This window comes from Malania oleifera, chromosome 9, assembly GCF_029873635.1.
Source record: "Malania oleifera isolate guangnan ecotype guangnan chromosome 9, ASM2987363v1, whole genome shotgun sequence".
In the NCBI taxonomy this organism is placed as follows: Eukaryota; Viridiplantae; Streptophyta; class Magnoliopsida; order Santalales; family Ximeniaceae; genus Malania; species Malania oleifera.
In genome coordinates this window covers 86,358,950-86,431,038 of record NC_080425.1, presented here as the reverse complement: position 1 = coordinate 86,431,038, position 72,089 = coordinate 86,358,950, and the positions used below count along the sequence as shown (strand labels likewise).

Sequence of the window (72,089 nt, the reverse complement as noted above, 5' to 3'; positions counted from 1 at the left end):
AAAATACATACCCGACTCTAGGAAAAACTAGCGCCGCAATACATACATGCCCTTGTTTATGGCAAAGGAATACTATGGTTACATACATATACCATCTTGGGAGTTCACAATAACACACACTTTCAGAGACTAACCACCTTTCACAATACAATAACAACATTATTCACACGTACTCAACTGTATCTACTATCAAAACTACCACTCAGAACAACTGTGGATACTTTCGGTGTATCGCCGTTTCCCATTCCCAGGAAGCTTCCTAAACCTTGTGATTATGCCACAATACCTTCACTAACGGTATGTCTTTGGTATGAAGTTTCTGAACTTTACGGTCTAGAATCTGAATGGGTACCTCCTCGTACGCTAAAGTATCCCCAATTTCCAAGTTCTCATAACAAATAACATACGACAGATTCGACACATACCTCCTCAACATGGATACGTGAAACACATTGTGGATCCTCGAGAGCGCTGGGGGTAGTGCAATCCTATAGGCTACCTGACCCACTAGCTTAAGAACCTCGAATGGTCCGATATAACTCGGGCTCAGCTTGCCCTTCTTTCCAAACCTCATCACCCCTTTCATCGGAGCGATTCTCAGAATCTTACCCCCCACCCACCTTGAATTCCAACTCACGGCAGCAAACATCCGTGTAACTCTTCTACCGAATCTGAGCTGATTTAATCCTATTCTAGATCAAATCCACCTTTTCAGATGCCTGCTGCACAAGTTCAGGTCCTAGAACTTGATGTTCACCAACCTTATCCCAATATAGAGGAGACCGATACCTCTGACCATACAGAGCCTCGAACAATGCCATCTCGATACTAGCCTAGAAGCTATTGTTATAGGCAAACTCTACTAGTGGCATAAATCGCATCCAAATACCACCGAAATCTAACACACAAGCCCATAACATATCCTCCAAGATCTGAATTGTTCTCTCTAACTGTCCATCAGTCTGGGGGTGGAACGTTGTACTGAAGGTAAGCTTCGCCCGTGCATTATAATTATCTCATACACATATAAGTCTACTAGCCTACTCAAAGAGTAGCTAACCTTCATTGGTACGAAGTGAGTAGATTTTGTCAACCTGTCCATGATCACCCAAATGACATTCTACCCGTGAAGCACTAGTGGCAATCCGGTTACGAAGTCTATGGAAATGTGCTCCCATTTCCACTCCAGAATAGCTAAGGGTTGTAACGTCCCTATTAGCCTCTGATGTTCAGCTTTCACCTACTCACACGTCAGACACTACTCCACGAACTAAGCAATCTCCCTTTTCATATGACTCCACTAGAAGGTCTCGTGTAAATCGCAATACATCTTAGTGCTACTAGGATGTACCGTATACAAAGAACGATGCGCTTCCTCCAGAATCGTCCGTATGATCTCGTCATCATTTGGAACACACAGCCTGGTTCCAAACCTCAACACACATCTCTTAGAGATGTTAAAATTTGCAGCCAACCCCTGTTGTACTTTCTCCACTGCCTCAACTAACTCCGCATCACTTGCTTGCATGACTTTAATATGTTCAAACAAAGTCGGCTGGATCACCAAGCTAGTAATGTAAACCTGATGATCACTGGCTACCAACTCTATACCAAGGCTTTCTAGATTCCGTCTGATATGATGTTGAGCTACAACTGCAGATACTACCGCATACCCCGACTTCCGACTCAACGCATCAGCTACCACGTTAGCTTTCTCCGGGTGATAACTGATGGTGCAATCATAGTCTCTGATCAGCTCAAGACACCTTCTTTACCTTATGTTCAACTCCTTGTACGTGAAAAAGTACCTGAGACTCTTGTGGTCAGTAAAAATCTCACACTGAACACCATACAAGTAGTGTCGCCAAATCTTAAGTGCATAAACTACAGCAGCCAATTCTAGATCATGCGTAGGGTAATTCTTTTTATATTCCTTGAGTTGCTGAGAATCATAAGCTATTACCTTACCTTGTTACATAAGCACACATCCAAAACCCTTTAGAGACGCGTCGCTATAGCTCACAAAACCGCCATCCCTAGAAGGAATGGTCAAGATCGGAGTAGTAACGAGTTGGCGCTTTCAACTCCTGAAAACACTACTCGTAATCATTGGTCTAATCAAACTTCACCCCTTTCCTGGTCAATCATGTCGGAGGCTCAGACAACTTAGAAAATCCCTCCACGAACAAACGAAAATAATTCGCAAGTCCAAGAAAACTCCGAACCTCCTGCGCACTCTTCGGTCCCACCCAGTCGACCACAACGTCAATCTTGTTAGGATCAACTGAGACACCACCCTTAGACACCACATAGCCTAAAAATGCGACCTTATTCAACCAGAACTCACATTTCTTCAGCTTGTCATACAACTTCCTCTTTTATAAGATTTGTAGCACCAACCTCAGATGGTTTTCATGCTCTTCCGGACTCCTCGAGTATACTAGAATGTCGTCAATAAACATCACTACAAATTGGTCCAGGTACTTATGGAAAACCCTGTTCATTAGATCCATGAACACTGCCAAAACATTCGTCAACCCAAAAGGCATGACTAAGAACTCGTAGTGGCCGTATCTAATTCAAAAAGTAGTCTTTGCAACATCCTCAGATCTAATCCTCACCTGATGATACCCTGATCGTAGGTCGATCATCGAAAAGACCTGCGTCCCTTGTAGCTGGTCAAAGATATCATCGATACGAGGTAACGAGTAATGATTCTTTACAGTCACCTTGTTGATTTCATGAAAAATCAATGTACATGCACATCGAGCCATCTTTCTTCTTCACAAACAAAACTAGAGCTCCCCAAGGCGAAACACTAGGTTGGATAAATCTCTTGTCCAGTAATTCCTACAATTGCTCCTTCAACTCCTGAAGTTCTACTTGAGCCATCTAGTACGAAACTTTAGAAATCGGTGCCTTACCAGGTAGCAACTCTATCGCAAACTCCACCTCACGCTTTGGAGGTAAACAGGTAAGTCTTCTAGAAACACATATGAGAACTAAGTCATGGGGGTAAACATGACTTAGGGCTAATAGGCCTAAGGGTGGTTTTTACAATATATGTTTATACATATTTAATTACGTGTATAGAGTTATTGATGATTTGAAAGAAAAATATATGTTTATAGGAAAAAGGTCATTCTTGTGCCTAAATAACGATCTAAAGAAAATGTATAAGGAAAAGTATATATATATGTGTGTGTGTGTGTGTGTGTGTGTGTGTAAATAATTAAATATTTTTACAGTTTTAAAGTTAAAAGTTTAATTTAACAGTTATAGTATATGATTATAAAATTTTATTATTGTAGTTGATGACAAAAGTTTTATGCAGAAATTTTTAAATTTACATTTATTTTAGAAGCAGTTTTGAAGTTATAGTATTAAATATTATTTTATGAAATTTTAAAAGCTCATTTTGGTCATACACTTATAATAATCTTATTTACTTACTGAGTGTTGTCTCACCCCAATCATATTTTTACATTTCAGATAACTCTGAAGGACATATTGGAAATCATGCATAGCAAGCATGCAGGTGGGAATAGAATAGAAAAATAAAGCTCGATTAGAAATATTAGTATGATGCTAGATATTTATGCTTGTGTAATTTTTCTTCTTTGAAATAAATGATTGTAATATGGATAATTAGCGCTATGATTTAATAATAATTAAGTTTATTTACTTCCGCTATAAATCAATGGTAAAAAGTAAATATCCTAGACCCTTCGGGGTTGGGGTATTACAGGTTGAGCCTGTGGAGAGATGTTGACTGCTCTTGGGTCCAAACCAGGCTGCGGTGGGCCAATCGAATTACATACGAGGTATTTTGACTTAACCTGGTAGGCCAGTCAGGGTTAAGTCCTACCTTCGGGCCGCACAACCTGGTCATGTGGGGTTATTACATGACGGTGATATGAATGAGTTCCTCATTACAGGCATGATATACTCATATGATTGTACTTTGGCAGATATGTTATTTTGTACATAGAGATATTTACTGAGCATGATCACATTTTCGAGAAAAATATATATATGTATATAGATATGAGTACAACTACTATGAATTCTCAGTTAAATTAATATTTATATGAACATGATATGATTCACCAAAACTCATATGCCACACACTGAAAATAATTTATTCCCACTTACTCAGAGATCTCACCCCAAATGTAACGACCAGCTTCTTATTTGACATTTTTTTTTATCATAAATATCAACTGCCTAAAATATTACTGTAAATAACTCAGGCTCAAAGAGCAATGAGAAACTCTGTCTGTCATACATAATTAAGTAGTGGTGTACAAAGCTGAGAACTGCTATATACAATATCAGAAAACCATAAAGCTCTGAAATATAATTACAACACAAAATACCCAGTGACAACATCCAAAACAATCTACCCCAAATCATTGGCAAAAGAAATACACCTACCCTTCCAACTAGGGCAGCTCACAACAATCTCTCTACCCACGAGCCTGATATGCTCGCCTAGCAGGATCCCCTGAAAAATAATAAGTCACTATGACAAGACAACGCTCAGTAAAGGGAAATATGTTATTACTAGTGTGTGGCGGCTGAGTTAATCATTTAAAATACTGTAATAATACTGTAATATGAGAAAACTGATAAATTGTACATAATATATATCTATTATGTCATCTTCAAAATATAACTGTGTATCTGAGTTTGCTATCTGAAGGTACTGCTAATATAATAGTATAAACTACTATTGTGTAATATATCTGTACATAGAAACTTCTGCTATACCCTGTGATCTATATATCATGATATATCCCCTCATGATAGGGTTGTGTGGCCCGTAGGCTGGACTTACTTTGGTCGGCCCTCCAGGTAAGTCAATCTCTATCATCCGCCAATCTGTAATGATCTATGTAGATCCTAGCCCACTGCAATCACTCCAGGCTATCTCAAACCTCTATCATCGTTTAACTGGCTACCTCAACCCAGCATGCTAGGGAGACTGCAAATCTCTTCTAGCTTGGTTAGATGGAATCCACATACTATTTAAGTCATGTGGTTGCACGTGTTTGAAACTAGTAACAGTACCATGCTCTGCTGTATATATATCTGTCTGTAATTTCCACAGGGATCTGATATCGTGTAATACTGTATACATATATGAATATATGATAATCTTACTGCTTTTAACATGATTTCAAAAACAATCATAACACTATAATTCTGAGTTGTATTATCTGAGATATCTAACTGAAATATTTATATTATCTATTTGTAATATCTGTGTTTTCTATCTATACTATCTGTAATATCTGTATATAATATTTATATACTCTGTATATAATATCAGTAATCTCTAAATAATTTGTTGTAGCATCTTAGTGCGAGAGTTGAGTAAACACAATCTCATGTTTAATAAACTGTATAATCTGTCTAAATAAATTGTTTAAGTGTTATGGTTTAAGAATCATGTTTTTCTCTAGGAAATACTGTAAGTCTCATTCATTGCTAATAATCTGAAATATCTGAATATCTGTAATACTGTAAAATCTATATATATTGTACTGTAATAAACTCATGCCACACATTTGAGTAAACACAATCTCATGCTCAATTCTATAATTCTGCTATAAAGATAGTATTCATAATTCTCTGGAAAAACAATCTGATCTACATGCTTGTAAATACATATTCATAATATTCTGTATACATATTAAAAATTGAAATTGCTAGCATAGCACATTTCCCTTACCTTAAATCTGAAAGCCCCTACTAAATTCTGGCCTTATACCTGCAAGATTCCTAACTCAACATCCTGAAAATAATGTCCCCCAGAACAAAATATTAGTATCTCTCTGTATACAACACTTCTTATAACTGTAGGGAAAACAAATTTTAAATAAAACACCTTAGCCTGGATTTGGGATAAATTTCAAACCAACTTTCCCTATGATCAGCTTCAGCAGACTAGCAGAGAACTCTGCCAGGAGTGTCGTGGTGGCCTCAAACCTTCAATACGACAAGAAATAGGACCAAGATCGAAGAGAGAAGGGGAGGGGGGAACCATATAAACATAATCACAACCCATTATATACAATACAAAACCAATACTAGAGTGCTACCTATTTTTCCCCCAAAATATACACATAATACTGTTTTCCCAAAATACCCTCAGCTAACTAGGGTAAACAAAAATCTTCCACTGTACTCACTTTACTGTCAGGCACTACAGTTGCCCCTCTACTTGCGAGCCTGATCTGCTCGCCTACCTGGATCACCTGAAAAATGTTTCAACACTGGGATGAGCCAACGCTCAGTAAGACGATATATGCTATTACTAGTGTGTGGTGATTGAGTTATCATTTCATAAAAAATTATTTCCATATAATCACGTATATCTAGATTTATAATTACAGTACATATCATAATATCCACCCCCATTTCCATTTCATTAAGCACATCTGTATTTAAGTTACTATTCAAAATACTTCTAACATACATAAGTAATTTCCCTATCTCTGTAAATTAGTACATACATAATAATAAATGTAAAATTTCCCCTGTGGATTTCTGTATGTCACCCCTCATGACAGGGTTGTGCAGCTCGTAGGCGGGATCTACACTGGTTGGCCGACCAGGTAAATCACTATACTCCCTCGGTCTGATCTGCCCACCTCAACCCATATATGATGGGGAGCTTGTCCACGTCAAGGGCACTATATGATCGACCTACAGCCTATTACCTGAATAGGCGGTTGCACTCTGTAACTGTAAATTGTATGTAGCTACGGTACCATGCTCTGTAAACTGTATGGTCCAACAGGGTCTGATACTATATACATATTCATATATACTCTTTCACTGTTTTCATCATGTTTTCAAAATTACCATAACGTTATCTTTCTGATCTGTAAATTCTTTAACTGTAGCGTCTAGATGCTATCTCTGTATAACTGTTTGTATATTTTGTATATGCTCTGTCTGTATACTCTGTATGTTATGGTAATAGAAAACATGACGTTGCTTTAAACTCTGTAAATTATAATACTAGAACTACATAATCATAATACTGTATCCGTAATTCGTATAATCATAGTATTAAAATCTGTAAAATCATGGTACTGTAATTCACATAATCATAGCAATGAAATACATAAAATCATGAAACTATAATTCATAAAACAGATTCCCGTACTACATACATATTCTCAAGCCACACCATACTATAATACATAATTTTCATAAATAAATACACTGCATAATATTTAGAAATTTCCTAGCATATCATATATCCCTTACCTTAACTTTAAAAAGCCCCTATAGAAAACTGGCCTAGCCCCAGCAGGGCCTCGTACACAACACCCTGAAAACAGTATTTTTCAGAACTAAACATTAGTATTTTCTTGCCTACATCATTTCCTAGAATTGCCAGGAAGTCAAAAATTGGATAAAAGTCCTTACCCTGAATTTGGGATAAAATCCAACTTCGTTTTCCTGACGATCCACTCCGACAATCTTGCAGAGAACTCCGCCAGGAGCGTCGTGGTAGCTTCGGATAGTCGATCCGGCGACTGGTGGGGCCGAAAACGAAGAGAGAAGGGAGAGAGAGTTGTAGGCAAGAGAGAGAGAGGAGAGAGAGAGAGAGCGGCGAGAGAAATGACCAAAAATCTCGATTTTCCCATTTTTATACTGTCGGATTCGTCGATGAGCCACATCACTTCGTCGACGAATATTTAGTAATTTCATCGACGAAGCTCTGTATTCGTCGATGAAATTCAGAGGAGCCTGAACCATCTCTTGGTATTTCCTCGTCGACGAAGCCCTGTGTTCATCGATGAAATTCTGAAGACCTTCGTCGATGAAACCCTGTGTTCGTCGACGAAGCCTGGCAAATTTCTTAAAATTAAATTAAATTATTTTATTCTCCAAAATGCAATGCCGTCAACGAACGCTTCTACGGCCTCCTTCTGTTTCTGTATCTATTTTCTCTCCCTCTTATTATTAAAATGCTATTATTCTTCGGGTCACTACATTTTCCCCTCCTTATAAAATTTCGTCCTTAAAATTTACTATCTGAATTTCTATCTATACTTCCATCATTCCATAAAGAAAAGGGTCTATTTATTTTATTATCTGTCCTCACTTATGGTGGAGGAATACCATGGTTACATGGATAGTTCTGGGATATTACAACCATAAAAGAAAATTTCTCCCAAAACCAAAATACTATCTACTAACTATAATCAATACATGTACTTGCAAAAGAAAACTTATCTAACCATTATACTTTACCTGGATATCTCTATTCCTCTTGGAACAACTGTGGGTATCTCTGTCTAATCTGCTCCTCAGACTCCCAAGCAACTTCCTCTATGACATGATTCCTCCATAAAACTTTAACTAACTGTATTTCTTTAGTATGCAGGGTCTGAACCTTTCTGTCTAAAATATGTACTGGAGCTTCTTCGTATGCCAATGAATCCTTGAGCTCTATCTCTGTATAACTAATGACGTGGGAGGGGTCTGAGACGTATTTCCGTAACATGGCAACATGAAACACATCATGAATACGAGCCAAAGCTGGTGACAAAGCTAGCCTGTAGGCAACTGACCCAATTCTCTCAAGTATCTCAAAAGGACCAATATACCTAGGGCTCAACTTTTCCTTCTTTCCAAACCTCATAACTCCTTTTAGAGGAGCTATTCTCAGAAAAACATGATCGCCTACTCCAAATTCTAGTTCCCGGTGGCGAATATCTGCATAACTTTTCTGCCGACTCTGTGCTGCACTGATTTTATCACGAATAAGTCGGACTTTATCACATGCCTGCTGAATTATCTCTGGACCCAAAACTCGCCTTTCGCCTACCTCATCCCAAAAAAGAGAAGATCTACATCTCCTACCATACAATACCTTATAGGGTGCCATGCTGATGCTAGTCTAATAACTGTTATTATAAGCAAATTCAACTAGCGGCAAAAACTGAATCTAGCTACCCCCAAAATCCAAAACACGCGCTTATAACATATCCTCGAGTACCTGGATAGTCCTCTCTGTCTGACCATCGATCTGAGGGTGGAAAGCTGTGCTGAATGCTAACTGAGTCCCTAGTGCCTCCTGCAAACTCCTCTAGAATCGTGATGTAAAATGTGGATCACGGTCCGAGACTATGGATACCAGCACTCCATGGGATCAAACAATCTCCTGTATGTAAATATCTGCTAACCTGTTCATAGGGTAGCTGACATTAATAGGTAGAAAATGCGCTGTCTTTGTCAATCTATCAACTATCACCCAGATGGCATTCTGACCCTGCAATGCCGGCTGCAGCCTAGTAACAAAATCCATGGACACGTGGTCCCACTTCCATTCAAGAATGAAAAGTGGCTGCAACTGACCAACCGGCCTCTGGTGCTCAGCTTTAACCTGCTGGCACGTCAAACACTGCTGCACAAACTCTGCTATCTCCCTCTTCATGCCACTCCACCAGAAAGAATCTCACAAATCCCTATACATTTTTGTACTGCCAGGATGAACAGTGTATATAGATCTATGTGCCTCCTCTAAAATCGTCCTCCTGATGCTATCATCTGTAGGCACACACAATTTGGTTCGAAATCTCAGAACCCCATCGTCAGAAATACTGAACTCCTCCCCTTAACCGTCCTGAACTCTGGCTATCACCTCCACTAACTCTGGATCATCTCTCTGAGCAGCTTTAATCTTTTCATACAAGGTGGGTTGTACAACCAAACTGGCCATAAGCGCCTGAGAATCATCTTCCACTAACTTCACACCAAGTCTTTTTAAGTCCATCTGAATCGGATGTTGAATTATCGTAGCTAACTGTGCTATGTCTCCTAATTTACGGCTCAGTGCATCAGCTACTACATTTGTTTTACCTGGGTGGTAACTGATGGTATAGTCGTAATCCTTGATAAGTTCCAACCACCTCCTCTGTCGCATATTCAGCTCTTTTTGTGTAAAAATGTATTTTAGACTTTTATGATCAGAAAATATCTCGCACCTCTCACTATAAAGGTAATGCCTTCAGATCTTCAATGCATGTACCACCGCAGCCAATTCTAAATCGTGACTAGGGTAGTTCTTCTCATATTCTTTTAGCTATCTGGACGCATATGCCACCACCCTACCCTGCTGCATCAACACAAAACTAAGCCCTTTCAAGGACGCGTCACTGTAGATAACATAACCATCGCCACCCGATGGAATCGTAAGAACTGGTGCAGTGACGAACCACTGTTTTAATTCCTGGAAGCTCTGCTCGCACTCTTCATCCCACACAAATCTGGTATTTTTCCTAGTCAATTGCGTGAGAGGACCTGACAAGGCAGAAAAACCCTCAACAAAATGATGGTAATAATCTGTCAGTCTTAAGAAACTCCTGACTTCCTGCACATTCTTCAGCCTAACCCAATTTACCACCACGTCAATCTTGCTGGGATCCACTGCTATACCATCTCCTGAGATCACATGGCCTATAAATGCCACCTTCTCAAGCCAGAACTCACACTTTCTAAACTTAGCATAAAGCTTCTCCTCCTTGAGAGTCTGCAACACCTGCCTCAAATGAACCTCATGCTCCTCAAAACTCCTCGAGTACACCAGTATATCATCAATAAATACTATTACAAACTGATCTAGATACTGGTGAAAAACTCTGTTCATCAAGTCCATGAACACGGCTGGGGCATTTGTCAGCCCAAACGGCATAATGAGGAACTCGTAGTGTCCATGCCTAGTCCTGAAGGCCGTCTTCGGGACGTCCTCCGATTTTACTCTCACTTGATGATACCCGGATCTGAGGTCAATCTTGGAATATACCTGCGTACCCTGGAGCTGATCAAACAAATCGTCTATACGGGGTAGAGGATATTTATTCTTAATAGTAACTTTGTTGATTTCTCTGTAATCAATGCACATCCTTACGGACCCGTCTTTCTTCTTTACGAACAACACTGGAGCTCCCCATGGCGATACACTGGGTCATATAAACCCCTTGTTTAACAAATCCTACAACTGCTTCTTTAATTCTCCCAATTCCATTGGAGCCATACGATACGGGACCTTAGAGATCGGCGCCGTACCTGGAGGTAAATTTATGGGGAAATCTACCTCGCGCACAAGAGGTAACCCTGGTAGCTCCTCTGGAAAAAACATCTAAAAATTCTCGTACCACTAGAGTGCTATCAATCTTCAGTTCATTTTCAGATGCTTCCTTCACAAATGCAATAAACCCCTGTCTTCAGTCCAACAGTAACCTTCCCGCCTGCACGGCTGATACTAACTGCGTTGGAGCACGTACTCGTGAACCAACGAATCTGAATTCCTGTTCTTTAGGTGGTCTAAAAACTACTTCTTTCTAGAAAAAATCGATGCTACCGTGATTGCCAGCCAACCAATCCATACCCAGTATTACATCGAACCCACACATCTCAAACACAATCAGATCTACCGGTAGTACTTTCCTCTGTATTTCTATCGGATAGCCCTTAAGTATCCTCTGACATTTGATCACTAACCTTGATGGCGTAGCTACCAATAGTGCTATATCTAATAACTGGGTCTCACTCTCACATAATTTAACATAAGATACAGAAATAAAAGAATGAGTAGCACCTGAGTCAAAGAGAACAATAATTGGATATGATGAAACAGTAAATGTACCTGTCACCACATCTATAGCAGTCTCTGCATCTCCTGGCGTTAGAGCGTATACTTGTGTTGGGGCCACATTCCTCTACTGGCCACCCCGGGGCGCCTGGTATCCTCCCCGAGCTGCCTGATGTCCTCCCTGATAAGGCCTCGGTGCTGGGACCTAGTCCTGCTGACCTGGGCATTCACGTATCTTGTGGTTGGGTCTCCCACAATGATAACATACATTGCTTCCTACTCGGTACTCCCCCAGATGACATCTCCCGCGCGTCTGACATACCGGAACCATCGGTATATTCTGATTTCCCCGAGGTCCTACCATCTGCCTCTGATCTCCCTTATCATGACCTCCTCTCCATGGACCCCTACTGGAGCCAACCTGAAACCCCTGAGGCGTAGGCCTCTCCCCCTGACTCTGAGCTGCTACACCCCTCCGTATACCACTCTATCTACAACCTCGGTAAATGTCTGAGCCCTGAAACCAATCACCTACTCAAACAGTTCTGCCTCAGTCCCTCTTCAAACTTCCTCACCTTTTTCTCATCATCAGGTGCTAGATGTAGAGCAAAACGCGACAACTCGACAAACCGAGCCGCTTACTAAGATACAGTTATCTGCCCTTGTACTAAATGCAGAAACTCTACAGCTTCCGCACTCCGAACGATAGCAGGAAAATATCGCTCGAAGAACAAATTCTTGAATCGGTCCCACATCACTGGAACTAGAACCGGCCTCTGCTCCTCTATCAGACACGCTGCTCTCCACCAGCGCTTTGCCTCCCCTGTCAACTTAAATGTGGCAAATGCTACCTTCTGCTCGTTCGTACATGGAAGCATTGCCAATGTCTCCTCGATATCCTGGACCCAATTCTCAGCTACAATCGGGTCATCACCTCCAGTAAAGGATGGGGGCTTCATACGCGTAAACTGCTCAATCGAACAACCATGCTCCCCAGAACTCCTGGCTATCTCAGCCATCACCTGCTAAGTAACACTACATAGTACAGCATCTGAGTCTCCTCCACCCATGCTGGAAGGACCAGACCTATCCTCCCCAGCATTTGTGCCACTGTTGCCTGGGTCCATCTTGAAAATAAGAAACACACTTAAGTACTTTATCTCCTATACTGACCTATCCTATACCAACTCACAATTAACTACCTTCGCTGTCTCTACCCAATATCCAGTCCTGTCATCTAGACACACGACCCGACAATAGTTTACTACGATTTTCCTGAAATCGTCACCCCAGGAAAAGCATAGAAACCACTACGGTAATCTTGTACCCAGACATAGAACAAACCTCAAATCCTTTTCCTATACTCTGGTATTACTTCTGTTGCACTCTAAAGTCTACAAAATCTAGCAAACCTAGGCTCTGATACCAAATTGTAACGACCTCCTTAATTAACTGAATTTTTTTTCTTTAACAAATAACATACTCTAATACCTTAGTATTAACCTAAGCAGCAGGAAGCAGAATCATATAAACATAATCACAACCCATTATATACAATACAAAACCAATACCAGAGTGCTACCTGTTTTTCCCCCAAAATATACACATAACACTGTTTTCCCAAAATACCCTCAGCTAGTTAGGGTAAACAAAAATCTTCCACTGTACTCACTTTGCTGTCAGGGCACTACAGTTGCCCCTCTACTTGCGAGCCTGATCTGCTCGCCTACCTGGATCACCTGAAAAATGTTTCAACACTGGGATGAGCCAACGCTCAGTAAGACGATATATTCTATTACTAGTGTGTGGTAATTGAGTTATCATTTCATAAAAATTTATTTCCATATAATCACGTATATCTAGATTTATAATTACAGTACATATCATAATATCCACCCCCATTTCCATTTCATTAAACACATCTGTATTTAAGTTACTATTCAAAATACTTCTAACATACATAAGTAATTTCCCTATCTCTGTAAATTAGTACATACATAATAATAAATGTAAAATTTCCCCTATGGATTTCTGTATGTCACCCCTCATGACAGGGTTGTGCAGCTCGTAGGCGGGATCTACACTGGTTGGCCGACCAGGTAAATCACTATACTCCCTCGATCTGATCTGCCCACCTCAACCCATATATGATGGGGAGCTTGTCCACGTCAAGGGCACTATATGATCGACCTACAACCTATTACCTGAATAGGCGGTTGCACTCTGTAACTGTAAATTGTATGTAGCTACGGTACCATGCTCTGTAAACTGTATGGTCCAACAGGGTCTGATACTATATACATATTCATATATACTCTTTCACTGTTTTCATCATGTTTTCAAAATTACCATAACGTTATCTTTCTGATCTGTAAATTCTTTAACTGTAGCGTCTAGATGCTATCTCTGTATAACTGTTTGTATATTTTGTATATGCTCTGTCTGTATACTCTGTATGTTATGGTAATAGAAAACATGACGTTGCTTTAAACTCTGTAAATTATAATACTAGAACTACATAATCATAATACTGTATCCGTAATTCGTATAATCATAGTATTAAAATCTGTAAAATCATGGTACTGTAATTCACATAATCATAGCAATGAAATACATAAAATCATGAAACTATAATTCATAAAACAGATTCCCGTACTACATACATATTCTCAAGCCACACCATACTATAATACATAATTTTCATAAATAAATACACTGCATAATATTTAGAAATTTCCTAGCATATCATATATCCCTTACCTTAACTTTAAAAAGCCCCTATAGAAAACTGGCCTAGCCCCAGCAGGGCCTCGTACACAACACCCTGAAAACAGTATTTTTCAGAACTAAACATTAGTATTTTCTTGCCTACATCATTTCCTAGAATTGCCAGGAAGTCAAAAATTGGATAAAAGTCCTTACCCTGAATTTGGGATAAAATCCAACTTCGTTTTCCTGACGATCCACTCCGACAATCTTGCAGAGAACTCCGCCAGGAGCGTCGTGGTAGCTTCGGATTGTCGATCCGGCGACTGGTGGGGCCGAAAACGAAGAGAGAAGGGAGAGAGAGTTGTAGGAGAGAGAGAGAGAGAGAGAGAGAGGAGAGAGAGAGAGCGGCGAGAGAAATGACCAAAAATCCCGGTTTTCCCATTTTTATGCTGCTGGATTCGTCGATAAGCCACGTCACTTCGTCGACGAAATTTAGAGGAGCTTGAACCGTCTTTTGGTATTTCCTCGTCGACGAAGCCTTGTGTTCGTCGACGAAATTCTGAAGACCTTCGTCGACGAAACCCTGTGTTCGTCGACGAAGCCTGGAAAATTTCTTAAAATTAAATTAAATTATTTTATTCTCCAAAATGCAATGTAGTCGACGAACGTGGAGCGTTCATTGACGAAGTCTACGACCTCCTTCTATTTCTGTATCTATTTTCTCTCCCTCTTATTATTAAAATGCTATTATTCTTCGGGTCACTACAAAAATCCTCAGGGCAACCATGAGTTACAGGCACGACAGTGTGGGTTATTGAGGATACTCATGTGATAGAAATGGAAATGAACATGAAAAAGGAAAAAAGGAATGAAATGGAAAATGAATAGCGCGAGTTAATAAATAATTAAAGCAAAGTAAAACACAACGCCTGAGTGCTTACTGAGTAAGGTGAGTGCTCTGATAAGTATTAGTTGTAGCTGAACTCGAGTTAATAGGGTTAGGCTGCAAACGATATCAGGGTAGAGGGAAGCTACTTGTAATGGGTGGGTAAGTTTCCCTATTCTCAGGAATTTTGCAAATAAATTTGGATTATAGTGAATGATTTTAGAAATGAAGATAAAATCTTTTAAAAGCTTCTTTTGTATATCTATACAGTACTAAATGTGGAATGGTATATTTTTCTCAGAAAATACTAACACTGGTATGCTTATATGTTATGATATAATAAATCTCGTATTGCCACACACTGTGGATAATTTATTCCGTCTTATTGAGATGTATCTCACCCAATCATTTAAATATTTTAGGAAATCGAGATCGAGCTGGTGATAGAGTTCTTAGATAGAGTGGAGCTAGTACCTTGACTTATAAGGTGAGTGTGTAACTAGGGATGGATGATTCTCCTAGAGTTTTGTTATTTTGGAATGTATGTTGATATATAATATTTTGGTTGGTTGACACTTTGGTATGTGTATTCGCTGTAGGATGTATATAGGTATATGAAATGAATTCTGTTGTTAGGATTGTATATGTGAGTATGATGTATACTCGGTGCCCATTTGCAGGTTGGGTTATGTATTATGGTATCGGTGGTTGACGTGGCCGGTATGTATTGTTTTTATGTGGTTTTTTTTTTTATTTAAAAAATGATATGAAAAATCGGGCATCACAAAAACAACAACAAAAGCAGGGCGTCACACTGGAGCTTCGACCAACCACCACCGGTCAATTCCGCTTTGGGGCCACCCTTTACTCTATTAATATTGTTGGGGTTTATTGATGAGATGGTCTTATCATTGGTTTATTTATTTATTATTAAGAAAATGGTTTAATTTTACAAACATTAATTTTTTTTTTTTTCAATATCACAAAACTTCAACTTGGACAAACCCTTCAAACACCCTAGGTGGTCCCAAACTAGGGATAGTTAATGTGTTCTAATCAATAACTTAATTAGATTGAGATATTTTTTTTTTTCATTTATCCCCCAAAACATTTATTGAGATTGAAAGATATAATTTTTAATAAATAGTAATAAAATTAGAGCTTTTAAAAATTATTTTTGAATAATCAATATTTAACTTTTATCAAGACTTTGATGCGCTAGAATGTAATGGAATGAGATAAAAGTAAAATAGAATAAAAAATTTTATAGCAAAAGTGTAAAATTATAAAATCAATTTCATACCATTCTTGTGTATCAAACAAATCAATCTAATATAAATTAGAATAAAAAACTTTGATATATTAGAATAGATTAGGATTATTAAAAAACTTGTCCAATCCACTCAATTCATGCTAACTAAATCGACCATATTTCAAAAACAATTTCAAACAATATATAAATTAGTTGGCGAGTTTAATTTCCGTATAGCTCAAATATACGAGTTAGACTAAAAGTTCAATGTACAACCTATTTGACTCTACTAGAACCAAATATAAGGATAAAATTTTTAAGAATTTAGATGTGTGATTTTGAAAGATATTTAATATACTTTTTTACAATATTTATATGAAAATTGATTGAAATCTAAATATAAGATCTAATTTCATTTTCCTGGAAGTATATGATAGTAAGAAGGGTAAAAGATATTGATATTCCTTGAGATTTGATATAAAAACAATAATCTCTCCTAAAGTTTCAAATTTTTAAAGATTTCTCCTAAGGTTTTAAAAATTTTATGGATTTTTCTGAAGTTTATAAAAAAAAAAAGCACACAAATATTCCTCTATATTTTGAAAAAAAGATAAATTTTTTGAGGGAAGATATATATATTTTTCTCAAATCTAAAAAAAAGTATACGATATTTTTGAAACCTTAGGTGAAGGATGTGACATTTTATAATTCTCAAGAAAAGTCTTTATCTTTCTGTCTAATTTAAGAGAGGTAAATATTTTTGTTCTCATAAGAAAAAAAACTCAAACATATGTACCACAAACTGGTACTATTGTTTTTTAATAACAATCTAACACACACACACATATACATATAACTTCCATAACACTTTTTTATTTTATTTTATAATAATGTATTTAACATTAGTATTTTATAATAATGTATCACTTTGTGTTATCAAAATTTTAATTTCCACATATTTTATTACGTTATTTTAAAAAAAATAAGTAGTTAAACATCCTAAAATCGACATGTTATGGTGTCATGAAGGTCTTGACTATATGTTGCCCAATTTCGCCCGTAAATTTGACTCACTTGTTGGGAACGACCGATTGCTGCCGCAGCAGGTTTTCTAATTGCCGACTGCTCTGTATCTCCCTGCATTTTCTTCCGGCCACCTCTCCGAAATCTGAATTCCTTATCATCTCTCCATCTGAATTTGTGCCCTAAATCTCTCATTTTCCCTTCGAATTGTCCGCAAGATGTGAAGACTAACCATATCATGTCTGCTCACGACCAAGCAGCCGCTGCAATCCTTGCCCAAATTGCTCTTGCTGCTGACGGTGCGGTTCTTGGGCTAGCCCTCGCCTACGTCGCCGTCCGAAGTATCCTCAAGTTCACCTTCACTTCCTCTGCTCTTCGTCAAATCAGCAAAGCCCCCTCCCTTCGCGTCGCCGATCTCCGAACACTGCTCGATTGCTCCGAGCCTCATGATTCCTCTAATCAGTCCGATGGGAAACTCGTGGTTGTTCGCGGCGTCGTCGAGGCGAAATCGGCAGTCGATGGGAACTGGAAGGGCTTCCGGCCTAACGTTCTGGTCTCTCACGAGTCTGGTGAGAAAGGCGTCGTTTTGCAGACAACTCAGACGGTACGTTGGGGTGTTTTATTGTCTTCAGATATATAATGGTTGAATTTATGAGCAATTGAGGCTGTTTCAAAACTGTCTTGTCATTTGTCTCTGATGAAGTATGCTGTTCGATTGTTTCTTTGCCTGCTGTTCACAAGAGAGAGAGAGTTGTAGCATCTCTGAGCTGTACTGTTTCTAATAAAAGGTTTTTCTAAGGACTAAAGAAATAACAATGCAATTTTAAGGTCTTTTTTTTCCCCATATATTAAACTAGATTTCAGATTCTTTGATTGGTGTATTATCTGTTTGAGCGTTTTGTTGTTTGCTTAGCTAACTCAGGGGAAAATATAATAGATCGATTTGTGCTTGGGTTGAGCCCATCTGGAGGCATAACAAAATTGCTCTCTCTGTGCTACATGTTTTTTCTTAGCAGTGTGGTTCTGTGAATTAGAAGATGAACTAGATGAAGGAAAGGAAAATGAACTACAAAAAATAAAGGAAATTGCATTGGTAATATATTTTTTTCTGTCAATTCTACTTTAATTTATATGCAGGACCATTGTTTTTTCAAGCTCTATTCTTTAAAGGATCATTAATGTTTTCGTTAGTAGCTAACTTTATTGCTTAGCTTATGAAATTTTAGTTTTTGTTTACATCATTTCATCCCCAGGCAATTGCCTTGTTTGATAGTATACAATACTTGAGGTACAAACAACATTATCAACTGTTTCCTAAAAGTGTAAAAAGGGTCACGGAGACATAATTTAGCTATCCTCAGCTTAGATTTTGCCGTAATTGAGAAGGGTTTGTTATATAATTTTAGGTCTACTTTTGATAACTTCTAATTTTGATAGTGGGCAAATCATTTGCAGTGTATATACAATGAATGGAGGGGCTTTCTTGGATGGACTTCTGATCTGCGTGCTCTATTTGCAAAATCTTGGAAAGAGCAAGAATCTACCTCCTTGAGAATGGTATTCAATTCTATTATTGTTTTTTTTTTGCTAGGTAGGAATGGTATTTCATCGAAATTTTTGAAAGCTAGGGTTATCTATTCATGGATGTGAACTAATATATCATTTATTTTCCTTAATGGAAATATGCAAGGCAATGTTGCTTTTCAATTTTTTTTTTATTAATTCTAAATGTTTAAATGTAATTAGGACAAGCAGCTATTGTTTGAATACGTGTATAAATTTTGCTAGAACAAGCACAAATTTAGGTGGAGTTACAATTCCAAAAATCAATTGATAAGTTTGCAATCAGTTTAGTATTGCTGGTGGCAAATCAAGAGCCATAGTGGGTGTGGGGAAGCACGGAGATCTAGAAGAATCAATGACTTGAAGTGTATTGGGTGTGTGTAATACTGGGCATATATTAACAATATATGTAGAGTTGTTAAAGATATATCTTTATGCAATATTCTAATCTTTTCACACACAGCTTGTCCCAAGTTCGGGTAAAGGAGGAGGGTTGACTTAGATAGCCGATAGCTAACATAAAACTTATTAGATATCTGTGAATCTCCTACGAGCGATGTGGTGCACTTATACCAAGGTGTAGTGAGAATTGGCGAGGATGGGTCAGGTTGTTGCTCCACAGTGATGTGCTGTGTTGATACCTGGGTACCATGACAAATATGCAGGGGTTCCTACAACTTTCTTGATGTAGGAAGGTAAAGAAGTTAGTTCATGAGACTAGGATTAGATTAGCAACATGGAATATGGGTACACTTACAAGTCAATGTATGGATATTGTTGACAAAATGATTAGAAGAAAAATTATCATAATCTGCCTTCAAGAAACTAAGTGGGTAGGGATAAAGTTAGAGAAATTGAAAAATCAGGATTTAAAATTTTGGCATATAAGAAAAGAAAAACGTAAGTGGGTAGAAATCATTGTAGACAAAGACTAAAAAGTTGTTTTGTAGGCTTGTAGTTGTTAAGAGAATAGGGGATAAAATCATAAAAATCAAGATGGTCTTAAGTAGTGATAATAAATGTCTTTAGTGCTTATGATCCTCAATTACAAGTAGTAGAAAGCCTAAAAAGATAATTTTGGTAAGTTATGAATAGTGTTATACAAAGGATAATAGGGATTGAGAAAATATTCATAGGTGTTGATTTGAATGGACACATTGGAAAGGATAATAAAGGATATGAGAGGGCACATGGAGGACATGAGTATGGAGATAAAAATGAGTATGATGATTTGATCGAAGACTCACTATGTCCTTTGATTTTATCACATGAATGACATGCTTTAAGAAGAGAGAAGAACATTTAATAAGCTGGAGTGCACATAATAAAAGTCAAATATATATATATTTGTAACTAGGAGAGTAGGTTGAATATCATGTAAGATTTGTAAAGTTATCTAAGTGAAAGTTTAACCACACAATATAGAGTTCTAGTGATAGATATTTATATTAAAAAATTGAAGAGAATGGGTAACTTAAATCAATGAAAGAGAACTAGGTAGTGGAACCTAAGGAAGAATATATAATTATGTATATATATATATCACTATTTGCATTGAAAAATGGAAGAGAATGGGTAACATAAATTAATGCAAGAGAACTAGGTAGTTGAACACAAAGGGAGAATATATAATTTTATATATATATATATATATATATATATATATAGGCCTCTTTATAGCATCCAAAACTCTAATCTTAATTTCTTGTGATTTTGAATTTAAAAAATAAAATAAAATTATTAGAGGAACAAATCAAGACTGTTTGGAACAAAATAATAATTGATATACTTATTATAATTTTTTTTCCACACAATTCAAAACATGCATTTATTGCACTCATTTCTTGTATATATTAAAAGAGTTTAATGAAATTGTTCTTATGGGATGATGTATGGGAAATGAGTGCAATAAATTTGTGTTTTGAATTGTATGGGCATTACAATAAATATATTAGTCATTATTTATTTATTTAAATGTTCAAAAATGCTTGATTGGTTTTTCTAATTTTATTTTATTTTTTACTCAAACTAAGAAGTTTATGGTTGGAGTTGGAGGTAAGGCTGTAATGAGTTCTGTTCAGTTCGGTTATCGGCAAAACCGACAACTGAATCGAATTCCTCAGTTTTCAAAAATTATAAACTGAAATCGAATCCTAAACCGTTGGTTAATAAAAAAACCAAACCGCTGGTTTTCCTGTTCAGTTTGGTTAAATTCGGTTTTTAAAAAAGTTTTGAACTAACAATGTGTAAATTTAATACCCAAGACATCTGTTGGGCTGAACCCAAACATTTATGTCGTATATGGGTCACAAGCTTTGCTTTTAAAGCTCACTATGGGCCACAGCCTTTGCTTTTAAAACCCACTACATTGCTTGGATAGGGGGGATGTATCTGGTATTTATAAGAAGAAAATGTATTGCCTTCCTAGTTCCAATTGATGTGGGAAGGAGTATTGCAAAGGCTCCCTGGGCAATTGGATGTGGCGGATGGGAAGCACTCATTACCACTTGTATAAAACACCTTTCCCCTTCTAACAACTTATTATTATTCTGAATTCTGAGTTATAGTAAAATTTATTTATTTTAAAATGAAATAAAGATTTTTTACATTCATAGGGTGTAATTAGAAATTATAGTTAAATTATTAAATATTTATGAATATAATTATACAATTTTAATATTAATATTATATACAATTTAATGTGTGTGTTTATTCGGTTTTTTCAGTTTTTTGGTTCGATTCTCAGTCAGAAACTGAAAATGAAACTGAAACTGAGTTTTTACTTTTGAACACTAGAACCAAAACTGAGAACTGATATACCGAACCAGAGAGGTTTTCAGTCTGGTTTTGGTTCAGTTTTTGATTTTTTGGTAAAATTTGTACACTGCTAGTTGGAGGTCATAATAAGGGCCCACACAATTTAGGATACATATTTATTGGATTCCTTTAAAAAAGAAAGACATTCTTTTGATGTATGGCTAGATGTATCGATTAATTGCATGTTTTTCTTAAGAAATATTTAAAATAGGTCAATTTAATTTTGTATTCTTCATACAAATCACATGCATTCCAAGACACATGCTATTAGTTGATAGCATGATAACAACATGTTTTAGTATGATGATGCTAGCTTCTTGATAAAATTTACAAACATGCTTCTCAAATTCAACGTGGTACTCTTTTTAGTTCACCATAAGCTTTATGATGATTGCATGGACCCGAAAAAATATATTTAGTTATTGATTAATCAAATTAAAAGAATAAGCAATAGTAAAAACAAATTATATAAGTTTATAATTTATTATTGATTTATTTTGATAGAAAAAGAACTTCATTAACAAGAGAGAAGAATTTACGAGGGATGGAGGATAAGAGATCCTCCTAAAACCAAAGAAACAAAAAGTTTGCAATTTATTTTTGTATGTTTTAAATTATATATTTTATAATGATATGAAAATATATATTACGTAATGCTTAACAAATTAAATAGGAAAGATCCCGTGCATTGCATGGGTATCTGCTAGTAAAATTTAAAGGTAAAATGATCAAAGAGGAAGATTGAACAACAAAGGAATGTGTACATGTAAACACTCTTTGGTGTAGGATAGCTAATTCCACTAAAAAAATTGCAAAAGGGATTTTGGTGGATCTAAAGGAAGATTCTTAGCTAGAAAGTCAGTGGTGAGATCAAGATGTTCAAAAAGCTGTAAGAAGACAAAAAAATTTGGTATTAAAAATGGCAAAATATAGAATCATGGAAAACTTTGAAAAGAATAAAGTGGCAAGAAAAGATGCAAAAAAGGCAGTTAGTAAAGCTAAACATAGAGCATGTGATACTTTATATGTTAGGTTAGATACAAAGAAGCGGAAAGAGAATATTTAAACTTGCTAGAGTTAGAGAGAATGAGCGAGAATTTAGGTAATGTAAAATGTAGAATAAATGAGGATGATACTGTCTTGGTTAAAGAAGTATACATAAAAGTAAGATGGCGAAGTTACTCAAATAAACTATTTAATGAAAAGTGAGTAGAAAGCTTAAACTTAGAATTGAGTAATTGAAAAATGAGGGAAAAAGCTAAAAGTGTGAGATTTATTTGGAAAATTAGAGTTAATGAAGTTAAGATTGCATTGAAAAAGATTAAAAATTGAAAAGCTATAGGAGCGGATGACATCCTAATTGAAGTTTGGAAATGCCCAGGTGATAATGGAGTTATATGTTGTTAAAGCTCATTGGCTTTGGGAACCTCATTAAGCTTTCGTGGTCCACATTGCACGTTGAGGGGAAAGCCAACTAAGCTAGATTTACAACTAAAGGGTTTGAAAGAGAAGCTCGAAGTGTGGAATAAAAGCACTTTTAGGAACATTCAGGCGAAGAAAACCATTATTCTGAATGGCATTAAGATCTTTGATGAGCAAGAGCTAAGACAAGGGCTTAGTTCTGATGAAAGGGCCAAAAGAGTTTTGTTAAAGAAGGAACTGATTGAGGCTATTAGCCTTGAAGAGTTCTCCTAAAGGCAAAAATCTAGAGCCTTATGGCTCAAGGAGGGAGATTGTAATACTAGAATTTTCCACCAAACCATGAATGCGCATCATAGATTGAACACCATTTCCAACATTGAAATCGGAGAGAACACCTTAACTGAGGAGGAGGACACTAAAGGGGGAATCTGCAACTTTATGAAGCTCTTTACTTTGAATCTAAAAGCTAGAGACTTGTAGTGGACGACATCAATTTAAAATCTGTTAGCCCCCTTTGAGAAAGCTGAAATCCTCCAATCATTGTAGATTGCAATGGAGACTGTGGATATAGGTGTAATCCTAAGAAGGGGGGTGAATTGGGTATTTTAAAATTTTTTTTGAAACTTATTTACCAATCAATCCTTATTTCTATGTTTAACTAATTAATGGCTGGAATTTGATGTTGAATTGAATTACTAAATCAATGAATTCCCTTTTACCCAATTAAATGCGTGTAAAATTATTCAACATACACAAGCAAGCAGGAAATTGAAATACGATGCGGAAAATGAAAAGGATAAGGGAAGAGAGAATGTAACCACAATTTTACGAGGTTCAGCAAACCCGGCCTACGTCCTCGCCTTGAGCAACCCACTCAAGGATTCCACTATAATCCCTGCTCCTTAAATTGGGACGGAGCTTCCCTTACAATCCGCTGCTTACAAGAGGTACAACTCCCTCCTAATCCGTTGCTTGCAAGAGGTACAACTTCCTCCTAATCCGCTGCTTACAAGAGGTACAACTTCCTCCTCACATCCGGTTCACAACCCGAACCGTGTTTACAATTAGGCTCAAATCTGCAAACACTCAATGTTGCTTCTAACAAAAGCTGGTGATACAATTCAAATTCTTAACACATTAACATATGTTTGAGGTGGTTTCGTGTTTGAAAGTTAACCTTGGAAAAAGCGAATCATTTTGGTTGGAGAAAATGTAGATGGGCCTCTCCTTGCTAGTCTTTTGGGCTGCAAAAAGGTACTTCCCCTATTAACTACCTTGGGCTACCTCTTGGTGCTAACAAATGAGTGTGGGGTCCATCCCATCATTGAGAAATTTTGAAAAAGGCTGGATGGATGCAAGAGGAATTTCTTCTCGAAAGGACTCACTCTCATTAAAAGTACCTTGACAAATCTTCCTGTTTACTTCATGTCTCTCCTCCTCCTTCCAACTTCAGTTGCTAAGAGACTTGAAAGAATTCAAAGGAGGTTTTTTTGGGCAGCTTTGGGGCGAAAAATTTCACCTTGTCAAATAGGGCATGGCGAAACAACCCTTTCATTTAGTAGAGGCTTGGGTTTGAAGTCCCTCTAGTCTCCACACGTTCAATAAAGCCCTATAAGGGAAATGGTTATGGAGATTCATGACTGAGAAATATCACCATTGGTGGGGAATCATTGTTGTGAAATATAGGCTTGAACATAACGGTTGGATCTCCCAGCCTAACGGAGGACCCCATAGTAAGGAGTGTAGAATTTTATCAGGAAAGGCTGGAATGATTTTGTTTCCTGTATTAGGTTTTAGGTGGGGAGGGGGGACAACATTTATTTTTGGCATGATTTGTGGCATGATCAAAAAGTTGTTAGTGTCCTATTCCCAACCATCTATAACTTTGCATGTGATAAAGATGCTTGGGTCAGTCGACACCTTCAAACCTAAGATCAGGGGCTCTTCTAGAACATCCCCTTCCTTAGAAATGTGGATGATTGGGAATTGAACCAGCTCACGGGCTTTTACAGTGTTCGCTACAGCTACTAACACCATAATAGCACCGATCTCCCTATTTGGACCTTAGATGTGAAGGGGGCCTTCACCATTAGATCCTTTTAAAAGAACCTCTTCCATTTGGTGGCGGACAATGCTATTTTCCCTTGGACTCAAATTTGGAGGACTTCAGCCCCCACAAAAGTTGCCTTCCTTGTTTGGGAGGCAACCCATGATAAAATTTTGACCATGGATAACTTGCAGAGAATGGGTCTGTCAATTGTCAACAGACTTCCCCCCCTTTGCATGGTTGACACAGAATTGGTTGAGCACATCCTCCTCCACTCTGCTTGGACAAGGAATCTCTGGAATACGATGCTGTCTCCGATCGGACAAAGGTGGCTCATCCCTAACTCTACGGGAAGGGAACTCTGGACCTGGAAGGAGATTCAAGAGAAAGGCTTTGCTCCTCATTCCCTTTGCAATTTTCTAGTGTGCTTGGAAAGATCCGAATAGGTGATTGTTCAAAATTTTCATCCCTCAACAATCCAAATCAGTAAAGAACATTGGTTTACTGCGGTTAATAGTTGGCACAGTAGGACTGTTATTAATGATTTTGATGTAATCTTGATTTGTGTGACACCCTTCAAGGTGCTTGATTCAGTGTACCATGGGCTGGCATCCTTTTGATGCCTCTTAAATATAGTTTCCTTTACTTCTCCAAAAAAAAAAAAAAAAAAAAAAACACATTTAAAAAACCTAGGAAAAATGCCAGACAAATGGAGGAGAACACTTTAATACTCATTGAAGATCTGCCGCGTATGGAAGGCTACCATGCTCAACAACTATATTTGAAGGTCTGTCGCATGTGGAAAGCTACCATTCTCGGCCACTCTAAATATGGAGTGTGTCGAGAATCACAATTAGTGTGTCCTAAATTAGACTTGCCTTATTAGCTATAATTTCCTAGAATTAATTTTACAGAGTGTGAGTTGATTTCTTTCTATTTATAGGCACCTGACTTAATGTATAGAAGCAGCAGTATGTAATGACATTATACACAATATAATACAAAAAAGTCATTCGTTAGTTTTTTCTACTTGGTATTAGAGCCTAAGATTTTTAACACCCTAGCCTTACAGTCGTGAAAAAACCCTAGCCGCACTTTCCATCCCTGGGAAAACCCTAGCCACCATCAACTTCTTAAGCACACAAACTCAGGCCGAGAAAGAGGTTTAGCTGCCACCCTATCAGGCCGAGAGAAAAGTCCAACCATGAGGTTCAGCTGCCACCCTCTCAGGCTGAGAAAGAAGTTCAGCCGCCACCCTCTTCTCAAGCAAAACCCTACCCGCCGCATGTCCTTACCCACTCGCAACCAGAAACCTCACAAATCACCATGTTTGTTCACAATAAACATCTTGTGTCAGCTATGCAATTCAACAGCCGGCATGATCAATCCAACGTCCCGATGGTGTTTGAGAAGCTGAATTCTACCAATTATGCCAATTGGGCACAATCAATCAAGATGATCATCGGAGGGAAAAGCAAGTTGGGATATTTAGATGGCTCTAAGAAGCAACCAGAAGAAGATGGAGCTGCAGCAGAGAGATGGGAAGCTGAGAACTCACAGGTGTTGGCTTGTTTGATCAACATTATGCAGCCAAACATTGGGTGTAACTACCTATTCATGGAGAAGGCAAGAGATCTATAGGCATCTGTGAAAGAGGAATTTTCAAGTGAAGGTAATGATGGTTCAATGTATAAGTTGGAGAATCAGATCCAAGACACTAAACAAGGTGATTCCGATGTTAACTCCTATTTCAGTATTCTAAAGGGATTATGGTTGGAATTGGATTATTATCAAAATTTAGAGCTTGAGAATACTCATGTGCCAATTAGAGTTACTCGCCATATGGAGAAGGGTAGGATGTATAAAATCTTGACTGGTTTACGATCTGAATTTGATAATGTGTGCTCCATGGTGATTAGTAGAACTCCTTTTCCTTCCCTTAGTGAAAAGTTTTCTTAATGGTATGAAGTGAAGAGAGCAGAAGAAAGGCCATGACTAAGTATCGGAGTGGAGAATTCGTGGCTATAGTAGTCAACAGAGATCATTGACCTCCAAATAAAAGGAAGAAAGGGGACGATAAGGACAATCTTTGGTGTGCCCGATGCCATAAATGGAGGCGTATTATTGACACTTGTTGGGAGATACATGGAAGACCAGGAGGTAATAGAGATAAAGGTAAAAAGGTGAGTAAAACACATATGGCTGAAGGTGCTCAACAACAGGAGGAGACTGAGTCAACTTTTATTAACAAGTTACTAGAAATCCGTGTTGAGATTGCTAACTCCACAGGGGGTGGTAAAACTTCCTGTGCACTCTCTACTACTTCAAATAAGTGCAACACATGGATTGTTGATTCAGGTGCTTTAGACCATATGATAGGAAATAGCTATGTTTTTATCTCATATAAACCTAGCCTTGGTAACCATAAAGTTGAAGTTGCTAATGGTTCAGCATCAGTAGTTGCAGGAAAAGGAACAATTCATCTTGGAGGGAAACTAACATTACCTCATGTTCTGCATGTGCCTCGACTATTAGCAAACCTAATCTCTATTCAAAAGTTATGTAGGCAATTTAACTGTTTAGTGTGTTTTTTTCAATCTGGTTGTTTTCTTTAGGATCTGACCTCAATGCAGAAGAGTGATCTGTGTATGGAAGAAAATGGGTTGTACCTGGTGAAAATGCACAACGGGCACCAACGACAGATATGATTGACAAGTTTTCATGAAATGCAACGATCTGGTGATCATCCTGAAGCTTGGTTGTGGCATATAAGACTTGGTCGTCCATCTTTTCTTGTTCTTAGTAAAATGTTTCCTAGTCTAATGAAGCCCTCTGATGTATCCTGTTTTCATTGTTCTACTTGTGAATTAGCTAAACATCATAAAGTGTCCTTTTAGTACTAATAAAGCATCTACTCCTTTTTCAGTTATTCATTCAGATGTGTGGGGACCTTGTCGCATAATCTTCTGTCTTTAGTCATCGTTGGTTTGTAACATTCATAGATGAGCACACTAGACATATGTGGGTGTATTTGATGCGTGACAGATCTGAGGTTTTTTCACTGTTTGTTATTTTTTACAACATGATCCAGAATCTCTTTGATACAAAAATCTGAATACTTCATAGCGACCAAGGTAGAGAATATGTCAATAATGACTTCAAAACATTCTTTACCAAAAAAGGCATTATTCACCATGCTGTGTGCGCATATCTCTCCTCAGAATGGTCTGGCAGAAAGAGAACTGGCACCTTCTAGATGTCACTCGCAACTTACTCTTTAATCATAATGTTCCTATGCTTTTTTGGGGTGATGCGCTCTTAACTGTTACCTTTCTTATTAACAGGATACCTTCTAGAGTTTTAGACTTTTAATCTCCATTGGACAACCTCAAAGCTATTTACCCCATGGTTAAATTCTATTCTAATCTCCCACTATGCGTTTTTGGGTGTGTTGCCTTTCTTTAAAATGTGTCCAGCAATATTAGTAAGTTAGAACCTTGTGCAACAAAGTGTATTTTCCTTGGGTACTCAATGTTTCACAAAGGGTAAAGGTGTTAAATTGTTTATTAGTAGAGATGTCACCTTCCATGAGTTGGTCCCATTTTACCTCCCTACTGCTTGACAGGGGAGAATAGCGTCAATCTCGAGTAGTTTTGGAGTCCTAATCAAGGTCTAGATCAAGTCTCTGCCAATTGCTATGCCTACTGGCGTGCAGGAATATGGAACTATCACAAAACACCCTGACCTGCAGCCTGAACAACTTGACCACCCTGACCTGTTGCCTGACCACTTGCAGTCTGAACACGCTGATCTGCGGCCTGATCTCCTGCAACCTAAACATGCACTTGGAGACATCCTACCACCAGACAATTTGCAACCTGAACCTAAACCCACAGACAACCTGCAGCAGACTAACTCTTCTAAATTGCCAAAAACAACAGTCTTTGACATACCAGAGAACTAGAAAGACACTACTGATACTAGACAAAGAACCAGACACAACTGAACCCATTCATTCCTCACAAGATCCCTTGGATGCATTAGAGGAAAGTATATCTGAAGGTACAAACCCAGCTTTAGATTTACACAGTAAACTTGATATGCCTATTGCTATTAGGAAGGGGGTTCGAACATGCACTAAACATCCATTGTCAAATTATGTATCCTATCATGGTCTTGGACCAGTGTTTAAAGCTTTCACTACTAGCCTAACAAGTCTTTCATTGCAAAGAATGTCATAGAGGCTCTTCAACAGGACAATTGGCAGAAAGCAGTATTTGAAGAGTTGGAAGCGTTAGAAAAGAATCTGACGTGGAAGTTGTGCACACTACTAAGAGGAAAAAGGGCAGTTGGTTGTAGATGGGTATTTGCAGTAAAGTAAAAACCAGATGGAACTGTTGAAAGGTTCAAAGCACGCCTAGTAGCTAAAGGATATACTCAAACTCCAGGTGTTGATTACTTTGAAACTTTTTCTCCAATGGCTAAGATTAATACAATTAGAATCCTACTGTCTCTAGTAGCAAATATGGATTGGGAACTGAAACAATATGATGTTAAGAATGCATTTCTTCATGGAGAACTTGAGGAAGAGGTCTACAAGGAAATTCTACAAGGAAATTCCACTAGGGCTAACAAGAGAAGATGTAAAGGGGAAAGTGTGTCATCTTCATAAATCCTTGTATGGACTAAAGCAGTAACCTAGAACATGGTTTGAGAAGAATGGGTTATAGGCATAGTTAAGGTGATCATACGTTATTTATCAAACACTCTATAGGTAACAAAATTGTTGTTCTGATTGTGTATGTAGATGATGTTGTTGTTACAGGAAATGATAAAGAAGAAATGGAGAATTTGAAAATGAGGATGGCCCGAGAATTTGAGATCAAAGACCTTGGAAATCTAAAGTATTTTCTGGGAATTGAAGTTGCTAGATCTAAACGGGGTATTTTTATCACTCAAAGGAAATATGTTCTTGATCTTGCAAAATAGGTTGGGATGGAAGGAAGTAGTCCCACATGAACTCCAATTGAAGCAAATGCCAAGCTAAGAGTGAATGAAGGGGGTGAAGCAGTTGATAAGGGAAGATGCCAATGGTTGGTAGATTAATTTACCTATCATATACTAGACCTGATATTGCTTTTGCTGTAAGTTATGTAAGCAGGTTCATGCAGTGCCCTGGTAAAGAACATATGGAAGCCGTGAATCGAATCCTAAGGTATTTGATGTCTTGCCTAGGAAAGGGCATCCTAGACAAAAAACATGATACACCGAATGTAAAAATCTATACTGACTTTGATTGGGCTGGATGGCTGGATGATAGAAGATCCACTACAGGATACTTTGTGTATATGGTGGGAAGCTTAGTTACATGGAAGAGTAAGAAGAAAAATGTTGTTGCTAGATCCAGTATAGAATCAGAATTACGAGCCCTAGCTAAAGGATTAGATGAGATACTATGGATTAAGCTAATCTTGAAGGACCTATGAATAAACATCAATGGAACCATGAAGCTCTACTGTGACAACAAGTCAGCAATCTCATTAGTTCACAATCCGGTACTACATGAGAGAATTAAACGTATCGAGATTGATAGACACCTCATTAGAGAGAAAATTGAGTTTGGAGGAGTGTGTATGCCATATATCCCTACAACTCAACAAGTGGCATATCTGTTTACTAAAGGGTTAGACCAGAAGACTTATGAAGCTCTGGTGGACAAGCTTGGAATGATTGACATTTATTGCTAGCTTGAGAGGGAGTGTTGAAGATTTGCCGCATATGAAAAGCTACCATTATCGACAACCCTATTTGAAGATCTGTCGCATATGGAAAGCTTCCATTCTCGGCAACTCTTAAGTATAAAGTGCTGAGAATCACAATTAATGTGTCCTAAATTAGATTTGCCTTATTAGCTAAAATTTCCTAGAATTAATTGTATAGATTGTGAGTTGATTTCTTTCTATTTATAGGCACCCGACTTTATGTATAAAAGTAGTAGTATGTAATGACATTATACACATCATAATGCAAAAAGTCGTTTGTTAATTTTTTCTCGTATCTATATAAAGAAATAAAGAGATATATAAAATTGTAATAACTATCATTAAATTAAACTTATGAGTCATATAATGAAATTGTAGGAAAGGGTAATTGGACAAATATTAAGGCTAGAAATGAGGGTCTTGGAAAATCAATTTGGTTCTAGGAGACGTACTACAGAGGCGATATACCTTTTAAGAAGATTAATGGAAAAATTTATTGAAAACAAGAGGATTTAGCTTATTGTTTTTATTGACTTATAAAAAACATATGATAAAGTACATAGAGAAGTTCTATGATGGGTTTTAGAGAGAAAGGAGCATATACTAGGTATATTGATGTCATTAAGAATATATATGATAAGAGTAATGAATAGATTTACAACTATTAATGGAGAGTGGAGGGAATTTCTAATAATAATAGGTGTTCGTCAAGGATATGCTTTGAGCCGTTATCTTTTTGCATTAGTAATGGAGATGAACTTATTAGGTTCCATGGTATGTTGTTTGTAGATGATATTATCTTGATTAATGAAGATCGGAGTGGAGTAGAGTCTAATTTTGAATTATGGAAATAAGCTTTAGAAGCCAAAGGTTTTAGGATGAGTAGAAATAAGATAGAATATATGAATATGATGAATATTGGAGGAAAGGTTAAATTTGAGGTCAAGAAATGAATAACACTACTAGATTTGAATATCTTGGATCTATTATGTAGGTTGAAGGAGAAATCAAAGAAGATGTTAAATAGTTAAAGCAGGGTGAGTAGAATGGAGAAGTGCTCTAGGTGTGTTGTGTGATTGTGGAATATCCAAAAATTTTGAAGGAAAGTTTTATAGAATGACTATAAGACTAGCTATGCTGTTTGTATCATAATATTGGGTAATTAAGAAACAATATATCCAAAAAGTAAAAATTATTGAAATGGGTTGCTAAGGTGGATGAGTAGTATGACGTTTAAAGATAAATTAGGAATGAATATATTCACAAGAAGTTACACATAGACTTATGGAAGATGAGGGGTGACTCAGATGGTTTGGACACTTGTAACTTAGGTCAAATAGTGCACGCGAGAGGAGGAGTGAGTTATTTACTATTAGAAAAAGTAGAAGGGTTAAGGGTAGAACAAAAATAACTTAGAGTGAGATAGTTAGGAAGAATTTAATAGCCCTTAAATTGTTGGAGGAAATCGCATACATAGGTAGAAATGGATTTATGTAGTTGACTCCACCTAGTGGGACTTCAAGCTCGGTTTGTTGTCTGTTTTCGTATATAGATCTGTTAAAAAATGTGTCTTAACATGCAAAATAACACAATCACATAAAGGCATTTATTTTCATGTGCAAGATTACATTGTTTTTCCATCTCTGTTTAATCCAAAGTAATAAAATCTTAGGACCACTAAAAGTATTTGGAGATTTATGAGAGTGAATTTTCTGATAACAACAAAAAGGCTCTATTATGATTGGAAGAAGGTTCTGTCAAATTCTTGTGTAGGAACTGTTGAATCAAAATTTGTGCAGGAACTGTTGATTCAATGTTTTGAGGTGGGAGTTTTTCATTTAGTATATTAACTTCAAGCAACAAAGTTGGTCAGATCTTTATCAACAAATGGTTTCATAATGTTGATAAGATGATATGTATTCTAGAATATTTTGCTGCAACAAAATAATTAAATATTGGCATTCGTTTTCAATGATGTTAATTTCCTGAATCTTATAAGCAAGTGGATCATAATGTCCTGATGGACATTTTAATAGCCTAGGACAGCCATAAACTCAAAGCCAGATTTAAATGCCTAAATGAGTAAATGGCAAAGGAGGTAGTCCAAAAAAACCTCACTGCAAGCTTGCTAGGCCAATCTACTGGCTACATAAAGCTAAACAACTCCAGTTGACGTTTTGTAGGCCAATCAAATGCTCTAGAGCAGCCAACAGATATGTTTATTAACCCTTTATAGTTTATACGATCAGTTAGTAAAAATGCAGTATTTATTGGAAGATTCCCACTTTGCCTAGTGTCACGGTCCGCCTCTTTTCACACCGTTGTGAAGGGCCGTGCGGCGCTAGCTAAAGTACTCTTGCTTAACTAGTCAGCCTATCGTTTACCAACATTCATCCATGAAGCACTTTCATTAACATTCATTCAGATAGCAATGGAAACAATAATCAATTTATGAAAGCCGTGACAAGCAAGCAGTAAACATTGAAGCAAACGTAATTCATTAACAAATCCTCCGTTGACATGTTGTACTTAGCGAGGGAGGCAAGTAGGCTAAGCACGTTGACAATTGCTAGTGAGTTTTACAATGATTAATGAACACTCACCCTCCCCTAAAGAGGTTTTTATGTAATTATCATCCTGACACTAGGAAACATCAAAGTGACCGAGGAGTCATAGTGTCTTATTTGGCTTACAAAGATTCTATTAGCAGAAAATAACCCTACACTAGTATTTACATGATGGAAACCCATCCTAAGCACACGAGATAAGCGGTCACAGGCAAGCATAATGCCCTGAACAAGCTTAGCTCGTGACGTTCTCCCCCACTTATGTGGTCGACATCCTCGTAGACTTTTGGCGATAGGTACACTTCAACTTTGTCCACGAATGGCTTCAAATCTTCCACAGAAATCCAGCTGATTTCTTTGTCATCAAGGCACTTCCACTTCACTTGAAACTTCTGCCGCTTCTTCCTTAAGGATATGAACTTTCTATCTGCAAGGATCTCTTCGACTCCATGTCTGTCAAGTTGCACTGTCTTCAACTTTGCGCTGTTTGATTGATTTCTGCTCAGGTCGTTGGTGTTGGCATTGATTGGCTTGAGGCAGTTGACATGAAACGGCGGTCTTCTCTCCTGATTTGCCCCCTTCTTCATCTGTTCAGAAGCTTTCTCCAGATAGGCTTGGGAAAACTTTGCATTCTGTCTCCCTTCACTGGTAAAGATGTACGCCCTTGGACTCTTTCGTCTGTACAGCTCACCCACCGTGTGAGGTAACAACGGCAGCTGGCCTGTAACAAGCTCAAAAGGGCTCTTGTTGGTTGTTGAGCGCCTTTGGGCGTTGCCATAGAACGGAGCCACATCAAGTAGTTGCACGCCATTCTTCTGGTTGTCGTTGACAAAATGGTACAAGTACTCATCTAGCAGCTCTCTGAATCTCTTCATCTGTTTGTCTATCTGTTGGCGATAACTCGAAGAGATGTCAATATGTGACCTGAATATCCTGAAAAATTCTGTCAAGAAGTTGTCAATGAACATTAAGTCTCGGTCACAAATAATAACTTGGGGAACACCCCAATGTTTCACAATAGCCACAAGGAACAATTGTGTCGTCTCCTCTGCCGAATAGTACTTTGGTGCGGCCGTGAAAGTACCATACTTCTTCTGCTCCCCCTTGTCTTGTTGGCAAGTGAGACAAGTTTTGGTATAATCAACCACATCATCCCGCGTGTGCGGCCAATAATACCTTCCCAGTAGTCCTGTCATTGGAGTCATTCTCTGCGAATACCTCTCAACGAACATCCTGCTGTATTTAGTAAGGCCAAGAAAGGATTGCAACTCCTTCACTGTCGTGGGGATCTTCCGTTCTTGAATCATCCTTACCTTCTCCATACCCCTCCGGATACGACCTTGTTCAACCACTTGACCAAGGAATTTGTTGCTCCACCGAGCGAAAGAGAATTCTCCTTCTTCACATCCAGACTTTTTTCCCTCAGCCTGTTGAACACCTTCCGTAGATGCTCTTCATGTTTCCTCTGAAACAACACCAATGCTCCCAACGGTGTTTCGGAAGGGCAAGCACATCCCACTTCCAATTCATCAAGTTGCTTCCCCAACTCTACTATCTCTCGAGGCGCAATCCGACATGGCCCTTTAGCAGGTGGGTTCACTCCTGATAACAACTTGATTTCATCCTCCACAGTCCGTCGTGAAGGCAAATTGTGAGGCAGCTTATCCGTCAGCACCTCCTTATACTCATCCAACACCGCTTGGATGGTCGTAGGCTCCAGCTCTTGGCCTACTTCTTTGTCTACCACCACCGTGGCTAGACGTGTCTGCTCACCCTTACCCAATCCTTCATTGAGTTGTATGGCTGAAAGGGACATCTCGTCGTCTCCTTGGGTTGCAACGACTTGCACCATGCACGAGTGATCTCCCATCAGACATAGGGAACCAGCTGAAGGCATCAGCACTGCCCTCGTCCCCCTTAGGAACTCCATTCCTAAAATGACTGGAAAGTCATCCAATGGCACTGCTGTGAAATTCACATGACCTTCTCACTGTCCAAGCTTCACAGTAACTTGCTTGGCTACTCCCAGAGTAGGCTGGGCTACAGAGTTAACTGCTTTCATGCGTCCTGTATCTTTCTCTAAGGATAAGTTGAGTCTCCCTGCTTCCAACTGCGAAACAAAATTATGAGTAGCCCCCGTATCCACCATAGCGCGAGTACTCTTCCCATTTATCCTCAAGTCCACAAACATTAACCCTTTTGCTCGTGTAACTTTCAGTGTTTTTGCCTGCTTTTCCAATGCGTTCACCAGCCGCACTGAACCCACCCTCGGGGCATCATCCTCTTCCCCATCGTCTTCCACTGCCTGTTCTACAATGGAAGCCTGTAAAGCATTGAGTGATGCTTTGTGAGGGCACTCAAAAACTCTATGAGGACCTCGACACAAGAAACACTCAATTTTACCCTTTCCCTTTCCATTGGGTGTGTTGAACCCTTGAGACGACGAAACTTCCTGTGAGGTTGATGATTTAGAGTCGGCTCCCCCACTCTTGAGTTTGCCATTCTTGAAAGACTTTCCACTGTTTTCCTCTCCGCCAAACCGTTTGGACGAAGCGGTATCATCACTAGCGTAGTCAGTCAAGCGTTCTGCAGTCGCTTGTGCAGTTGACAAGTCTTGAACCCTTTGCCTATGAAGTTTAGTTCTTGCCCATGGTTTCATCTCCTCAAGAAAATAGAACAACTTGTCATTCTCCGACATATCCCGAATATCCAACATTAAACCAGAAAATTGTTTCACATATTCGCTGATTGACCTCGTATGCTTGAGATCTCTTAGTTTTCTCCTTGCATTATACTCAACGTTCTCAGGAAAGAATTGAGCCTTGAGCTCTCTGTTTAGGTCTGCCCAACTATCAATTAGACAGCTTCCATTTTCAATTTCTCTGTACTTGGTACGCCACTACAGTTTGGCATCACCAACCAAGTACATGGTCGCAGTATCTACCTTTGCCTGTTCTGAGGCCATCCTCACAATGCGAAAGTACTGCTTCACATCAAACAAGAAGTTCTCTAACTCCTTGGCATCTCGGGCACCCCCATACGTCCTGGGTTCTGGCACCTTGGTCTTGCTAACTCCCGGAGTGTTGGAGTTCCCCATAGCAAGAACCATCACATTCATCTTTGCATCCAGATCTGCCATCCGGGCTTGCAAAGTTTCAACTGTGTGGCGAAAGTCCTCTGACATGTCGCCTATCAAACCTGCTTGACGTTTTTGTGATCCCATCACCTCATCAACAAGTTCTCTCATCTGGGCCACCTCCGCGGCCATAGTGTTGGTTGTCTCTTCAACCTGTGCTTCCAGTGCACTAATTCTTTCTGCATTGTTTGGAGCCATGGTCACTTACCAAAGCTTTCCAAATCCAACAACGAAGGCAATCGAATTCACATCGCAACTCAACCTTGGGCTCTCACCAAGTGTCACCGACTTGGCTCTGATACCAAATGTCACGGTCCGCCTCTTTTCACACCGTTGTGAAGAGCCATGCGGCACTAGCTAAAGCACTCTTGCTTAACTAGCCAGCCTATCGTTTACCAACATTCATCCACGAAGCACTTTCATTAACATTCATTCATATAGCAGCGGAAACAATAATCAATTCATGAAAGTCGTGGCAAGCAAGCAGTAAACATTGAAGCAAACATAATTCATTAACAAATCCTCCGTTGACATGTTGTACTTAGCGAGGGAGGCAAGTAGGCTAAGCACGTTGACAATTGCTAGTGAGTTTTACAATGATTGATGAACACTCACCCTCCCCTAAAGAGGTTTTTATATAATTATTATCTTGGCACTAGGAAACATCAAAGTCACCGAGGAGTCAGACTGCCTTGTTTGACTTACAAAGACTACTAGAAGAAAATTAGCCTACACTAGTATTTACATGATGGAAACCCATCCTAAGCACACGAGATAAGCGGTCACAGGCAAGCATAATACCATGAACAAACTTAGCTCGTGACACCTGGCCATGCAATTGAAAGTCCAGGGAAAAAAAAACCAGTATCACTATACAAGAACAAAGGGAAGAGTGGACAAATTCAGAGTCTTAAGAGTCTTACACTTGCTACAATTAGAACTTAAAAGAAAAAAAATAAAAATAAAAAACTTCCATTCACATACTTGAAAACTTGATAAGAAAGCAACCCCTTGAATATGTTTTCTGTCCAGAAAATAGTGAGAGGGATTTTGGACCGATTCTTCACCTTACATTTTTATCTAAAGACCCCTTCCCCCCCCCCACCCTAAACAAAAAAAAAAAAAAAGAGCTTTCATTTCAGTCTTGGAAGTTGGAACATACCTAACAGATTCTTATCATTGCATGGGTCTGTTCCCCTATAGAGCTCTACCAAATGAAAAATGAAGAAGAGTATGGTTGGCCTGCCTATTATCATTCTTGTGCAAAAAAAACTGATGTATGAATTACTAATATTATTTACGAAATTTTCACCTTTGTAGCTAATCTAAGTCCAAGATGTGCTCCCAAGTGGATTCTCAGACGAGAAAAAGAGGAAAAAACGTCTTTAGCATGCTTTGCAGCAGAAGAAAATGAATTTATTATAAAAATAAGAATGTATAAGATAATACAACAACAACAACAGCAAAACCAAGCCTTAGGTCCCACCAAGTGGGGTCGGCTATATGAATCCTTTTTTGTCAATTTATGCGATCATGAACCATTTCTTTTGACAGATTCGGGGCTATTAAATCCTTACTCACTATCACCTTTCAAGTTATTTTAGGTTTATCTCTATCCCTTCTACTACTTCTCCACAGTACTAACTCACTCTTCCTCACTGGTGCATTGTGTAGCCTACGTTGCAACTGTCCATACCATCTGAATTGTCCCTTCCTTATCCTATCTTCTATAGGAGCTACATGTAACATACCGCGAATATGTTCATTCCTTAATTTATCTTTTAGTGTTATACCACTCATCCATCTAAACATTTTCATCTCGGAAACTTTTACTTTTTGGATATTCAGTTTCTTCATCGCCTAACATTCTGATCCATATAACATAGCAGGTCTTATAGCTGTATTATAAAACTTCCCTTTTAGTTTTAAGGGTATTTTACGATCACAAAGCACACTTGAACAACTTCTCTATTTTACCCGACCTGCTTTAACTCTATGTATTACATAATCTTCAATTTCTCCTTCAACTTGCATAATAGATACAAGACATCGAAATTTACAAGTGCTACTTATTTCTTCATCATCAAGTTTAACTTTGTCTTCAATATTCCTTCTATTACTGAAATTACATTTCATATATTCTGTCTTATTTCTACTTATCCTAAAGCCTCTAGATTCCAAAGCCTCAAGTTTCATCAATTAATACAATATCATTTGCAAACAACATACACCGTGGAACCTCATTTTGAATACTCTTAGTCAGTTGGTCCATCACTAAAGCAAAAAGATAAAGGCTCAAAGCATATCCTTGATGTACACCTTTGGTGATTGGAAATTCTCTAGTTTCTCCTTCTATAGTCCTTATAATAGTCATTACTCCATCGTACATATCCTTAATGACATCAATATACCTATTACATGCACATTTAAAAAAAAAAAAAAAAAACCCACCATAGCACTTCCGTAGGTATCCTATCATATGTTTCTACAACAACAACAAACCATGCCTTAAGTCCCACTAGGTGGGGTCGGCTATATGAATTGTTTTCCGCCAATTTATGCGATCATCGACCATTTCTTTTGATAGATTCAGGGATATTAAATCCTTATTATCTTTTCCCAAGTTATTTTAGATCTACGCCTACCCCTTCTACTATCCCCCACAGTAACTAACTCACTCTTCCTCATTGATGCACTATGTGGCCTACGTTGTAAGTGTCCATACCATTTGAGTTGTCCTTCCCTTATCTTATCTTCTATAGGAGCTACACCTAACTTACCGCAAATATGTTCATTCCTTAATTTATCTTTCAATGTTATACCACTCATCCATCTAATCATTTTCATCTCGGCAACTTTTACTTTTTGGATATTATGTTTCTTCATCGCCCAACATTTCGATACATATAGCATAGCTGGTCTTATAGCTGTCCTATAAAACTTCCTTTTCAATTTTAGGAGTATTCTACGAACACAAAGCACACTTGAAGCACTTCTCTATTTTACCCAACTTGCTTTAGCTCTATGCATTACATCATCTTCAATTTCTCCTTCATCTTGCATAATAGATCTAAGGTATCGAAATCTACAAGTGTTATTTTTTTCTTTATCATCAAGTTTAACTTTGTCTCAAATTACTAAAATTACATTTAATGTATTATGTCTTATTTCTACTTATCTATAAGCCTCTAGATTCCAAAACTTCTCTCCATAATTCTAACTTAGCCTTTACCCCGTCCCTAGTTTCATCAATTAATACAATATTATCTGTAAATAACATACATCATGAAACCTCCTTTTGAATACTCTTAGTCAATTGGTCTATCACTTAAGCAAAAAGGTAAGGACTCAAAGCATATCCTTGATGTACACCTATGGTGATTGAAAATTCTCTAGTTTCTCCATCTATAGTCTTTACACTAGTCATTACTCCATCGTACATATCCTTAATGACATCAATATACTTACTACATGCACCATTTTTTTCTAAAACCCGCCATAGAACTTTCCTAGGTATCCTATCATATGCTTTCTTAAGGTCAATAAATATCATATGCGAGTCCCTCTTCTTTTTTCTAAACTTTTCCATTAATCTTCTTAAAAGATATATAGCTTCTATGGTAGATCTCCCAAGCATAAAATCAAATTGATTTTGTGAGACCTTCGTTTCTAATCTTAATTTTTGTTCAACTACCCTTTCCCATAGTTTCATCGTATGACTCATAAGTTTAATTCCATGATATTTATTACAAGTTTGAATATCTCCTTTATTTTTGTGTTTAGGTATTAAAGTGCTTTTCCTCCATTCATCTGGAATTTTCTTAGTTTTTATAATTGTTTTAAATAAATTAGTTAACCATATAATTCCGTTATCACCTAAGCATTTCCAAACTTTAATTGGGATGCTATCTGGTCTCATAGCTTTCCCATTTTTCATCTTTTTTAGCGTAAACTTAACTTTGTTAACTCTAATTTTGCGAATAAGTCTCATATTTTTAGTCTTTTCCTCATTTGACAATTCTAAGTTTAAGCCTTCTATTTGGTTTTCATTAAACAACTTACTAAAGTAACTTCGCCATCTTTTTTTAATGTCTTCGTCCTTAACCAAGACAATATCATCCTCACTTTTTATACATTTTACGTTTCCTAAGTCCTTGCTCTTCCTTTCTCTAGTTTTAGCAAGTTTAAATATATCTCTTTCCCCTTCTTTTGTATTTAATTTATCATACAAACTATTAAATGATCTATATTTAGCTTTACTAACGACCTTTTTTGCATTTTTTCTTGCCTCTTTATACTTTTCAAAGTTATCCCTATTTCTACATTTTTGCCACATTTTAAACCTTTTTCTTTTTGTCTTTATGGCTTTTTGTGCATCTTTATCCCCCCACCAACTTTCTTTGTTATTCGAGAATCTTCCCCTTGATTCACCTAAAATCTCTTTTGCTATCTTTTTAATAGAGTTAGTTAATCTACTCCAAAGAGTATTTGTATCCATCCCATCCTGTATAGTCCAATACCCTTCTTTGATAATTTTATCTTTAAATTTTATTATATTTCTCCTTTTAGGTTCAACCACCGAGTTCTCTTACACTGATTTATTTTATCCTTTTTCTTTCATTTTTTAATACTTATATCTAACACTAAGACTTTATGTTGTGTGGTTAGGCTTTCACCTAGAATAACTTTACAATCCTTGCATGATAAACGATCTACCCTCATAGTTAAAAAAAAAAAAAACCTATTTGACTTCTATTTTGTCCACTTTTAAAGGTTATTAAGTTTTCTTCTCTCTTCTTAAAGCAAGTATTCATTATACTAAAATCATATGACATAGCGAAGTCTAAGATCATCTCTCCAGTCTCATTTTTGTCTCCATATCCATATCTTCTACGTATCCTCTCATAATTTTTATTATCCCTTCCAACGTGTTCATTCAGATCTCCTACTATAAATATTCTCAGTCTTTGGTATGCCTTGTGTAATACTATTCATATCTTCCCAAAATTGTCTCTTAAGATTTTCTGCTAAACCGACTTGAGGAGCATAAGCACTAATGATATTTATTATCCCTTGTCTTAATACCATCTTGATTTTTATAATTTTATCCCCTACTTTATTTACATTAACAACGCTATCTTTTAAGTTTTTGTCTATAATAATTCTTTCTCCATTCTTATGTTTTTTATTTCCAGTGTACCAAAGTTTAAATCCCGATTTATCAATTTCTTTAGCTTTCTCCTCCACCCACTTAGTTTCTTGAAGAAAAATGATATTAATTCTTCTTCTGATCATTGTATCCATAATTTCCATGCTTTTACCCGTAAGTGCCCCTATATTCTAAGTTGCTAATCTAATCCTAATTTTCTGAACTAATGTCTTTACTTGCTCACGTCCAGAATGATGCAGGAACCCTCGCATATCATATGTTTTCTCTAGTTCAATAAATACCATATGCAATTCTTTTTGCTTTTCCTTAAACTTTTCCATTAATCTTTTTAAAAGATATATAGCATCTATGGTAGATCGCACAAGCATAAAACCAAATTGATTTTTTGAGACCCTTGTTTCTAACCTTAATCTTTGTTCAATTACCCTTTCCCATAGTTTCATCATATTACTCATAAGTTTAATTCCACGATAGTTATTACAATTTTGAATATCTCCTTTATTTTTGTATATAGGTATTAAAGTGTTTTTCCTCCATTCATCTGGCATTTTCTTAGTTTTTATAATTGTATTAAATAAATTAGTTGACCATATAGTTCCGTTATCACCTAAGCATTTCTAAACTTCAATTGGAATGCTATCCGGTCCTATAGCTTTCCCATTTTTCATCTATTTTAGTGCAAACACTTAACTTTGTTAACTCTAATTTTGCGAATAAGTCTCATATTTTTAACCTTTTCCTCATTTGTCAAATCTAAGTTTATGCCTTCTATTTGATTTTCATTAAACAACTTACTAAAGTAACTTCGCCATTTTTATTTAATGTCTTTGTCCTTAACCAAGAAAATATCATCTCACTTTTTATACATTTTACAACTCTTAAGTCCTTGCTCATCCTTTCTCTAGTTTTAACAAGTTTAAATATATCATTGTTCCCATCTTTTGTATCTAACAATGCTAGTAAGTCCCCCATTTTTTTTTTTTAATGAGAAAAAAGGTGTATTAGAATGTGAAAGAGGAGTTACAAAGAAATGGACGGGAAATAAAAATATAAACAAATAAATAAATAATAAATAACAATAAAAATTAGCCAAGGAATGCCAACCAATCCCGTTGGGTATCAGAAAATCATGCTCCTTTAAAAACAACGAGCAGAAGTACACCAAAGCGAGGCCAAATAATGAATCTTTTCCCATAACAAAGATAGTTCAGTTTTTTCCCATAAATATATGAGCATGTCATTCAGTCCATAAGCCCCAAGAACAGTGAAAACTGCACATATCCACAAAGCACGAGCATCCTTCCTTTTACCAAAACCAGCAAAAGAAGTGACCAACAAATCCTCCACCAATTCCGGACAAGCCTAATTTTCTCTCAAAAGGCCAAAAAACTTGTTCAATATTCCAACTTTTCCAAACAAACAAGCTGGGCAGAAACAAATGAGACAGTTTCAGAACTATCAAGAAAAAGAAATGTAGTGTGGGAGCAATTGCCTTTGAAGATCTCTTACTCTGCAACAGATTGTTGGTGTTAACTCTATTAAAAACAACCAACCAAATAAAAGCCTTGATCTTTGAGAGAACTTTGGCCTTCCAAATAATTCTATGGAGTGGAAAGGTGATATTAGTATTAATCAAGTAGTCGCTAAAAGATTTGCAAAAATAAGCCACTGAAGAGTAAAGACCAAGAATGTGTATCCACCCAAGGGAAGGTCAGTGAGTCCCCAATGATATCAACAAGGAAGACAACCCCTCCACCTCTTTATCATTAATAGTTCTATAGAAATGGAAGTCCTAAGAAAATGAATGACCTTTAGAAATAAAAAAGAAGTAACCTCATAATGACCTGAACTCAAATGAAAAGATGAGAAAAAGAACATAATAAAGCAGCATTACCCATCTAGAAGTCTGCCCAAAAACAAATATGAGAACAATTACCCAAGACACTTACAGCTTGTTTGGTTCACAAAATAGCTATTCTTTGGAGTAAGGTAAAATATAGTAAAATTTTTGGAAAGTAGGTAATAGTTATTCTTTCTCCGTTCCTTATTATTTTGTTCGACACGCAATAAGAAAAGAATATACATTCTCATGGTGAAATTTGGGAATAATTATTCCTTGTCTATTCCTTGTTATGGACTCGTAAAAAGTTTCATATTGTTATTTGTTTTATGACATCATATATATATATATATATATATATATTGTATAACTAATTGTAACTAACCTATTATAGCTTGTTAGACTACCACTTTACCTAAAAGCTTGAGCTATTAGGTTGTGGGCTAACAATGTATATCAAGCTTTAACACTCCCCCGCATGTGCAGTCCGACAGCACTGGAGAGATAAACACATGATAAATAACACCCATGCTAGGGAACACAATAGTTTTTTTAAACACCACACAATAAATGCGGGCAACAAGACTAGAATCTGGGACCTCCTGGTAACTAGCTTTGATACCATGCTAGACTACCACTTTACCTAAAAGCTTAAGCTATTAGGTTGTGGGCCAACAATGTAACCCATCTCAATTGAAAAAGCAAATGCCTTTTTAGGAAGAATAGAGTTATCAAGCTTTTACATAACTAATCTATTCCTAGGAATACATTCTGCGAACTAAACATTGGGTTAGTGTGAGAAAGAAAGAAGGGTAGACCTAACAAATAAACATCCACGGGCTTCCAGAAGAACATCTAATTCCTAAATTAGCATCTCAAATATTTACATGCATGCCAAATTTATTTTAAAATGACACTAAGCTAGAGAGAGGACTCCTCTTAGGGAAACTCTTAGGGAAACTGCCATCGCCAAAAGAGCAGTGTTTTTAGGCACCAACTTACCAAGACCCAAACCCCCCCTCTAACCTGGACCTACAGACAATCTCCCAACTAACAAGACAAATTTCTCTTATCCCCAACCCCCAACCAAAGGAAATCTTGCATGATTTTCTCAAAATTGGCTAGCCTCATTAGAATCCTAAAAATAGACAAACAATAAATATGGATATTGTGAGACAAGCTTGATAAGAGCAATGTGACTTCCTACAGGAAATAATGTACCTTTCCGCCCATCCAAATGCTTAGAGGCTCTTTTATCACCACCAGATCCTGAAAAACCACAGAGCTAGGGTTACCTATCAACGGACACCAAGATAAGACAAGGCCCAATCCAGAAGATCACAACCTGCTAACTAAGCCAACTCCCTAGACCTACTTGAAGTCAAACTGATCATAGAGCTTATTCTTTGAACATTTTGGCGTGGACTATGGTTTCCCAAATTACTTTCCAAGTAAAATTTCATTGCCATCATGATTGTGTCTACCTATGATAGGGAGACTTGACCAGGAGGGTTTATTTGTAGGCAACAACAGTTTAGCCTTATTCCCCTCCAACTCACTCTTTTATGTCAAAAAGCATTTGGAAAACAATTTTTTGGACATAAACAGAAAATTTTATTTATAGAGGGAGAGAATATACAAGGAGTATAAGAAATCCTGCTTCATAAAAGGAAACAAAACAAATACATCAAGCTGAAGCTGCCTTCCAGTCTTGTTGAAGATCAGAAAAACCAAAGCACCCAAATCATCTAGAAGAGGAGACCCATAAAAGGGCCTCCTCAGGCCACAAGGCTCTCTGTTTTGCGATGGTAGGTGGGGAGGGTTGATGCAGTGTACACATCCTTACCCCTGCTTTTCTGCAGAGGGTGGGCCTTGGATCAATGGTAAGGTTGCACTTTTGTGGCCAGTTGGTCATGGGTTCGAGTCATGTGATCCTTTTTTTACATCAAATCAAAGATCATGGAAAATGCAATTATTTATTTTAAGTCTAATCACCCATAAGATAGCCAAAACTGCGCATCGCTGTAATCTCCTCACTTCCTTTTTTTTTTTTTCTCCCAAAACTTCTAAAAACAGAGTCAAGAGAAAAGCCTCCAAAGATTTAGAGTATACATAACACTCACCAAATAAACAAAAAAGCTTGTTCCACAAATGCCAGTCAGGAGCACAATGAAGAAACAAATGAGCACGAGTCTCATTGCTAGCAAAGCACATTACACAAACTTCAGGAGGAAAAGCCTTGTGGGGCCTTCTAGTCTGTAACTAATTGTTGGTGTTAACTTTATTAATAATCTGTCATTCACACAAAAGCGTAACTTTAAGGGAGACAGTTACAAAATTAGCAAGGAGAGAGGAATTTGATAGACAAATCAAATCAGAACAAAAAGATTTGCAAGAGAGCACACCACTAGAAACATCTTATTGGGAATAACGAAATCATCTCAGAATTCTCAAAGTTTCATATCTGAAGTTAGTTTTCAAGTCAATAATATCTTTGTCATGTAGAGTATTAATGAGTCGAAGAACACCATGCATTGATGGGTGGCGAGGACCCGAGCGGAAGAACTGGTAATAGACACCAAATCATCCATTTTGGTACTACTATCTGGATATACCAAGAAAGATGTACAGTCTAATGAGGCTACTATGAAATATTCACTCATGGGTGGGGCAAGCTCCCTTTCATTCTGGGGTGATCTTGTAGTTCTTGGTCTGTGAAGAAGCGTTGTTTGGTGCTCCATTTGATTCTCTTCTTCCAAGTGCAGGATAACCCCAAGGGGTTGCTAGGCACCCAGAGATGAGGAAGGGCATAGTAAGCGACAAAATGCTTCGGGGAGTTGAAAATAATGCTAGAATCAGACCTGCTATTAGTGTGGGTATTTCTCTTTCCCGAGTAGGATCTGCAGCTCCGTTTTACGCTCTGTTTTTAACAATTCCCGTGAACGAGTTTATGGAATGATTAGTTCAAATCCTACCATCCCCTCTGTATTCCCGTGAATGAGTTTATGGAATGATTAGTTCAAATCCTACCATCCCCTCTGTGAGAGGGTAAAAAAGAGTGCAACAAATGAAGGACAGAGAGCTCCTCACCCTCCCTATCATTAATTTTCCCGTGAAAAAGGAAAATCACAGGAAACACAATCTTCTTCGATATCTAAAAAAACTGGAGCATGTAGGTGCAAAGCATTGGAAAATAGAGAATGAAAATCAACACAAAAGCAATCTCTCCTACTCAAATATCCTCACAGGAATGGACCTGAAAACCATCCCCCATTCTATGTACAATACAAGGGGAAAAAAAAAAAAAAAGAGTTGAAGCCTGTGGGATATATTTCCAGGGATTTTTGTAAGAAATTCTACTTCCAATATTAGTGTCCCATCCATTCACATGCAAACCAGATTTACTCTTGATGACTTTATGCTGGAGAGAATTAGTTCCAATGGGAAATTCCATAACCACTTACCACAAGGGCAATGTTTTTAGAAACCAAATTTCCAAAACCCAAGCAGTCCTCACCCCCTCCCCTGCCCCTTGCCTACCCTATCCCTACAGATTAACTCCAAACTTACAAAATGATCCCTTCTCTTCCTAATCCCAATCGAAGTAAATCCCTCATAATCCTTTCCAACCTAGCTTTTTCACCTACAAGACCTTATAAACAAAAAAAAAAAAAAAAATAAAGAGTAGAGGAGATACAAGCATGGAAAGTCAGTCATATGACCCCCAAAGAAAAGGAAAAACCTTACAACCATCTAGACACTTGAGACCTTAGTAATAACCAAGGACTTAAATTTCGATTTCGACTCAAATTTCGAAGCTCCAAAAGTATGGAAATTTTGATAGAAATTTTGATTTTGATTTGAAAAAATAATGGAAATTAGTAATAAAACATGGAATTTTTTTATGAAGCTTTAGAAATGATTGATAAATATAATAATGTAAGTTTTAGGACTAATATATTACAAGTAAATACATCTATGCTGTGTATAAGGTGGAGAAGTTGTAATATAATATGTGCGTCAAACATATTTGTAAGATAATGTACATTGAACATATTTAGTGAAAATAAAATGTTGTTGTAAGTTTATTTTTTCATATAATTTCAAAAGCACTTGTAATAATCATTTGTTTCGATAAAAATAAATAAAATAAATAAAAAGAGAAATTTCATTGCACTCCTAAATTCCTCATTTGAATTTTGAGAAAATTTCATTGCATAGTTCAAATTTCGACAAGTTTCGCTAAAATTTCGAGATTTCAATAAATTTCGGATGATTTGTTGAGATTTCAACGGAAATTATGCAAGACGGAAATCGACTGCCATTTCGATTTCTAGGGTGATGGAAATCGGAAATTTTAATGAAAATTTCAACAATTTCGTGGAAATTTAAGACCATGGTAATAACTGGATACTGAAACTGAACAACCTAGCTGTTCCACCTAAGGAACTCTTAAGTCAAAGGCCACTGTTAAATACCACAGCTCACAAAGAGTAGCAAAACTGGAAACTGCTTCGGTACTCAGGTCAACAGCCACTAAACCACACTTACCCAAAGTCTGATGCTATATTTCTGTGCAAATGGGCGGCTCTTGTGAAGCTTGGATTCTGAGAACTATATCCTCTGTGGCTGCAAGTTTGTCACTTACCGAAACTTCTTTGTTTCCTGCCAACTTGAGTAAGAAAGGAAATTGGACACTACTTGAACATGAAATATGCATGGTTTGCCTTTTCCCAAAACAATTAGATGGCTTGTGATTAAAAGGTACATGCTGTTCAGCAATAAGTCCAATAATTTACAGTGGGCAGTGGCCATTGAATGTGGCTTGGCATGGGTTAGGGCCAGTGAATAAGCCTTGATTTCAGCATTTTATGGTCTATAACAGAAAGGTCTGATAGAAAGTGGCTTAGGTTCTTGTAGTACAAGATGGGGGAATATTTGGAACTTGTTAGGATTCTGTACTTGTGTTTAATGTGGGTATTGGATCCTATATTGAATTGTTTAGTTTGTGCTTGCCAACCAAAAAAGCATGTGAGTTATTCTTATATTTTTGCTAATGCAGGAAAATAGATGTTTTTGGTATAATTGGAATTGGTTTCTCCATATAGGTTTTTGGAGGTTAAGATTGATGATTTCATCTTCTCTTCCATGTCTTCCAGGTTCCTTTTGTTCTGGTTGACTCTGATTGGAGACCACAAGCTGATTATGTTGTGGTCAACATGGATGGATCAAGGCATCCGCTACCTCTTACAACAGTTTTTCATCAGCTGCAGCCTGTTAATGCTACTCCTTACACTTTCCTCCAGGCACTTTTTGGTCATGAATACCCTGTAAGTTTAAACAGCTGTGAGTTCTGCGTAGTTTTTATTATTCTAAATAATGTGATTCTAACAGTTGACTTCCTATAGTTGATCATAGACATTGCATTTCTTTCATGCTCATTTTGTTAAACACTTTCAAGAAATTATTTGGTATCATTTTTGAAGGTTGGCTTGCTGGATGAAGAGAGAATTCTTCCATTAGGAAAGGATATTAGTGCTGTTGGCATTTGCAGTTTGAAAAATGGAATCCCAGAGATCAAATCCTGCAAGGATCTTCCCTATTTTCTGTAAGGGGACTTTGTTTTTGAAAAGGAATTTGAAAGATTTCATTGTACTCAATACCCTAGCACTTGTTTTGGCAAATATATTATTTTTTGCCTGTGACATTTTGGAGTTTTTTTAACTAGGCTGCATTGCTCTTGGCATTTTAATGTCAAGGGATATGATGGATGGTCCCTGAAGAGATCAACTAATTATGAGGATATCCCCTTACTAGTCTCAGCATTAACCATCTGTTTTTGATGGTAGTACTGGGTACCATCTGTTGGGATGTTAATGACTCTTGTGCTCCTGTTTATAGTTTTTGAGGCATCAACTTCTTGTACCATATATATACATACGAAATATTTTATTATTTCCAAAAGTTATACTTGTTCATTTAACTAAGTCCTCATTGCAACTCATTGTATCCATGCATTGTGTTATGAGATTTTAATGCTTAATTCTTATGCTGGTGCTTTGCCGTGGAATGACCAGCATCTTGATTTGCCTTTGCAGCGTGGACATGACTAAGGATCAGATGGTAGTAGAGCTTGCCTTTAGGACAAAAATACTATTTTGGAGTGGCATTGTTCTTGGTTCACTATCAATTGGCATCCTTGGCTTTGCAGCTGTAAGGTACTGTGGTTTTGGCTTAAAGCCCGGCTAACATAATGAATAATTTTTTTTACCTGAGGGAAAATTGAACTAGATTGGCAACTTGCATTGGGATTATTAAAAAAACAGCAGAATATTTTCTCACATGGCAATGGTTTAATATTATACTGATGGGGTCTCATTAGAAGGATAGTAGCTCACAATTAATCTGATGAACATTGCCAAGGGAATGAATCTGAAAATTCCATCATTTTGTTTCATTCTTGGAGAGAATAAGTGAAAATAAAAGCAAATGTATTGAAGACCATAAAGAAATATTTTGCTCCTTTCTTCTTCACTGATTTCCTGTTAGCAACTAGTCCAAGAAATATTGTTCATTTTTGTTTGCATTGCATTTGCATTTGCATTTGAAGAGAGTGTTGGTAGTTTAGAATGAACATCTGCATAATCACTTAAATAAAATTAAGATGAAATTGGTTCTTAAAACACAAAAGTACCATATCCTAAACAAGTTTGATGGAACTAATTTAACTCTATTTTATGTTAAGCTTTTTGAACTATTCTCCATTTGCCCCAAAGTCTTCATGCATTTGAACGGAGTGTTGGGATATGAAAAGTAATTGATGCCTCTGATAAACTTAACTTTTGTTTGGCAGCATGTCTGTTAATGAATTGTCATCACAAAGCTAACATGCAAAAAGTCTTATTAATCCATAACATGGAATAAATGATGAATGATTATTCCCAAATTTCTTGACAGTGTCGTCTGTTCTTATCTTTTTCCATGTTTGAGGAAAAATGCAAAACTTTGCTTTATTTTCTTGTAAATTATCATAGTCCTGCATAATATCTATTCAACTCCCACTTTATTCCCAATTGTGAACCAAATGCGAACTTAGGAGTTAGCAAATAAGAATAGTGGTGCATGTAATTGTGAGAACTGAACTACAGTTCTTATTAAATTTTAATTTCCCTCAGGAATTGGAATAGATGGAAAGAGTGGCGCCATCAGAGGCAGCAACAACAAAGCCGTGCTTCGAGCAATAATGTGGATGTGCATGTTGATGATGACGAGGCTGGAGATGCCCCAGATGGAGCATTGTGTGTGATCTGCTTGATGAGGAGAAGACGGTCTGCATTCGTCCCATGTGGACATCTTGTTTGTTGCCAACGCTGTGCCCTATCTGTTGAACGCGAAGCAGCACCTAAGTGTCCTGTGTGTAGGCAGGCAATCCGGAACTCTGTTAGAATATATGATTCTTGAGAAACAGAGTTGGCAACATGGTTTGGATTAAGAGTGGTGTGTAGTTTAGTTTCAAGTGCACGATGTTGAAGTGCAAGTGCAAGTGCAAGCTATAGATGGAATCCTTTGGGTTGTGAAGTTAGCTGGGTGCGGTTTGGTGAGTTTTCTTGTTGGTGTCACAATTCTGATGTGAAAGGCAGACAGGGAGCTTTTGTGGGTGGCTCAGGGCTTTGTTTATTGTGGATAGACATTGGAAAAGAAATTAAAAATTGGAATTTTTGCAGATCTCTTTTGGCTCTTGTTTAATTCTTCGTCCACTCAAAAGGGGTGTACGCTGCTGTAGATAAAAAACATCCGACTGTTTTATGACCTGGAAAAAATTTAACACCCTATTACGAGAATTTTGTAAGAAAAAAAGAGAAGGAAAAAGAAAAAACAAAGATGAAAATAAATTTTTTATTGTGTTTTTCTTTATCTCAAATTTGATGAGGAATAAAAATTTATTTAAATATGGTTGAAAAGTTAAAAAAGACTAAAGATTAATGGCAGGTAAAATATAAAATTTGTTAGTTGATCTGCGATACATATTTGTTTTCTTTCCCATTTTGGTTGATTACCAAACAAGAAAAAAGGTTTTTTTTTTTTTCCTCATTTTCCTTCTTTTATATATATATATATATATAAAGTTCTAAACAGTGGTGCCTTAAACTTTTAATAATCCACTAACAAATAGCAATATGCATTTCTCGTCATTGTGTATTGTTCTGAAGTCGGGTTTTATCTGAAGCTTGGCGTGAGGGGAAATATAGGCAACAGTGGAGATTTCTGTTAAATTTTTTCACCCTGTTTTGGGTCATAAATTCAGACTTTGAATTTAAATTTATGCGAATTTAAGCAAAATTTAATATTAAATTATGTTAAAAATTTTACTAAATTTATACAAATCTAAATCTAATTTCTCCTGACTGCATTATTGGGAAAGGGATTTGGATTGCTTCTCATTACATTTGACATGATACCTCACAGTATGTGTTTTCCATTTGCTATGACCTTGGTTTCCGCTTGAAAATGTTTGGTGTTTTTGAAGAGGATATGATGTGGCAATCTTATCTCCTGTAAGAAGCAAATGAACAGTGGCTGTGCAGTGGTTATTATATTCATAACGCGAAACTCTTTATATATACTTACAGTGGGAATCAAAAACGAATAAAAAATGGTTACAGAAGAAAATTACAAATAAACCAGAAAGGAATAATCTGTTGGGGATTTAGCTGGATTTGTTTCAACTGCTGATACGTCCCCTCGAGTCCAAAGGGGTGTCAACCACTTTGAGACTCGTTGCAAAGTGAAGGAATTTGTCTGAAACGAGTTGCTTGGTAAGAATGTTTGCAAGTTGATCGTTGGTGCTGCAAAATGAAATTTTGAGGCTATTGGCAGCAACACGATCTCGAACAAAATGGTAGTCAATGTCCATATGCTTCGTTTTTGAGTGAAACACAGGATTTGCACAGAGGTAAGTAGCACCAAGATTGTCACACCAAAGTGTAGAACGCGACGGACGAGAGCTAAGGAGGGATGACCCAATCGGCGATGCCACTGCCGGAGGGAAGCGTGCGGACTGACATGAGTGGAAGGAGAGGATGGTGGAATGGGAGGAAAACATAGAGTCCGTCACGAGTTGGCCCGGTGAGGAGGATTTGCTTCGTCTGCGAGTCCTTGACAGAAAAATGAGAAGAATGAAATTCAAAAAAACAGTTATTATCAGTGTAGAATCGAAACTAAAATGAGATTTTTGGTGATAGATAGAACATAAGGAGATTTTTGAGAATAAAGGGAGAAGAAGTAGAAAGAGAGGAGTCATCGAAATTGTGAATTGGAAGTCCAGAGCCGTCTCCAACCTTGATGGTATCAGGACCACGGTATTGTTCTGCAGAGAGGTTCAGATTCGATAAATCATGGGTAATATGGTGAGTGGCAGTAGAGTCAGGATACCATATATTGTCTGAAGGTGAATTTGAGGCAGTGTAATTTGCTGAGAAGTTGCCATGGGGTGAGTCATATTGATAGGCATGATTAAATCTATTTCGGCACTGAAGTGCCACATGCCCAAGCTTGTTGCAGATCTGGCAAGTTGGGCGAGCGTTGGAGAATTGCTGGGATGAGTGGCTAACAGTATTGCGAGCTCCATGATTGTGAGAGAAAGTGTCTCCCACGGCCACTACCATGTCTACCAGCATGATGAAAGGGGCGACCTCGTGAACCAGCAGCAGAGGTGAAATTTGCAGAGAGTTATAAAGACTGAGGTGTGACTGTGGAGACATGGGAAAGACGATTTTCATGGATGAGAAGTAGTTGATATAGTTCATGAGTGGACAAGGGATCTGCTCTGGTGGTAATGGAAGTGACGAAGGATTCATAGGAGGGACCAAGGCCATTTAAAATTTAGGAAACCAGCTCTTTGTCAGACAATGGGTTTCCGGTTGCAGCAATGGAATCAGCAAGACACTGGACTTTGCCAAAAAAATCTGAGGTGGATAGGTACTCGCGAGAAAGATTGGTGAGTTGAAATCTGACCTGAAACTCTCTGGCTTGTGAGTGAGAGGAGAACATGGTAGAGAGAGAGCACCAGAGGTCTCGAGAGGTTGAGGAAGAGCGTACATGGCCAAGAATTGATTCGGAGAGTGAATAGAACAGAACACTGAGAACCAGCTGATCAGTGCGTCGCCAGACCAAGTATGCAGGGTTAGATTTGGGTGGTTGTCCAGCAGAGCCAGGGAGAAATTTCGACGGAGAGGAGGTTGATCCATCAACATAAGAGAAGAGATCTTGGCCCTGTAGGTATGCTGTAATCTGAGCTTTCCAGAGAAGGTAGTTTTCTGTGGTGAGTTTGGTTGTGATGATGTGAGAGGGAGAAGCTGAGGAAGATGCAGGGATAGAAGAAGAAGAGGATAGCTCCATGAATCTCTACTGTTCTGATACCATGTAAGAAGCCAATGAACAGTGGCTGTGTAGTGGTTATTTTATTCATAACGCGAAGCTCTTTATATACACTTACATCTCCGTGCTTGGAGAGACTATTCCTGTGTTTTGAATCTCTGGCATTTATGATCAAATCTAGCACCCTGGCAATTGAGTCATGGTTAGCATAGTTCAAAAAAGGAAAAGAAAATATATTGGTTTCTTATCTTCTTTATTGCTTCACGTCGGGTAATTTGTCCACTGTCAGCTTCAGACTACAGTAATTTCCTCCGAATCCAGCGACAATGGTTGGGAGGTTCACCACTATCTTCTGCAGTACTGTCCTATTCCAATTTTCCATCCCTTAATCCCCAAACCTCTCTCATTGGTTACCAGCCCAACTCTTTTATTTAGATTAGGCCATTACCAGAGAAATGCTGGATGAATATGCCACGTCCATAGAGCTATAGAATTGATTGAACTGAACAAGTTGCAATCTCCCTGCGTAAGACAATAATGTCAGAGTCCATGAAGGCTGAAGCTAGCTGTGGTTCCAATTTCTATCTGCCAGAGATTGGTATTCAGGAGCAATCAGTTTTGTGTATGTTGGTGGAACTGAAAAATAGTTCCTCCTCAAAACCATGAATTTTGTAAAACATTTTCACTCTTAGCCATAGAAACTGCACTCTTATTTTCATTGGCTCCTACAGCAGGAACTTCAAAAGAATATTCAAGACAATCTAATACAGAGCCATTTTTAATCCTACAAAAAAGAAGACCATCCGCAAAAAGTAAATGCACACTCCCGAGCTTTCATGGCCTGGAACTCTGGAAGTCACCATGTGTATAAGGGGTATACCTCAGGCTTCCCTGCTTAAATGCACACATTCGCTCCTTATCAATTAGAGATGGATACTCAAAATACTAGTCACGGTAGAGGCATATCACTCTGACAATTTTTAATGGATTGAACTTCCATTTGAATCTGGTTTAGCAATTCAAACATAGCAAGCCTGATCTAATTCAATAATGACATAAGTCCAGTTCACAGTAACAAACTAGTTTTGGGCGTGGCATAAACCATTGACCCAGTGAAAATTAAACTAAATATTGAATAGCTATGTTGGAGATACAGCTTCATCTCCACCTCAGCACACCAGCATTAAGCTCTCAGCGCACAGTAAGGAAATCACCCAACGGCCTCATATTCCAGTGGAATCTCAAGCTAACAGAATGGCTGAGCTGGCAAGATAATTTTGTATTTTTCTGCTATGCCGTTATCTGTAATTGCCTATATATTCGGATCCTTCACTGTGTACATCATGTAGAAAAGAGATGAATAATAGAGATGAACTTTTTGTTCAGTATCTTCTTTAGCCCTTTTATCATATACCTTTCTTGCATTTTCTTCTCACTTTAACAAGCTAATAGGGTCAAATTCAGATAGGGTGGGATGCAGTAACATACCTTGTCAGATAGACATGGGACTTAAATCACCGTTCTCTGAATCATATTCATTTGTATGCCCCATTGGCCTAAATTGACGTCTCCTTAACATTGCTTTAACCTCCGCCTCTTTCCTGTCAACGAAATCAACAAGGTCCCGGAAACTAGTTGCATGGCGGCTAATGCCCTGACGTGATCCTGTAGTATCTCCAGCAGTATTCCTCATTTGGTCAGTCAGTCCAAAATGTGCCATGAGAAGGCTGATTTGTGTAAGTAACTCTCCTCCTCGTCCAAGCTGCTGGGCATGGTATCTCCATCCACATTGATTTGCTGCAAAACATAGCATCTCCACCCATACATGGCATATTATTTTCCATTTCTCCCATTCTGAACCATCATTCGTTTTTGTCACTGTTTTTAGCTCAGACTGTAATATTTTAGCAAGCTCACATCCGTCCAATATCATTGAAGGTGGTGGGTCTTCGTTGTCCACTTCAATCAATATTCTGCAAGCTTCATTTCTAGAACTATACCCAGCTAAATCTTTGAGTTGAAAATAACTCATTGCTTGTTGAGTAGCAAGATCAAACCTAATCTGCCCGATTCCCTTAGGCAACATGAAAGGACACATAACAAGTAGGTATAACATGTAGTCAGATAATAATCTGCTCATTTGAAGATAAGGACTGTGAAAAGCATCCTTATTAGTGTTATTGAGGTCAGAATAATGGCAGAGATCGGTAGCCATGTGCCAGAGAAGAATGCTTTCGTCAAAATCCACCTCTGCAACACTCCATCTCAACTTAGAAAGATTGGTGAACAACCCAATTATGCCATCACCTCTTTGTTTGCTTGTTTTTTCAACACCTTCTAGTTTAGCTCTCTCTTGGAGATGGTCGAAGAAAAGTTTTCTCATATCAATTGAGATGCCTTCTAAGTAAATGTGTTGGCGTTTCTCTACCCGTTTCCAAAAGCTGAAGTAATTGTAAAACTTGGGCGGCTTACGTCTCAAGGAAAAATTTATCATATTGAATTGTGCCATGGAACCAGCCCAGTTATTTTTATCTTCAATAGAAAATCTAAGGGAAGAGATGACTTCAAATATCAGGTTCAGATGCCCACTGCAATTCTTAGTCAGCCAGAGCACTGCCCAATCTGAAGAAAGTAGCAAGATGATTGCATAAATTTCCAAAATTATAGCTCCAACCAGCAATGTGTAACTTATGCTCACGTTGATTCTAGAGTAGCTGTGCTTCTCAATGATCAAGAAGCCTGCAAATACGGAAACAGTAGAAAAAAAGCTAATACAGCGAAGTAAGCAGCCGACAATAGAACAGACTACAGATGCCTTTGTGTATAAAACGTCATACATAAACCCAAGCTCAAGCTTGATCACTTTGAAAGCTTCTTCTAATGACTGATTGATGAAAAAATCTCGGCTTTCTTGGATCTCGTACTCAGAAAAAATGAGGTCTGCATAGAGACGCTTGAAATTCTTGAAGAAGAAAAAAGCATCCTGGTATATTTTGGTTTCAGAATTACTACTGTTCCTTATAACTTCGTCTTCCATAGATGAGTCTGTCACAACTTCCACTTCTGTATGCTTAGGACTTTTTGGCCTTGGAGGGGGCAACTTATGCCTCTTGATTTTGAGATGACTCTGGCTGTGACGAGGAAGCAACGACTCCTCAAAATGATCATAGCTTGCAGATCGAAGAACCCAAGTCCTCTCTCCATATTTTACAATTCCAGCAATAAACATTGGAATGGCTAGCAACATAAGGTGGTAACTCCTTGTTGTCCAAGACCTGAGAAAGATGTAAAATGCCACTCCAACCTGAACGACTAGTCCAAGCAAATGCCTCAGCCATAGCTCATTATCTTCTAAGGAGTAGGCAGTGATGGTGTCTGGGCCGCCAAGGTGCACAAGAAGAAATGGAGCCCAAAATGCCATCATCACGTTATCTGGGCTCAGTGAGTCAGAGTCCCCTTGGTTATTACAGAGGATGCCGAGTGAAACAGTTGCAACCCAGTCTGCCGACAAGTATGCCAACCAGAGAACAACCTTAATCCAATTTCTAGCGCTGTACTTTCGCCAATTACCAAAGATGATGAGAATGATTTGCAAAAAGAGACTAAGAAGAACCAACAACCGTAGCTCCCAATAATTCCAACGCTTCCTCACACTTTCTGGGAAAATCTGCATTGTCTTCCTCCCTCAACAAGTACTGTTAGCTACTGAATTGAAGGCTATTGGTGTTGAGATCCTTCACAAGACCTAAGATTGGTCACTGCAGGAAATTCAAGGGTATGGTTTTTCTTCATTTTTGAAGCAATTTTCAGAGAATTGGTTTGAAAAGAAAGAGAGAGAGAGAGAGCTAGAAGTTGACTAAGGAATAGAGATGACGGCATGGTTTCGAAACAAAACATGCTTTAAAAAATCGAGTTTTTTTCAGTTTTATTATTATTTTAAAATAAAATATTAAATAATATTTTATTTGAAATTTTTTTTTCCAAACTAATGCTATGAGACTGCAAGATTTGTTTAGCAAGTTAGTTCTGACACTTCTTAACGTTTCCTGCGCCTGCTCCTTAGGCCGATATATACACAGTTAGTTCTCTCCAAAAGGTGAAAGGAGATCTACGTGTGGTCAAGAATGGGGCTCTGAAAAGCTAATGTGGGGTTTCTACTTTTTATTTTATTTTATTGAAAACAACATGGCAGTCATTAATTTTCTTTTCTCGAACCTCCACCACCAAGAAAAATACATAACATATATATATATATATATAATTTGTATGAAAAATCAAAACAAAAAGAAAGGTAAGATCATTTTATCATTTTTTGGGAATAAATAATCAAGTAATTAGTCAATTAAGTATATATTTTACATGTATGCCTGCTAGCTCTAACTGCATTTTAATTTCTAGGATTAGTGATCTAATGAAGGTTAATATATCTATCAATTAGTTTAGATATACATACATACATATATATATATACATATATATATATATATATATATATATATATATTCTAACTGCATTTTAATTTCTAGGATTAGTGATCTAATGAAGGTTAATATATCTATCAATTAGTTTAGATATACATATATATATATATATATATATATATATATCTGTTTTGTTGGTATATTATAAAATAACGGAAGTAGAGAAATAGAGAAACATAAGCAAACTTAAATTAACTCTAACTAGCTCTAATGATTTATAATTATGACAAATATATATGTATACGGTTTCATCTATTTCTTATATTTCTTACATGTTTTCATTTTTATTTTGATTTTTTATCCCGTTTAATTTTCATGAATACATGGAGTAGGAGGCTAGATGTTTGAATGCTTGGTATATTTTTTTATTTTTATTTTTTTAAATAAAATCTTTTATTCAAATGGATCTTTAAGTACACTTGAGACTTTGGGACAACAAAAGCAAACTCCAAGACCCTAAAACTAACTTAACCAACATAAACCAAACCAAAAAACCAAAGACCAGCAACCAAACAAAAAAACTAAGAACTAAATAACTATAAGTAGAAAACAAACAAAATTCTAGAAGATAACACAAAATGTTGATCTCATAGGTCGCACCCGGTTTTGATAATGACAAATACTGAGATTTGATGATTGTTAAGTGCTTGTGTAGGTTCAAATAAATATCCTAAGGAAGGACACTTGAAGAAACAAGAAGACCACAAAGACTAGCTTCTGTAATTGTAATTCATATCGGTAAGTAATAATTTATATGGATCTGTAATAGTAACTTAGGCTATGATTGTATGTTTATTACCTGCACACCATACATACAGGATATAGCGTAAGCTCAATTAGACCATAGCAAGATCCTAGGCTTCAACACTCACACACATAGCATAAAATATATGAGTGTGTTATAATTGTGCTTGAAATTGGACAAATCTAAGCAAGTTAAGAGGAGTCGGGCAACCGAACCTTTGGAGTACAAAACTCCTCGGGCCCCCGAACCTTGAAAGTCAAAATGTTGACCAGCCCTCGGGTGACCGAACCCTAAATACACACATCTTCCTCGGGTGCCCAAACCCCTTGAAAGGGACTGTTCACCAACTCGGGCGCCCTATGATTTTAGTTCAAATATATCCCCAAGCAACCAAACACTGATGTTCGGGCCACCGAAATGTTGACCGAGCACCCGAAGTCACAAAGCTTGGCTATTGACTTTGATTCAGGTTGTCCAACTTATATCTGAGTGATTGAACTTAGTTGAAAAACCTTTTGAACAGTGTGTGATCGGGTGACCAAGCCAAGGTTCAGCTACCCGAACCTCACCTGGTTAAAATTAGTTTAACTGTGGTAAAACTGGGTTATTTTGGGCTAATTGGATTTTAACCTTTTGAGACTTTTTTAACAATACCCATTCTATCTCGAACGTTTATAATTTTTCACTTGCTTATATATATGGTTTCATTTGCATGATTAGAGGGTGAATTAGCAAAAAGTGATTAAGCAAAAATCCTTTCTATTGAAAAATTACACTTTATCCAAATACTCTCATATCTTACATCCATTCGATAAATCTGAGAGTGTGAGGGTGTTTCTTGTGTTCATGTGATTATTGTTCATTGCTAACACTCCCATTTGTATGTATGCTTGAAACCTTTTCTTTGAGAGTTTTAACTTAGGTTTATCCCACAGATTTCTCTTTTATAAATCTTGTATGGAATTGAATCAAGAAAGCTTAGGATATTTGCATTCCATTGCAAGTGTCCAATAGCTTCAGTTTTTGCTGTACAAAGATTTTCCAAACAAGCAAGTGTTATTCAAACTAGTGTTGTGCATCTTTCATTGAGGATAATCCTTCTGGAACTAGTTTGATTATCTGTTCAGTATACTTGGAATATTGATATGCTACTAAAATATCCTGTTTAGATTCCAAGACTTTGCTTGTGTTGAATACAATTGTGCATCATACTGATTATATTGTGTTGAATACTCTTGAGCTTCATATTGAGTATATTGTATTGAGTATTGATTGAACAAAACTAGCATCACTGAGCTTATACTATATCCAGGCTATTGATGTGTATGTGATTGTGCGTATTTGGGTACAAATCTACTTTACGTGAAAGCACTTATCTGTTGTACCGTTTGATTGTAAAATCTGAGTGTTTCTAGGCATGGCCTGAGGAGGTGGTAATCCAGTCCAGTAAGGATTGTTGTAACGGTTGAGGTCATCCCCTTGAATTGACCTGGTTTGTTTAGGTGTCGCTCCACCCGTTTAAGTGAGCAAGTTATAGTGGTAATCCTTGTCCTAGTTAGTCAAGGCGAGAACATAGGCAATTGGCCGAACCTTGATAATATCTCTATGTGTCACTCTTACTTTACTGCTTTCTGGTGTATGTGGCGTTGATTAAATTGCTTCCTTTAAATATTGGTATATTTACTTTACTTGCACTAGATTGTCCTTAAAGTTGTGAACATACTAATGTTACAACATTTACTTAGGGATTAAATTTAAAAATACCAAATCACCCCCCCTCTTAGGATCACGTTAAAGCTAACACAAAACATCATGAGCACAAAGAAGGAAAACCCAACAAATCCAATCGAATCATTCCTTTGACTTGCTGAGGAAGATCATCCTGACAACTATAAGATCTAGAAATACCAGATTCACCCTGTTTGGTAAAGAAATCTGCACTTTTATTCACCTCCCTGTAAACATGTTCCACTTTGAACTATATGCCTTCACTCCTATTTTTGTGGGTGCAAATCCTCTGTTCTCCTTCTGCTCCTTTTTCCACCTTACTCCCTCCCACATACCTTTATTTTTGTTTTGACTCTTCATACAAATTCTTTCTTTATATATATATATTATGTAGTTTCATTGATGGTGGTGGAGGTTGGAGAAAATAAAATTAATGGCTGACATGATGTTTTCAATAATAATAATAATAAAAAAAAAGTAGAAACCCCACATCATACTGTTTCATACTTCTAGTTGTTTCAGGAATCTACCCCAGCCCCCATTCATCATCAATGTCCACGCATCTATACATCATTCATTGTACACTGAGAGGGAGAGAAGAGACGCAACCACGTAGGGGATCTCCTCTCATTACTACTTTTGGAGAGAACTGTGTATTAGCCATTCAACACAAGTGTCACGACCTGCTCATTTTTCACACACACACACACACACACACACATATATATATATATATATATATATATATATATATATATATTTTTTTTTTCTATATAAATACAAATCATCAACATACATTTCGGCTCAGCAGGTCACAATCCACCTGGATCCACGGTACCAGGGATACATCAGAATATACAGAAAAAGCCTAAGCAGCAAAAAACATACAATCGCATGCATCTAATCATTTCATATTCCACAATATTATAATTACAAAACATCCATCATATGACTACAAATACCAGAGTCACTAACCCACCGTATTTCCATATGTACATCCAAAAAATGGAATCTAGGGACAATTCCTACCAAATCTAACTATCCCTACAAAAAGAAACTTACCCTTAAAAAAAAAAAAAAGGCAGAAAATGAGCACTAGGTCAGTGGGGCTTTTCCCACTCTCCTATCAAAGGCTCTTGAAAAGTTAATAAGATTTAGGGGTAAGACACCTCTCAGTAAGGGAAATAAACTAATATCAGTGTGTGACAACATGAGTATTCTGTGTTCTACATATACCATACATAACATATTCAATACTGTTTATCAAATCTGGGAAATCATACATATATCATCAAAACATGGCAAAACATACTGCATTTTCATAATCATATTTCAATCTCATATAATAATAATAATATAAAACAATCCTGGTAGGTTAGCTGGCTGTTGTCATGTATTACCCCCACATGATTGGGATGTGTGGCTTGAAGGTGGGACTTGACAATGGTTGGTCGACCACTGCCAAGTCAATACTCTAGTTTGTAGGTCCGATGGGTCTGCCAGACCTGGTCTGTACACCAGGGGCGATAATAGCACACTTATTGCAAATAACCACATCGACCATCCAATCTCACACTACTTTGCACAGCGGCGTTAACACAGATATCATGATCACGAAGACCATGGACACATAGCAACGATACCGTGCAAGTATTAGCCTAGACCAAGCCAACCAGGTTCTGATATCATATAATATATACTAAAACTGTGATACATAGATATCTTGTACCGTTTATTTCCACATCAATCATATCATTTTGCATATAGACGTGTATCATGAAAATCATTGGCCCATACGCCGGCAAATCACATAGTACAGTTCGTACGCTGGCAAATCACATAGCTCGGCCCGTACGCTGGCAAATCACATATATATAAAAATATCTCGGCTCGTACGCCGGTTTTCCATCATAAAAATCCATACCATCCACATTCCTAGAAAACAGTATTTCACAACATTTTTATACTCATGCCACACTGAACAAATTTTCCACGTATTCAACATATCATCATTTAAACAGTATTTTCCACACATAAATCATATATATATATATATATATATTTATTTATTTATTTTTCCTAAAACCAGATGCTACATATATATTTATACATGCATTTTCTCAAAAAAACTTAGTTTATCCCCTTACCTGAATCCTACAAAGCCTCTAAGAAAATCTTCCCTACACCCGCAGGATTCTCAACTGAACACCTCTAAAAATGAAAACTCACAGAATTAAAGTTCAATATTTTTGTACGTACAACATTTTTTGTAACTACCAAAAAGTCAAATTTAGCTTAAAAAACTTACCTCAACTTAGGGATGATTCCCAATGTTCTCAACTAACACCCTTGGAAATGAAAATTTCAAGTATTAAAGTTCAGTATTTTTAAGTGTATAACACTTTTCTCAACTGTCACAAATTCAAATGTTGAGTAAAAGACCTTACCCTGGATTTGGGATGGTTTCCACCTTACTTTCACCGATGATCCGCTTCGACAGATTTGGAGAGAACTTCCCCAAGAGCGTCGTGGTGACTTCGGATTGTCGATACGACGAAGATCTAGCACGAAATCGACAAAAGAGAGAGAGAGGACCGAAGGGGGGGGGGGAGAGAGAGAGAGAGAGAGAGAGAGAGGAAGAATAGCTTAATTAGGAAGTTAAATCTGGATTTTTTTTCATATTTATAAGATAGCGGAATTCGTCGACGAGCCCGACCTTCGTCGATGAGTCCTTCACAAATTTTGTCGACGAAATCCACTCTTCGTCAACGAAATTTAGTCGACTCAAAAACCTCTCTCGGTATTTTCTCGTCGACGAGCCCCCTGTGTTCGTCGACGAATTCTCTTAAGCCTTCGTTGATGAATTCCTTATATTCGTCGACGAAGTCCTGCTGATCTCCTTTTCTTTTTTCCTCCTAAAGTTCAATGCCGTCGACGATCTCCTTTTGTTTCTGGTCTCCATTTCCCTATCTTTATTATTTAAATATCATTCTAAATTCAGGTCGTTACATCCTCCCCTCCTTATAAAAATTTCGTCCTCGAAATTTACTATTCCCGCAACTCGTCATCCCTTAGCCAGGTAAAAGGGTCTACTCATTTTATTACCTACCCTCAATTATGGTGGAGGAATACCATGGTTACATTCCAAGTCCTGGAAGATTACATGTACAAAAGAAAACTTCTCCCATAGCTAAAATACTACACTATTCAAACCATTACATGTACCTGCAAAAGAAACTACCTAATTACTTACATTTTATTCACTCAGACCTCTTGAAATAAATGCGGATATTTCTGTTTCATCTGCTCCTCAGACTCCCAAGAAGTCTCTTCTATCGCATGATTCCTCCATAAAACCTTTATCGGAGGAATTTTCCTGTTACGTAGTTCCTGTACTTTCCTATCCAGAATCTGTACTGGTACCTCCTCATACCCCAGTGAATCACTAAGCTCCAACTCATCATAACTGATGATATGAGAAGGGTCTGGGACGTATTTCTTTAACATAGCAACATGGAATACGTCGTGGATCATGAATAACACAGGTGGCAAAGCTAGCCTGTAGGCTACTGGCCCCACTTTATCTAGAATCTCAAATGGACCGATAAACCTAGGACTAAGTTAACCCTTCTTCCCAAATCGCATAACCCCTTTCATCGAAGCTATCTTTAAAAACACATGATTACCTATATCAAATTCTAAATTTCTACTACGATAGTTGGCATAACTCTTTTGTCGGCTTTGAGCTGTACTGATCCTGTCCTTGATAAGCCAAAATTTATCACACGCTTGCTGCACAAGCTCTGGCCCCATTACTCTCCGCTCACCCATTTCATCCCAAAATAAAGGAGATCGACATCTCCTACCATATAGAGCCTCAAATGGTATCATGTCAATGCTGTACTGATAACTGTTATTATACGCAAACTCTACCAGTGGCATGAACTGAGTCCAACTACCCCCAAAGTCCAATACACACGCTCGAAGCATATCCTCTAATATCTGTATCGTCCTTTCGGTCTACCCGTCCGACTGAGGATGGAATGTCATAATAAATGATAACTGAGACTCCATAGCCTCCTGCAAACTCCTCCAAAATCGTGACGCAAATCATGGGTCTCAATTTGACACAATTGATACGGGCACCCCATGAGAACGAACTATCTCCTAGATGTAAATCTCCTCTAAACGGCTGAGGGAGTAGCTGATCTTGATAGGAATAAAGTGGGCGGTCTTCGTCAAACGGTCAACAATCACCCAAATGGCATTCTAGCCATGTAACACCGTCGGCAGTCCTGACACGAAGTCCATCGATATATGATCCCACTTGCACTCTGGGATGAATAACGGCTGCAACTGCCCTACCGGCCTTTGGTGCTCAGCCTTTACCTGCTGGCACGTCAAACACTGGGCTACATACTCGGCGATCTCTCTCTTCATACCACTCCACTAGTACGACTCTTGTAGATCTCTATACATCTTTGTACTACCGGGATGAACTGTATACAAAGATCTGTGAGCCTCCTCTAGAATGATCTTCCTGATCTTAGTATCGGCAGGAACGCATAATCTGGAATGGAACCGCAAAGCTCCGTCATCTGCAATACTGAACTCCTCCCCCTACCCACTCTGTACTTTGTCTATTACCTCTACTAATACTGGATTTTCCTTTTGAGTGGCTTTAATTCTTTCTTGTAGAGTAGGCTGTACCACTAGGCTGGCAATACATACTGGGAGATCACTCTCTACCAACTTTATGCCGAGTCTCTTCAGATCCATCATGATTAGATGCTGGATCTCTATAGCCGTCAACACTAGTTCCCTGGATTTCCTCCTCAACGCATCAGCTACCACGTTTGCTTTCCCCGGGTGATAACTGATGGTACAATCAAAATCCTTAATCAGCTCCAACCACCTTCTCTGCCTCATATTCAGTTCCTTCTGCGTAAAGAAATACTTTAAGCTTTTGTGGTTAGAGAAAATCTCACATTGCTCACCGTATAGGTAATGCCTCCAACTTTTCAATGCGTGTATTACTGCAGCCAATTCAAGATCATGTGTAGGGTAGTTCTTTTCATATTCTTTCAACTGCCTGGATGCATATGCCACTACCCTACTATACTGCATTAATACACAGCCAAGTCCTTTCAAGGACGCATCACTATAGATAGCATAACCTTCACCCCCAGATGGGATGATTAATACTGACGCTGTGACTAATCTCTGTTTCAGTTCCTGAAAACTCTGCTCATAGCTATCGTCCCACTCAAATCTAACATTCTTCCTCATCAGACGTGTCAAAGGTCTTGACAAAGCTGAGAACCCCTAAACGAAACGGCGGTAATATCTAGCTAGCCCTAAGAAACTCCTGATCTCCTGGACATTTCTTGGTCTAGCCCAATTCACTACTGCCTCAATCTTGCTAGGATCCATAGAAATACCGTCTCCAGATATAACATGCCCCAAGAACATGACCCTCTCAAGCCAAAATTCACATTTACTGAACTTGGTGTACAACTTGTTTTCACGAAGTGTCTACAACACCTGCCTCAAGTGCGTCTCATGCTCCTCATAGCTCCTCGAATAAACCAGTACATCATCAATAAACACAACAACAAACTGGTCTAGGTATCGGTGAAAGACTCTGTTCATCAAGTCCATAAATACCGTAGGAGCATTTTTCAATCCAAACGGCATAACAAGAAACTTGTAATGCCCGTACTTGGTCCTGAAGGTTGTCTTTGAGACGTCTTCTGCTTTCACTTTCACCTGATGGTAGCCAGATCTGAGGTCAATCTTCAAATACACCCGTGTACCTTGGAGGAGCTGGTCAAACAAATCATCAATATGGGGTAGAGGATACTTGTTCTTAATTGTTACTTTATTAATCTCCCTGTAGTCTATACACATCCTCACAGTCCCATCTTTCTTCTTCACAAATAAAACTGGAGCTCCCCATGGAGATACACTGGGTCGTATGAAGCCCTTATTAAGCAGATCTTGCAACTGATTCTTCAATTCTGTCAATTCTACTGGTGCCATTCGATAAGATACTTTAGAAATAGGCACTGTACCTGAAAGTAGTTCTATGGAAAAATCTACCTCTTGATCAGGTGGCAAGCTTGGTAACTCATTTGAGAAAACATCTGTAAACTCCTTTACTATAGGCGTGCTAGCAAGTTTCGATTCATTCCCTGACATCTCTTTCACCACAGCCACAAACCCCTGACAGCCACTCAGCAGCAGTCTTCTAGCCTGAATAGCTGAAACTAGCTAAGGCGAGGATTGCACATGCGACCCTACAAACTTGAATTCTACTTTTCCCCGGAGATCTGAATATCACTTCTCGTGCCCGGAAATCTATGCTGGCAAAATTAGTTGCTAGCCAATCCATGCCAAATATAACATCGAACCCGTGCATGTCTAGCACTATCAGATCGGTAGACAAAGTGTTTCCTTGAATATCAACTGGATAATCTCGAAGCACCCTACTACATCTTACTACTAACCTAGTCGGTGTAAATACCAACAATTCAATATCTAATGGTTGTGTTTCAACCCCACATAATTGAACACACCCCGAAGACACAAACGAGTGTGTAGCTCTTGAATCAAATAATGCTATAACTTTAAAAGAAAGCATAATGACCATACCTGTCACCACGTCACCTGACGTCTCAGCCTCACTCGGCGTCACAGTAAACACCTTAGCTGGAGCCGTATTCCTCTACTGGCCCCCACGTGGCGCCTGATAATCTCCTCGATATGGTCTAGGAACTAGAACTGCATTTGGTGGGGTAGGGCAGTCTCGTACCATATGCCCTGGTTTACCGCAGCGATAGCACACTGGAATTGCATCTGGTGGGATAGGACAATCTCGCAGCAAATGCCCCGATCTACCACAGCGATAGCACACCATACCACTAACTCGACACTCCCCCCAGTGCCTCATACCAAAATTCTGAGACTGGAGGACCCTGCCCTGCCTGCACCTCGCATCCTCCTGTCTCCTGTCTCTCGTCTTCGTCCTCTGCCATGGTTTCCTCTCCTCCACTGATCCGGTCTATGACCCTGCTGATAGCCTATAGATGCCGATCTCTTCCTCTGTCCCTACTCCTCTGCATCAAGACACTCACCAACCTCTGCCAAGGCTGCCCTGTCGACTAACTCAGCAAAGTCCTGAATCCGCAACACCACCACCTGCTTGAATATACTTCACCTTAAGCCTCTTTCAAACTGCATCGCCTTCTTCACCTCATCAAGAACAATGTATTGGGCGAAATGAGAGAGCTCGATGAAACGTGTTGCGTACTGCTGAACGGATAACTGTCCCTGCTTCAAACTCAAGAACTCTTCTACCTTAACCACCTTTACAATAGCTGAAAAATATCTGTCAAAGAACAGATCTTTAAACCGATCTCATGTCATGGCTATAGGAGTCACCCTCTACTGCTCCAGCAATCTCACTGCAGTCCACCACCTCTCAGCCTCTCTTGTCATTCTATAGGTGGCAAAGAGGACCCTCTGTTACTCAGTACACTGTAGCACAGCCAAGATCTTTTCAATCTCCTGCATCCAGTTCTCAGCGGCTACAGGATCAACTCCACCTAAGAACGCTGGAGGATTCATCTTCGTAAATTTCTCTATAGTGCACCCATGGCCTGCAGATGGACCACTCTGCTTTCTCGAGCTCCTAGCGATTTCAGCCATAACCTGTTGAGCCATGCTACGTAATACCGCGTCAGAGTTGGTCCAAGTTGCACCTGATGGTCCTGCTCCATCACTGCCTCTGGCATGGGCACTATTTCCTTTCGGATCCATCTTGAAACAATAGACGCAACTTAGAAATCCTATCCTTATATTTTACCCACCTATCCTCACCACTTATCTCATTATTTCTAACTCATTTCTAATCCTCAGTCCTACATTCTAGGAATATAACTCGATAATAGCTTACTATGGTTTTCCTGAAGTCGTCACCCCAGGAAAAGTACAGAAACTACCACGGAAGTCTTGCTTCTAGACTGTAGAACAAAACCTCAAATCATTTCCTAAACTCTGGTATTGTTTCCGTTGCACTCTAAAGTCTACAGAACCTAGCAACATAGGCTCTGATACCAAACTGTCACGACCTACTCATTTTTCACACATATTTTTTTTTCTATATAAATACAAATCATCAACATACATTCTGGATCAGCAGGTCACAATCCACCTGGACCCGTGGGTACCAAGGATACATCAAAACATACAACAGAAGCCTAAGCAGCAGAAAACATACAATCACATGCATCTGATCATTTCATATTCCACAATATTATAATTACAAAACATCCATCATACGATTACAAATACCAGAGTCACTAACCCACCGTATTTCCATATATACATCCCAAAAATGTAATCTAGGGACAATTCCTACCAAATCTAACTATCCCTACAAAAAAAAACTTACCCTTAAAAAAAAAAAGGCAGATAATTAGCACTAGGTTAGTGGGGCTTTTCCCGCTCTCCCATCAAGGGCTCCTGAAAAGTTAATAAGATTTAGGGGTGAGACATCTCTCAATAAGGGAAATAAACTAATATCAGTGTGTGGCAACATGAGTATTCTGTGTTTTACATATACCATACATAACATATTCAATACTGTTTATCAAATTTGGGAAATCATACAAATATCATCAAAACATGGCAGAACATAATGCATTTTCATAATCATATTTCAATCTCATATAATAATAATAACATAAGAAAATCCTGGTAGGTTAGTTGGTTGTTGTCATGTATTACCCCCACATGACTGGGTTGTGTGGCCCGAAGGCGGGACCTGATAATGGTTGGCCGACCACTACCAAGTCAATAGTTTAGTCTGTAGGTCCGATGGGTCTGTCAGACCTAGTACGTACACCACAGGCGATAACAGCACACTTCTTGAAAATAACCACATCGACCATCCAATCTTACACCACTCTGTACAATGGCGTTAACACAGATATCATGATCACGAAGACCATGGACACATAGCAACGGTACTGTGCAAATGCTAGTCTAGACCAAGCCAACCAGGTTCTGATATCATATAATATATACTAAAACTGTGATACATAGATATCTCATACCATTTATTTCCACATCAATCATATCATTTTGCATATATATATATATATATATATATATATATATATGTGTGTGTGTGTGTGTGTGTGTATCATGAAAATCATCGGCCCGTACGCCGGTATTACACATTTTATCAAAGTTCGGCCTGTACGCCGGCAAATCACGTAGCACAGCTTGTACGCTGGCAAATCACATAGCTCGGCCTGTACGCCGGCAAATCACGTAGCACAGCCCGTACGCTGGCAAATCTTATCCACATAGCACGACCCGTACATCGGCAGACATATCCACATAGCACGGCCCGTACGCCGGCAAATCACATATATATAAAAATATCTCGGCCCATATGTCGATTTTTCATCATAAAAATCCATAGCATCTACATTCCCAAAAAACAGTATTTCACAACATTTTTATACTTATGCCACACTGAACAAATTTTCCATGTATCCAACATATCATCATTTAAATAGTATTTTCCACACATATTCCTGAAACTAGATGCTACATATATATTTATACATGCATTTTCTAAAAAAGAACTAGCTTAATTTATCCCCTTACCTGAATCCTACAAAGCCCCTAAGAAAATCTTCCCTGCACCCGTAGGGTTCTCAACTCAACACCCCTGAAAATGAAAACTCGCAGAATTAAAGTTCAGTATTTTCGCACGTACAACATTTTCTATAAATACCACAAAGTCAAATTTGGCTTAAAAAGCCTTACCTCAACTTAGGGATGATTCCCAATGTTCCCAACTAACACCCCTGGAAATGAAAATTTTCAGTATTAAAGTTTAGTATTTTTAAGCGTATAACACTTTTCTCAACTATCACAAATCCAAATATTGAGTAAAAAATCTTATCCTGGATTTGGGATGGTTTCCACCTTACTTTCACCGACGATCCGCTCCGGAAGATTTGGAGAGAACTTTCCCAGGAGCATCGTGGTGACTTCAGATTGTCAATCCGGCAAAGATTTGGCATGAAATCGATGAAAGAGAGAGAGAGAGAGGACCAAAGGGGGGGGGGAGAGAGAGAGAGAGAGAGAGAGAGAGAGAGAGCGAGAGAGAGAGAGAGAGAGAGGAAGAATAGCTTAATTAGGAAGTTAAATCTGGATTTTTTCATATTTATAGGACAGCGGAATTCGTCGACGAGCCCGACCTTTGTCGACAAGTCCTTCATAAATTTCGTCGACGAAATACACTCTTCGTCGATGAAATTCAGTCGGCTCAAAAACCCCTCTCGGTATTTTCTCATCTACGAGCCCCTTGTGTTCGTCGACGAATTCTCTTAAGCCTTCGTCGACGAATCTCCTGTATTCATCTACAAAGTCCTGCTGATCCCCTTTTTCGTTTTCCTCCTAAAGCTCAATGTCATCGACAACCTCCTTCTGTTTCCGGTCTCCATTTCCCTATCTTTATTATTTAAATACCATTCTAAATTTCTGTCGTTACAACAAGTGTCCATGCAAATCTCGTAGTCTTAACTTGCGAGATTTGTTTAAATCTCGCAGTCCCAACCTGCGAGATTACGTAAGCATTAGATTGGAAATTTTTTTTCCCAAATAGAGTATTATTTAATATTTTATTTTAAAATAATAATAAAATGGGAAAAGACTCTTAAAAAATCTCTACAGAAGCAGTCAACGCAAGGCTAATAAACTAGAGAGCTACAAAACCACAAACAGAGCAGACAAAGTAAAACAACCAATAAGGAAAGTCGCAGTTCTTTACCAAATTATTTAAAAAAAATCAAAGAAATGGGGAAAATTTATACAAAAGTACCCACTTTTCAAAAGTAGGTTTAGGATTTAAAATAATAATAA

General features: G+C 37.9%; 3 protein-coding genes across 4 annotated transcripts; 1 reads left to right on the top strand and 2 right to left on the bottom strand.

The window, feature by feature from the left end:
- The first annotated feature begins 17,490 nt into the window (after positions 1-17,490).
- Positions 17,491-51,539, top strand: LOC131164538 (E3 ubiquitin-protein ligase SPL2). Its single transcript, XM_058121804.1, has 6 exons — positions 17,491-18,094; positions 18,946-19,047; positions 48,974-49,144; positions 49,301-49,422; positions 49,913-50,032; positions 50,990-51,539. Exons 1-6 carry the CDS (start codon positions 17,729-17,731, stop codon positions 51,273-51,275), a joined length of 1,167 nt encoding a protein of 388 aa, XP_057977787.1. The 5' UTR covers positions 17,491-17,728; the 3' UTR covers positions 51,276-51,539.
- Positions 51,540-52,148: 609 nt separating this feature from the next.
- LOC131164539 (uncharacterized) lies at positions 52,149-56,774 on the bottom strand. Of its 2 annotated transcripts, none has more exons than XM_058121805.1 (2): positions 53,153-56,774; positions 52,149-52,969 (listed from the first exon to the last, which is right to left on the bottom strand). In XM_058121805.1, the coding sequence occupies exon 1, from the start codon at positions 56,698-56,700 to the stop codon at positions 55,684-55,686; it is 1,017 nt and encodes a 338-aa protein (XP_057977788.1). In that variant the 5' UTR covers positions 56,701-56,774; the 3' UTR covers positions 52,149-52,969; positions 53,153-55,683. The 2 variants fall into 2 exon arrangements, with proteins under 2 accessions (XP_057977788.1, XP_057977789.1); XM_058121806.1 differs by having other exon boundaries at positions 52,373-52,969; positions 54,310-54,651.
- A 140-nt stretch (positions 56,775-56,914) lies between these two features.
- On the bottom strand, positions 56,915-57,864 carry LOC131163550 (uncharacterized). The gene is made up of 2 exons (XM_058120144.1): positions 57,029-57,864; positions 56,915-56,930 (listed from the first exon to the last, which is right to left on the bottom strand). The coding sequence occupies exons 1-2, from the start codon at positions 57,862-57,864 to the stop codon at positions 56,915-56,917; spliced, it is 852 nt and encodes a 283-aa protein (XP_057976127.1).
- Between the last annotated feature and the right edge of the window lie 14,225 nt (positions 57,865-72,089).

Coding starts and splice junctions, on each gene's coding strand:
- LOC131164538 (XM_058121804.1), top strand. CDS start 17,729: ATGTCTGCTCACGACCAAGCAGCCGCTGCAATCCTTGCCCAAATTGCT. Junction 18,095..18,945: donor TTTTGCAGACAACTCAGACG/GTACGTTGGGGT, acceptor AATCATTTGCAG/TGTATATACAATGAATGGAG. Junction 49,423..49,912: donor AAGGATCTTCCCTATTTTCT/GTAAGGGGACTT, acceptor TTGCCTTTGCAG/CGTGGACATGACTAAGGATC.
- LOC131164539 (XM_058121805.1), bottom strand. CDS start 56,700: ATGGCACAATTCAATATGATAAATTTTTCCTTGAGACGTAAGCCGCCC.
- LOC131163550 (XM_058120144.1), bottom strand. CDS start 57,864: ATGCAGATTTTCCCAGAAAGTGTGAGGAAGCGTTGGAATTATTGGGAG.